Genomic DNA, 72,089 nt, shown 5'->3' with positions numbered 1-72,089 from the left:
ACAGAGTTACAGGTTTCAGGTGTTTTTGGTGAGTGTAAGCGGTGAAAACTTAAATGTGACCGTCGAGTAACGTTAGCTACTCAAACGAAGACAAATTGTGTAAGTGTTCATTAAGATGCCGAAATGAAAATAAGCGTACAAATATCCATAATGACAATAAGTACAATATACCCTAAAAACACAATAGCCCCTGCTAAGTACACCTAAAATTTGCTAGAGTGGTGAGATATTTACGTTTACCTTTATTCATTTAGCAGACGCTTTTATCCAAAGCGACTTACAGATGAGGACGGTGGAAGCAATCAAAACAACAAAAAGAGCAATGATATATAAGTGTTATAACAAGTCTCAGTTAGGTTAACACAGTACACGAAGCATGGGCTTTTAAATAATATAATAAATAAAAAGAAAACAGATTGAATAAAAAAGAATAGAGCAAGTTAGAGAACTTTACACACACACACACACATATAAATAGATATAAACCGCAATGTTTTTCATAGCGTTACACTTTGAAACCAGAACGATATGTTTCCATGATTTTGTTAGCTCTTTCTGTTTGAATCTGTTTACCGTAGTTTTCACCATCCTAATTGCAATGGTTCGGTCTTGCGCTTAGGGCCTTATACGACTCGTTTTCCCAGTTTTTGGTCTCGTGTAAGTGGGTCTCTTTGTTCATACCAAGCAATATTTCTGTGAATTTGGGTATTAAAATATTGCTTTAAACATCGTCTTCATTCGAGACGTTTACTTAACATCATTATATTATCCTAGTTTATATCAGATATAAGATATGTTGCTTATTATTATTGAATTGTTAACAAACAAACAAAAAAGTTTCTGAACTCAGAGAACAGAATAGCGAGTGAAGTGGATCAATCTTTTATTTCAACACTATATTGTTGAATATACATCGATGTAGTGAAGAAAATGATCAAATTGTCATTAAAAACAAATATGACATTACAGGCAATCTAACCAGAATAGAAAATCTCTGCAGATTAACATGTTTTGCTCCAATATAAAATCAACCAACGATGCAACAATTTCACAGGTCATAGAATCATAATTTTTGGAAGCCAACAGCACACATTGATCTGTTACAGATGTACACAGATAGAGAACGTCATTAATGTCCATCTCATCTTCACATTCAGACATCACTTCCAGAATTTTACGTGCAGAAACATACACCGGGTCCATCCCAGTTAAAAATATGCTCGTCAAATCAGGCCATGTATATTTACAACTTTCATTTGGCTACTGAGATTTTTTTCCCGCTTGCTATCGCCCGTACAATCGTGATTTGGGTCGCATTCCGCCGTGATGATCTTTTGCATCAGACCGATCATCTGTCCTCTGTAGTGTAGTTTAAAAACAGGGTCGATAATGTCTTTTACAGAACAAGTGTTTCCCGCGGCGCACTCCAGTTTTTCGACCTCAACAGCGCCGCTCCATTTACCCTCCATGGGTCTTTGTGCAGCGTCAGATGACTTTTTCAGAATTCGATTCTTTCCAAGGCATAAACTTTGCCCCTAATCGATATAGAACTTTGTCGCGAATGCGGATGTACTGTTTTAATTCAACATGAATTTCCGGTTTTATAGATATATTGTATAGTTTATTGTTCACAGCAGGCAACTGTAGCGTAGTATTCTTTGTTGGTTTTAGTGATCGGACCCAACCCCTTGTATGATGTACACGATGTGGGGGATTGTCATCAGGAAGTCATAAACATTGGTCACGCCCAAGATGGCTCCCCCCAAGATGATCAAGATGATCGCCCAAGATGATCACTCGAGTCGGCCGTGATATTTTGTTTGTTTGTTAACAATTCAATAATAATAAGCAACATATCTTATATCTGATATAAACTAGGATAATATAATGATGTTAAGTAAACGTCTCGAATGAAGACGATGTTTAAAGCAATATTTTAATACCCAAATTCACAGAAATATTGCTTTATATGAACAAAGAGACCCACTTACACGAGACCAAAAACTGGGAAAACGAGTCTTATAAGGCCCTAAGCGCAAGACCGAACCATTGCAATTAGGATGGTGAAAACTACGGTAAACAGATTCAAACAGAAAGAGCTAACAAAATCATGGAAACATATCGTTCTGGTTTCAAAGTGTAACGCTATGAAAAACATTGTGGTTTATATCTATTTATATGTGTGTGTGTAAAGTTCTCTAACTTGCTCTATTCTTTTTTATTCAATCTGTTTTCTTTTTATTTATTATATTATTTAAAAGCCCATGCTTCGTGTAACCTAACTGAGACTTGTTATAACACTTATATATCATTGCTCGTTTTGTTGTTTTGATTGCTTCCACCGTCCTCATCTGTAAGTCGCTTTGGATAAAAGCGTCTGCTAAATGAATAAAGGTAAACGTAAATATCTCACCACTCTAGACAAATTTTAGGTGTACTTAGCAGGGGCTATTGTGTTTTTAGGGTATATTGTACTTATTGTCATTATGGATATTTGTACGCTTATTTTCATTTCGGCATCTTAATGAACACTTACACAATTTGTCTTCGTTTGAGTAGCTAACGTTACTCGACGGTCACATTTAAGTTTTCACCGCTTACACTCACCAAAAACACCTGAAACCTGTAACTCTGTCATAATTAGGTTAGTTAAAATACAAAAATTTAATGCCTGACACCTTTGTAACTGACTAAAAACCGATGTTTAAGCTAAACAAATGACAGAGGCACGGTGCCTAAAACTGCTAACACAAACATCACTAACTTAAATGAACAAAATCCAATAACCACCAATATGTGTTCACACAGTTAACTTTATTTAGATGATTCAGCATTAACTTAAATGAACAGATGATAATGATCACCAATATGTGTTCACACAATATATTTATTTAGATGATTCACGGAAATAAAATGACTCTTGAGTTGTTAGAAGAAAGAAAAATGTGTACTGACATAACTGCGAAAATGACTTAAGGGCCCTATGAATCGGTTCATTGAACCAAACTGTCCAAATGAATCATTTTCAGAAGTGAATCGGACTTTGCATCAGTAAAACAGATCACAAAAAAGAGATTTGTAACATCACAACATGGAAGGAACATATACTTCACAAACAGTGTAGAAATCTTTGCAAAGGTGTATGATGGGTATTGTAGTTCCCTGACCTGAAGATCTACATAGCTTGAATGAGGTATTAGTTAAATGTATTAAATTGAACCCCTTTGTAAAACAAAAACATATAATACATATAATAACAATAAATAACTGTTAACACATATTTAGACTAAACGACTATATTCAAGAATAATACGATATACTGTACATGTGCTAAAACAGGCTAAAATAGGGTTGGCTATGCTGTAATGGAGCAACCGTTGTTATGTTATCTTGTGAACCATTAGGATTCGTGTGTCCTGAAACCAAATAATTGTCTTTATCTGTAGAAAAAGACAATCGTGTCCTGCTGCTGTGGTCTGAATATCCAGTCTGTCTTCATCAGGAAATGATGAACACCCATCATCAGACCCCGTTCTGGAGATTGTCTGTATGTTTGTCTATTTTACAGACATATTTCATCATAAAACTAGGTAAGCAGGGCCTTGTAATAATATGGTAAACATGTCATAAGTCGGTCAATTGTGCATCCAGAGTTTATCTTACTGCATCTCTATAATAAATTTCTGCAACCTTTTAGATTTTAAATAGGGTCATTTGTGATCTATAACCTATTGCAAAGTTCACAGTAACCTCCCCAAAACTGTGCGTAAAATAATTCCCCCCAAGGTCTCAGTTACAGCTAAACGTTAAAACAAAAACTTAAGGTCTTTGTTGGCAGTTTTGTGAGGAATGTGTGTGAAAACTGCGTGGTTTGAAAGAAAAATGTTTTAGCTTATATATGTGATTTTACTACAAACTATAAGCAATCTAACTAAGAAACCTAATATGTTTTTATTTTAAAAACCTTTTAAACCTTTGCGACCAACGTTATTAGGGTGGTTGGGGAAGTGTTAGTGTGTGTTTTTTATTTTTTATTCGATGCTTTAAACATTAAAAACATAAAGACGTACATTACTGGTAGATTTACAAATACGCTCTGAGATTACACTCAATTTTTGTTCACACTCTGTACATCATAAAACAAAATAAATGTAAAATAAATAAAACAACACTTAAGAAAAAATAAAAATATAATGATAAAGAAAATGTAGTGGGGAGTAACAGATTTTCACATTAAGAAACCAAAGTCCTCTAATGAAGAATACAAAAGTCTTGCTTTGGGACTTTTCATGCCTTTTAACGTCTCCAAATACATCACAAATTCATCTTTAAACGCCACTAAACGTGGGGGAATTTTGAAAAACATACATTTATGAATCTAGAATTTGTGCCAGAAGTTAATATTAACAAAATAAAAGACATATTCAATGATTAAGGCTACTAAAGTAAGTGTGAGTGGCTTATTAAAATAAAATAAAACATCAAGGTCTTTTGTTTAGATTAAAAATAAAGAGCATATATATAGAATACCAGAAAGAACATCTAATCATCCGTCTGTTTATACTACAGAAATGATTGTCATATTTTTGGCTCTTCAGTGGGGTTGAGCACATTAATATACCTAAAGTAGTCATATGCTCAGACTCATTTTCAGTACTATCAAGTTTAAAGAGTGGTGAAGCTTCTACTAGACAAGTCATCTTATCAGGCATTTTACAGAGTTTGTTCAGAATACAAGCAAAAACAAAGATTTATTTTGTATGGATACCCACACATATAGGTGATGAAAGTAGTGGACCAGATAAAAGCCAGACATCGTATTTAATACTCCAATGAGTAAATTAGAAATAAAAGGTCTAGTTAAAAAATAAGTAAAAATAAAAAGATATGTGTCAAATTAAATGGGTTGGTTAGAATAAAGGCCAGCATTTATATAATATTCAAAGACCAGTTGGAAATGAAAGGAGAATTTTTGGGAATAGAAGAGAAGATCTCGCCATAGAATTGGACACATTGCACTTAATCAGTCATTATTTATAAGATGAAATACATGTGCCTGGACTTTGTGTTAAATGTGATATTGTGAAACAGTTGAATCTATTTTAATAAAATGTAAAAGATATGACAACGAAAGATTACAACCTACAGAAACATTTAATATAACAATAAATCAGATCTCATTTTAGATTTTGTTAAATAAAGGTGTGGCTATAGAAATGTTTCACAGAATAAGCATGGGAGAAGGAAAGTGTGTGTGTGTGTGGGTGTGTGTGTGTGTGTGTATTGAGGCTTGAAAAAAAAAACGAGGTAGACTACGCTTGTTTGTATGACCTGTGTGCATTAATGTTTGCATCGGTGTTTAAAAAATCACCTTGTGAATAAAAATAATAAATGTAATTAAAATAAAAATCCTATATATATATATATATATATATATATATATATAACACCCTTTGAAATTAGTTAGTTTCACAAGCCAGTTACAAGCATTTCAAAACCTGTTAGATGTTTTTACAACCGCTTGATGTCTAACTGATATGTAGACGCCTGTAATTTTTTTTTCTTTTGTTTTAACTTTTCACCCGACGTGACAAACGCCTACTTTCTTGGCTTCTTTTTTTTTTTTTAGTTTGAGTCGAGCTAACGTTACCGGAGACATCGTAACACTTTGCTGTGAGATCTTTTTTTTTCTTTTGTTTAACTCTCGTCAGTAAAATTTTAGTTAGTGGTAAAGTACAACATAGTTTTGACAAGTATCAAAACTCCGTTGTATTTTCTTTGAGATCAGCGTAAATGCCTACCTCTTTTTTCTTTTGCTTTAACTTTTCTCTAACCTCGTGACAAAATTCCTACTTTTCTGGTTTGTATCGCTGCTTTACATTCGTTTCTTTTTTTCAGTTTGAGGTAAGGTACAAATGCTAAAACTCTATTACCTAGTTTTCTTTCTTTATTTTCTAACTGGTAATTGTAAATTGTACACTAATTGTAATGCTACAAGCTCTCACATCTTTTTCACGTATTGCTTAACGAAAACATATCTGATAGTTTTGACTCGTTTGGTTGGTTGTTTCAGATAAATAACCAGTAACCTAGTTTTATTTCATTTGTAAAAACTTTAACAACGTTTTTACACTTTTCCAACTACGAAAACGATCATTACATTGTTTCCATTGCTGCTATGTGTTTATAACCTTTTTCTTGAAATGCATTGTGTACTTAAAACCTTAATAAAATCTTCCCTTACACCATTTTCATGATTTCGCCCTTTTCAGAGTTTAAAAAAAGCACATAGCTCCCCAACACCTCTCCCTCCCTCCGAAATTCCTCCTTGGGTTCATAAGTTCATATTAAGGTCACTGGCTGTACAGGGAGGGGAGGGGGGTGTACAAACAGGTGTCCAGAACAGATGGCTTTTATGACCCTCATCAATCAAATTTTTTGAGACAAGCCATACTTTACCCTCTCTCGTGCAGGTCTAGTCTGGAGGTAGAGAATGAAGATGGAGCCTCTGTGAAGTTCTGCTTTGGACAGTAAAGACCATTAAAAGTGGAAAAGAATTGTAAAGTGCACAAATACAAAAGAAATGGTTGTTTAGGTGATACCCCCCCCCCCCCCCCCAAATTAAGTGTCTTTTTTTTCCTTTAATGACTTTAAAAAAAGACTTGAGATTGTCATTATGTTGTGATTTCATATGCCTCCTCTTAATTTGTTGTTGATAAATGATAAAACAGTTTGTCACCTACAGTGGTTGTTAATAAAACTTAAATTCTCAGTATCTCTCATCTCTCAGATCTCAATCTATTATGAAGCTCTATTATGTTGCTTTGTTTAATTTAAGGCTTTTTAACCAAAACAATTTACTACAATAAAAAAATTATGTTTGAGCAGAAATAAAGTCATTAAGAATTTTATTATAGTGAAAACAGATTTATTTCTGTTCCAGTAAGTATTCAACAATGAGACACTCTCTACTGCTGTAACATGAGCACAATACACTTATCAGCTCGTTTCTGGAATAAGTGTTTGCTTCCATCTATTGGAAGACTAACACATTGCAGGATGAAATGCAGCTTGCAGCCTGTCATTGGAATAAATAGTTTTTTGCTGATATCTTGTGGTTGAGTAACACATAACTACATTCAACGCACAAGCCCATGTAGTTTAATACTTTATTTAACATTTTCTAACAATAAATATTAAATATATGTTGTATATTTGTATTTATGTTTGTTTCTTGTAGTGGGGATTTTCACTATGGGGAGTAAAGGTGTAAATTACCTAGATAACTCAGTTTGTTGGGTAGGTTAAAGAAAAACGTACTCGGTTACTAATGTAACCTCGGTTCTCTCTAGAAGAGGGAACGAGTACTGTGTCTTAGCTAAGACGCTACAGGAAAAGTCTCTTTTCACGATACACTGAAGCAAAAAATTATCCTTAATTTTGAATTATTGTAAAGCGCATTTGCAGCAGCACACAGCCTTAGGCGAGACGGCTCGCTCGCTCATTGGCTGCTCTGTGGCAACTGCATAAGCCTATCGAGCGCAGGCTGATGCAACATCAGACCAATGAGGGCGCTCGCGCCCTCCATGCCACTTCCCGCCAAAACGGGTGTGGCCTAGCCCTATAAAGGGAGCTCGAAAAGGCTGACTCACCTGATTTATTTCATTGCCGAAGCGAACCAGAGTGAATCGTACGCACGGCAGAGAACGCAGTACTCGTTCCCTCTTCTAGAGAGAACCGAGGTTACATTAGTAACCGAGTACGTTCTCTTACGAGAGTTCTCTTGTACTGCGTCTTAGCTAAGACACTACGAGAACCCAATGTAAAACGCCGTGCGTGCAGAGATCACACACCAATAAACCTGGAAGCGACGCCCAGGATTTACAGTGCACAATCACCAGAGGGACTCACAGAGAGTCCTAGAACAGGAGGGGGAAACCCTCCGTCCCATATCTAGCAGCGTCCGTAGACGCAGCAATATGACATCACATATTCAAGGCAAGGCCTGACCAATGTGGGAATGTGGGTCTTACGCAATACTGCCCATATAACAGTCGGCAGCGCATCGCGGTTGCGATCTCAGAGTTCCAATCAGGACACTGATTCAACTATACCGACAACAGCTTTGCCTGCAGAGCAGGAACCTCTAGGTTATAGAACCTGATAAATGTAGACGGCGAGGCCCATCCTGCCGCCATACATATATCCTGTAAGGAAATCCCACTAGACCACGCCCACGATGAGGCGATGCCTCTTGTGGAGTGTGCTCTGACACCCAGTGGGCACTGAAGGCCCCTGGAAGTGTAAGCTAACGCTATAGCTTCAACTATCCATCTGGATAGGCTCTGTTTCGAAACAGCCATTCCCTTGGAACGTCCACTGAACGAGACAAACAGCTGCTCAGTCTGTCTGAAGACAGCAGAGCGAGACACATAAGTTCTTAAAACCCTAACGGGGCAAAGAAGACTTGAGTCTCCATCCTCTTCTGACACCGACAGGGCAGACAGGGAAATAACCTGAGCCCGAAACGGTGTGTTGAGGGATTTCGGCACATAACCGTGCCTAGGTTTGAGTATGACTCTTGAGTCATTAGGCCCGAACTCCAAGCACGTCGGGCTCACCGAGAGGGCGTGCAGGTCACCCACACGCTTCACTGAAGCGAGAGCCACCAAGAACACTGTCTTGAATGACAGATGTTTGAGGCTAATCGTTCGGATAGGCTCGAAAGGGGATCCTTTCATGGCCTCCAAAACCGTCGAGAGGTCCCATACAGGGACTGACGGAGGTCTGGGAGGATTCAGCCTCCTAGCTCCTCTAAGGAAGCGGATGACCAAATCGTTCCTTCCTATTGACTGACCGAGCGTTGTCTCAGAAAATGCTGCGATAGCCGCCACGCAAACTTTGAGCGTGGAGGGGGCTCTGCCCTTATCCAACAGCTCCTGTAGGAAGGAGAGAACCTCCGTCACCTCACAACTAAGGGGTGAACGTCCCCTAGCTGTGCACCAGCCGGAGAATACTGACCACTTCGAGGCATATAGCCGTCGAGTCGATGGAGCTCTAGCCTGAGTGATAGTATTTAGCACTCCCACTGAGAGATCAGCGGGTAACCATTGAGCGCCCACACATGGAGGGACCACAACTCCGGTTGAGGGTGCCAAATCGAGCCCCTGGCCTGAGAGAGGAGGTCCCTCCTCAACGGCACTGGCCACGGGGCAGTGTCTGCTAACTGCATCAAATCTGGAAACCATGGTTGGTTCTTCCAAAGTGGTGCTACAAGCAGTACTGAGCATCTTGTTTCCCTCACCCGTTTTATCACCTGCGGAAGGAGGGAGACGGGGGGAAAAGCATAGAGCGGCCAGCAAGGCCACCTTTGTGACAGCGCGCTTTCGTTCTTGGAAAAGAACGCGGGGCAGTGAGCGTTTTCGTGGGACTCGAAGAGGTCCACTTCCGCCCTGCCAAATCTCTCCCACAGCAGCTGGACTGTCTGTGGGTGTAGAGACCATTCGCCCGTGGGAATGTTGCTTCTGGACAGTCTGTCTGGACCCAGATTCTGTAGCCCGGGCACATGAACTGCTCTCAGCGAGCACAAGTTGCGCTGAGCCCAAACCAGGAGGCGTTCCGCCAACCTGTACAGGTTTCGGGACCTGAGACCGCCCTGGCGATTTATGTAGGACACCACAGACATGTTGTCCGAACGGACTAAGACGTGGTGGTCCTTGATTCGGGGACAAAAGCGCGTCAGCACGTTCTCCACTGCCAGCATTTCCAGACAGTTGATATGTTGGAGCTTTTCCCGTTCTGACCATAGGCCAAAGAACGGTCTGCCCCATCCCGAAGTGGAGGCGTCCGTCGACACCACTTTCACTTTCGAGGAAGTCCCCAGGCTTACACCTGATTGGTACCAGTCGTTCGCTGTCCAGGGTTTCAAGGCTGTGACACAGCTCTGATTGACCTTGAGACGCAACTGACCGGATATCCACGCTCTGCGCAGTACTCGCGCTTTCAGCCAGAACTGCAAGGGGCGCATGCGGAGCAGGCCCAACCGAAGAACTGCTGATGCTGAGGCCATGAGACCTAGCATCTTCTGAAATTCTCTGAGCGAGAAGGGCGCGCCGCAGCGGAGAGAGCTCGCTGCGCGCTGAATGCCCAACGCGAGCTGTGGCGACAGCCGCGCTGTCATGGAGCGTGAGTCCAGAGCTATACCCAAAAACAGTATCGTCTGACTGGAGTTCAGCGAACTCTTCATCCAGTTGACACTGAGACCGAGTTTCTCGAGGTGATCGAGTATAATGGCCCTGTGTTCCACGAGCTCTGATCGTGATTGAGCCAGAATCAGCCAATCATCCAAATAGTTCAGCACTCGCATGCCTCTGAGTCTGAGAGGAGCAAGCGCTGCGTCCATGCACCTCGTAAACGTACGAGGAGCCATGGACAAGCCGAACGGCAGGACTGTATACTGGTATGTCTGGCCCTCGAAGGCAAATCTCAAGTATCGCCTGTGACGTGACGCTATCTGTATTTGAAAATACGCATCCTTCAGATCTATCGACGCGAATATGCGCGAGGAGTTTCCTGGTTGTAAGCATTTTGAAACTGCGTTTCACTGATGCCTTGTTCAGCTGTCTTAGATCCAGTATGGGTCTGAAACCCCCGTCTTTCTTGGGCACTAGAAAGTATCTGCTGTACAGCCCCCTTTGCTTTGAGCTTGAGATACAGGCTCCACAGCCCCTTTGCTCAACAGTTTTGATATTTCGGCTCGAAGTAGGTGTGCTACTTCTGTTTTGACCGTAGTTTCGACATGCGCTAAAAAGCGCGGAGGGCGTCGAAAAAACTGTAGCGAGTAGACTCTCTTTATAATGTCTAGCACCCAATCCGAAACCCCTGGAAGCGCTGACCATGCGTCTGCATGAATGGCTAAGGGTTGGATGCGAAGCGCGCTCTGTTGGTTGGGCAACGGCAGCGCTTCGATGTGCTGTAACATGGGCGTTATGCCTGTGACATTTGAGGTGGGGAGCGCGCTGATCACAGCAGGGAGATCGCTCGTCCTCGACCCCGCCACGCTGCTTAACCGAGTGAGGGAGGGCTGAGCGGGTCCCGTGGGACTCGTGCTGTCTGTGAGTAATTGTGGGCTGTAAGCGTGCACATTTACTGCTTTTGACTCGCTGTCTGCCTGGGCAGAACGAACGTGCACGGGTTTCGTTTTTACAGAAACCACATGCCGTATGTGACATAATGTTTGTGGGCACTGAGGAGTGGGCACGTTTACTATGTAGTGTGCGCGATCGACCTGAGTCGCTTTTATGGGCGCGAGCCCTGTGTGAAGGGCTGTGCTTATATGTGGAGATGGGCACTGAGCAGTGGGCATCGTCACTCCATTTATAGCACCATCGGCCGTGGCCGGGACACGGGAAATTTCTGGGTAGCCGTGATAACGGCTTTTGTGTGCAGGCAAGCGGGCAACTGTACAGGCTTGCGCGTTGCAGAAGACAGTCACAATTCCTGGAACTGAAACAGCGGCGCGCGGGGTGAAAGTTCGGCCGCAGCGGGACTCGTACACCGGCGCTTTCCTAGGAGTGCTAGGATGACTTCGGGGCTTCCGGCCTTACCGTAGTCCTCTGCCGTGGTCCCCGCGGCGCGGGGCGACGGCCGCTAGAGCGAGAGCGGGGTCTCGAGCTGAGTTGCTGACGCTGTTGCGATGAAGCAGCAGGAGGCGGGGGGTGTGGCTGAGAGCTTTGCGGGGCCGGTCTAGCACGACTCGCTGCAGAACCGGAGCGCTTCGGGAGGAAGTGCTTGAACGCTTGTGACGCTTTCTGGTCCTCGACGAATCTCTCAACGAACTCGTTGACAGAAGATCCGAAGAGGCCAGCGGGAGTCAGCGGGGCGTCGAGGAATGCAGTGCGTTCAGACTCTGCCATGTCTGATAGCGTCAGCCATAGATGCCTCTCAGCCACAGTAGCCGAAGCCATAACTCGTCCCATGGCCTGTGCAGCGGACTTAGTAGCGCGAAGAGAGAGATCCGAAGCACTCCTAAAATCCGCGAGACAGATAGCCTCAGGTCCCATCTCGTCCAGCTTACGGAGGAGATCACCCTGGAATATCTGCAGCGTGGCCATGGTGTGTAGTGCAGACGCAGCCTGCCCAGCAGCAGAAAAGATCCGCGCGAGCAGAGATGACGTCATGCGGCAGCCTTTAGATGGCAACACCACTTTCGTCCGCCGTCCAGCAGAGGGCGGGCAAAGGTGCATCGCTATCGCCTGTTCCACCGGCGGAAGTGACTGGTAGCCTCTGTTTTTAGCATCATCCAGTGTGGAGAATGCTGGTGAAACAGACGAACGAACTCGCGCTGAGTATGGAGCATTCCAAGCCTTTGCCACCTCTTCGTGAAGCTCAGGAAGAAATGGGGCGGGCTTTGAGTTCGGGGACGCACGCTCATCCGGTAGAAAGCTACCATCCAGCCGGGAACAAGAGGGGGGCGTGGTGCAGACCACTCGAGGCCAAGACTCGTCGCGGCCAGCGTGAGCACTCGCATCAGCTCGTCTGCTGGGCTTCTGAGCAGAAAGCGCAAGATCCCCGGAGCTCGCCCAGCCTTCACTGCCCGAAGCTAGCAGAGAGCACGTGTCCTCTTCCCCCGACGTGGCCCTGAGATCTACTTCCTCGGAAGACGCGGCGGCAGACAGCGGGCACTGACCATCGGGAAGCGATGCAGGGGAAGGCCGGTGAAGCAGGGCGAACCTGCGAGCTCGGTTGAGCTGGAGACGGTTCCGGAATCCCCTGGGAGCGGCGCTTTTTACGTCGCTGCAGCGCAGCGGGGAATGCTGGCTCGGAGAAAAATGCCAAGCGAGTCCTCAGAGTCACCATTGGCAACAGCTCGCAGTGAGGGCAGCCGCCGTCAGCGAGCGCGAGCGCTGCATGATCCTCACCCATGCAGGAGACACAGATGACGTGACGGTCTCCCTCGCTGAGCGGGGCTCTGCACGAGCCGCAAGATGGCATCTTTAAAAAGACGCAGCTCTTTTACGAGTGTGTGACGCAGGGCGAACACACACACGAGGATGCAAAAAAGGATATAGGCGCCGGAACGTGCAGCAGGAACGGCAGTGGAAGGCGGCGTTGGCCAGCGGCTTCAGGAATGGCTCGTCTCGCTGAGATGCTATCTGACGGCGCTTGCTTCCTTTCGTGATCCAACGATGCGTGAGCTTCGCTGAAGAGATGAAAAATCAGGTGAGTCAGCCTTTTCGAGCTCCCTTTATAGGGCTAGGCCACACCCGTTTCGGCGGGAAGTGGCATGGAGGGCGCGGGCGCCCTCATTGGTCTGATGTTGCATCAGCCTGCGCTCGATAGGCTTATGCAGTTGCCGCAGAGCAGCCAATGAGCGAGCGAGCTGTCTCGCCTATGGCTGTGTGCTAATGCAAATGCGCTTTACAATAATTCAAAATTAAGGATAATTTTTTGCTTCAGTGTATCATGAAAAGAGACTTTTCCCGTAGCATCTTAGCTAAGACGCAGTACGAGAGAACTCTCATAAGAGAACTACAACTCCCACCATTGGACGACAACTCTCCTACCTGGCTTGTGTGGTAATCACTGTTGATTGCCCTGATGCGTTTGAACACAGTTAAGTTGATTGCTACATTTATTGTCTGTATGCCCTGAGGATGGTCGTTTGACCGAAACCTTGGTGATTAAATTTGCTTTAAGGATTCAAGTGTGCAGACAGTTTATTTTTTTTGATTTTCAGTCTTGTTTGTCTGACACCTTGGTGATCATGAGTGCGTTGTAACTTCTTCTAAGCATTTTCTCCTTCATCAGCACCCGAGTCCTTGCAGCATCTTTAAATATGTCCTCATTCCAAGAGATTAATGCACTGACCACAACAGGAGCTGAGACCTTCGCCTACTCCACGTCAGATGCAGAGAGAATCCTGTTTCCTACCATTAGTCTTACAGGTACTCATTCTCTCTCAGAAGAAGATATGAAAATGAAATTAACACAGAAGAAAGAAATCCATATGAATCTTCATGGAAGTACATTGAGTGAATACTGGAGAAGCAAACGCATTCCACAAGGTCTACGTATCCAAAAAGCACCTACAATCGGCAAAGAAAATGAAGATTTCAATACGAAATGGTGTGAGATACTTAATAAGTGCTCCATGGATTTAATGCTTTTAATAATTGGATGAGGTCACAAAAGAAGAGGACATTGAAAAAGTCATTGTAAAACAAGAAACATTCATGAAAGAAAAGTTGGGTGTTGATTTTACCCATGTCTGTGACTCAATCAAACAGACACTGAAAGAATTTGAAGACAACATGTTGACCATTAAACTGAGGAAATACAGTAGAGATGCCAATGATTATCAGTCTGGAAAGGTGTACAAATGGTTGTTTGGAGAGGAGACCCAACGAGACCTATTAAGAGGACACTGTACACAACAGTTTGGCTTTATATCTGATAGTGACTTCCTTAGCGACTCCGACTCCTCCCGCGGTGCCCATCGCTTTCAAACACGCCAGTTTCCAAAAAATGACCAATGGAACAAGGCAAGGAAGTAAAAAAAAAAACAAGACCGGCTACCAGGGAAGACGAGGAGAGGACAAAAGAAACAGACTGGAGATGGGGCCAGTGAGACGCCAACAAGCGAGGGTCGTGAACCTGTCTGATAAGGTACTTACTCCTCAACATCTCTCGGCCCTGAGTAAGGGTTTGAGCTTTGTTCCCAGTGACGCTGTCTTTGACCAGCAGGATGCAGAGGTTGTGTGTAGAGAGCTGGACTGTGGAGCTCCTGTACAGGTGCTGGGAGCAGCTGCTTTTGACAAAGGAGACACTCCGATGTGGACACACATTCGACACTGCCCATCATCAACTTCAAATAATATAAATTGCACCCATGCCAATCACGTGGCACTAATGTGTTCTGGTATAATTTTTAAACAAATCTAATTGTTAAATAAACTAAAACTGTACAGGGCTTGACTTTATCAATTACCCAATGTGGGTGGATATCAGTAGTCATGTGTAACACGGTCATTAGCCACTTTGGTTGGTTTCTGTGGGTCCTTAAGAATTGTATCACATTGAAAATTTCTATGCTACTTGAAAAGCCTGTTAGAATTTCAAGTTGTCTTAAATTTGGGGACGGAAAGACAAGAATCTTGATTTATGTGATAATTAAACTTCAAAAGGCTATGATTGTACTGAATAACGAGAGCTGTACGATTCAAAGTCAAAATGCAACACAAGTGTTTTTTTCATATGTATCCAGGCCTTAGCAAGCACATTCACTTCGCAACCTTTGAGGTTAAAAAAAACGCTGAATTACACAGGGCTTTACAGTAAGGACTGCCCAATGCCCAATTTTTTAATCTGAATTGTAAATCATGACATTTTATGGTTTAATGTGTTACTATAGACATTGCCCTACCCCACTCATAGGGTAGTAATTTTATTTGTTCAGCTCTTAAAGAAAAAAAAAACTCTTAAAAAGCCTTAATTTTGATTTGAAAAATCCTGCAGATACCCTGTAAATATATGGAAAAAAAAAGAAAAGAAAAGACAGTTCAACAAAAAAGTGAAAATCAGGTTGAGAATTGCTGGTATGTGATCCAGCACAGAATCATGTAACTAAATCATGACATTTGCATTTAAAGAAGTCTTAAATCTAGCTACGGTGTTTTAGCATACCATAGTCAACTTTAATCACATAAAATGTGGAGTGGCCCTCAGTAACCAGCAGGTACCAGCCTGGTTTGGTCCTGGTTCTGGACCCATATGGCTGGATGAGGTGGAGTGTGAGGGGAATGAGACGTCCTTGTGGAGCTGCTCTTCTCTAGGCCGGGGAAAACATGACTGTCAACACAAGGAGAATGTAGGAGTCATGTGCTCAGGTAACCAGTACAGTAGTAGAAATTCTTTCCATAGATGTATTAATTGTTTTTTTTTTTCAGAAAATATCCTACATTTTAATGATATATTATTAGGCTGACATAATATTTTTGATGGGGGGGGGGGGGTTGTATAATCTAAACAACCATTTCATTTGTGTTTGTACACTTTTCAATTCTTTTTCACTTTTAATGGTCTTTACTGTCCAAAGCAGAGTCTGATCTGTCAAGAGCTGAACTGTGGAAGATCTGGCAGTGAACCCAGTAATTCAGAGGGACTGAGATCTACTCCTAATTGATTAGATCATCTTATATGTCGAAAAGATGACAAAACTTTGTGGCAGTGTCCATCTTTACCCTGGGGCCATAATGACTGTTATCATAATGAGGTGGCCAATATCATTTGCTTTGGTAAGAATTAATTTAATTATTAAAAATTGATTTCTTTCTTTCTTTCCTTCCTTTTTTTTTAACAGTAAATCAAAATCATTAATACTTTAGTGCAGGGATAGGCAACTCCGGTCCTGGAGGGCCACTATCCTGCAGAGTTTAGCTTCAGCCCTCATAAAAACTCACCTGCTTGTATCTATCTAGTTATCCTGAAAACACTGATTGCCTTGTTCAGGTGTGTTTAATTAGGGTTGGAGCTAAACTCTGCAGGACAGTGGCCCTCCAGGACCAAAGTTGCCTATCCCTGCTTTAGTGTTTATGTTGTTTTCATAAAATTTTAGTTTCCATCTTAATCAGAGGTTTGTTGAGTCTTGCATGTTCACAGAGAAAGAGAGTCCTGAGTCTCCTCAGAGTCATCTAACATGTTCATCATCTCCTCACCAGAGACAATGTTCAAGTTAGTAGGTTTTGTTTTAGTAATGAGATCTATAATAAATTAATGCCTAATAGCTTTTTCTTCACTATATAGTTGTGAATTGTCTAGCTGGTAAACTATAACTGATGAGTCTCCTCATGTATGATATGTATGTTTTAGACCATCTTCCTCTCAGACTGAGTGAAGGGGACGGCCGGTGCTCTGGGAGGCTGGAGGTGTATCATAACGCTGTGTGGGGCTCAGTCTGTGATGATCACTGGGACATCAGCGACACTCAGGTGGTCTGGTAATTTTATGTATTCATAATATGTAATATGTTTGTTTCTGTTTTGACAGATTTATCAGATGTGTCAGTGTCCACTACTCCTGACACAACATCGTCAGCTTCTCCTCCAGTTTCTCCTCCGGTGCGCTCAATATCAGTTGCTCCTCCACCAACTCCTCGACCAGTGTCTCTCTCAGTGCTTGTGATTGTTCTGGGAGTTGTGCTCTTACTGCTCTTGGTGCCACTTCTTATACTGATTCAGCAGAACAGAGTGATGAGGAGAGGTAGGAGAGATCCAGAGACTGTCATATTGTGTCTTATTCAGTGTGTGATCAGTCATGTGTTGTGAACTGACAGCAGGTTTGTCTGTCTACACTCAAAGTGGAAAAACTGTTTGTTAAAAACAAATACATCATGGTGTTTTAACTTTAAACTGTTGCTTCCAACTGAAATACAAGTTAATACTACATAACATTTACTCCAGTGAAACGTCCATCCCCTGCACATCAAAATTCAACACTATATTTGTTTAGAGCTGTTTTGATGGGCGTTTCTTAGTGTATGATTTATTGGTTTTCCTTTATACAGACAAAATGGACCAAGAGGCTCCAGAAGAATATGTCAACACTGATAGACTGAATTTTGAGTTTTCCATGCTAAAATGATAATTCTGAAAATATGTAGTAAGGAGCAAATATAGCTTACTTCTAGTTTAGAGAGAGTGATATTGTCTCTGTATTTTTTTCACAGATGGCACAGCTGAGGTCTATGATGATGCAACAACCATGAGAGAAGGTGATTTTTTTACGGTCTAGTTTTTTAGTTCTTATAATCTTCTTATAATTGTTGTTGTCATTTGCTACCTGGTGCATTTTAATATCAGTTAATCAACAAAATCGGTATGTTTGATATTAATCTGCTTAAAAATTACATATATAATTTTTATTTTTTTTTATTTTTTTTTTTACCCATTTTCATACAACCGTCAGCAGAGGGCAAGCAGACATGTAGAGCTGTCTCACAATAGTCTTATTTTCATTTCTTCATATTGCTTGTTCTGATTTAATTTCTAATTACTTTAATATGTAAAGTTGATCACATATTACTTTAGTAACTGTGTCATATTTTGAGTAATTTCCATTTGTGTCGGAGGGTTCGAATCAATCCTCCCAGAAGCCAACATTACACTGGTGCTGAACTATAGCGGTCGCTGTCCATGGTGCTGGTTGTGTCCACACTGTAGTTCAGGTCATTTCTGTTGCCGTGTCATGAAAATAATTGACCACCAAAAACAAGAAAGCCAGAAAATATGTTTAGCTTTATGTAATGGTATAAATATCTACGTCACATAAAATACATTCGAGCTGCCATCATTAACATGGTTAATTCAATCCAATATTTGGTTGAGCATAGTCCCACGAATGAAACAATTTATATCAATAAATCAAAATTACTGCCTCTCTTTGCTCGTGTTCTGTTATTTGTACAGTACAGTAGGCTAGAGTTAAAACACAACCACACCCCTTGCTTAGGTGGTCTAATATTACTTGTCGTCTTTTATTTACTGCCATCTTCTGGATTAAAGACGACATTACAGTTATTGTCAAACATTCCTGCAGTTTTATTTTTAAATGATAATTGATTAAAACATGTCTTTATCTCTCTCTCTCTCTCTCTCTCTCTCTCTCTCGGGTGTCCATGTGCGGAGTGACTGGGGAAGTGTGTGTGAGTGAGTGACGGCGTTTCTGAGTGAGTTTTTTTTTATTCTTTTACTGTTTTCTTTCTTTCTTATCTTTTTCTTGTATTTTTGTTTATTAGTAGTTTGTAGTAGTAGACATGTCCGAACTGTGGTGGTTATGGGTCCAAATCAGATGGGTTTTCAATATTGACTGCCGACATGCTTAAGTGCATATCAGATGATTCGGTGTCAGTGGAAGATTGCTTGATGGCAATCGGCAATGAGATTGGTGCACGAAACATTTTGTCTGCATCAAGGATGAATAAGGCTTTTGTTGTCTTTCTGAAAGAGTTAAATATGGTAGATCATTTAGTTGAGCACGGTATATCTGTGAGAAATATTTTCATTCCGGTATTGCCGCTGTCTAATCTTTCAAAAAAGGTTATCCTTTCAAATGTCCGGCCGTTTATATCGAATGATATGCTTGAGCGCATTCTTCTGCGTTACGGCAAAAATGTTGGTTGAATGAAGATGATTCCACTGGGTTTAAAAAAAATCCAGATTTGAAACACATTGTCTTTTAGAAGACAAATTTTCATGATTTTGAGTGCTGATTACCAGGATCTGAATGTTACTGCGAAATTGACGGTGTTGGATAAGGATTTCACCATCTTCATAACCACTGATTCAATGAGGTGTTTCGTGTGCGGGAGGCATGGTCACACCAAACAAACGTGTCCTATGAATAAGGATGCTGAAAAAGTGGATAGTGTGAATGAGTCAGTCACTGTTAATGAGCGTGAGAAGCACACTGTTGATGAAAACAATGAAACTGGAATTGATCAGCATTCTGGAAAAGCTCCTGATGGCCTTATTGTACCCAGTTCATCTGGTTTTGTCAATAACTCTGATGTGGCCCCGATTGTTACAGATGTACTGAGTGAAAATGTTGCTCGTGCTAATGTAGAGATACAGGATTGTGCAGAAGCTGTTGTTGTTGATGATGCTAGGGTATCTGAGCACTTTGGAGAACAAGTGGAGATTGAAGGAGTGATAATTTTGAATTCACCTGATAGCTTGTGATGCTAGAGAGGGCTTAGAAAATAATGGACAGTCTCTTTATGATTCTGATGGTGAAGATTCAGATAGTTGTGGAGATAATATTGAGATGGCATCTCAGGGAAGCTCTAATTCTAAACCAAATTTATCTTACTACGCAGTTGAACAGCTGAATCATTTTCTTGATTCTACAAAAAATCAATGGAGACCAAAACTTGAAACGTATTTTCCGAATTTAAGCCTTTTCAATGATTCATGTGCATTTGCCATGAGGAAGGCTACTTTAGAGGAACTTGATCAGCCAAAACTTTACCGACTTAAGAAATGTATGGGTAATGTAAGAAAAAGAATGAAGACCCGATCTGTGAAACACTACTAAGATGAGTTTTGTTGTGTTATTTTTTTTTAGTGTTATTCATTTTTGATTTTCTCTTTTTAATCCCTATGAGCTCATTTAATATTGGCTCCTTTTAATATTAATGGTTGTTGGGGCACTGAAAAGAGAGCTACTTTATTTGATTATTTACAGTTAAAAAAGGCAGATATAATATTGTTACAGGAGACGCATACAGATGTTCAAAATCAAATGCAATGGATGACCGAATGGAAGGGTTGTGTACTTCTTAGTCATGGATCAAATATAAGTGCAGGTGTTGCAATACTGTTTTCTTCAAGGGTAAATGGATGTTACATTTAGGAGATTCAAATTTTCCATTTTTTAGTGTCTATGCACCAAATATAGGAAATTAACATATACCTTTTTTTTTAAACTGTCTGAAGCTATATCAGAATGTTCCCAAGATAAGATTATTGTGTTAGGGGGTGATTTTAACTGTACTTTAAATCAAGCTATTGATAGAAATCATGCTGAACCTCATCCTTGTTCAGCTGAGGAACATAGATCTTTAATTATCATAGCTTTATTGATTTATGGAGAAATACTTTTCCAGGGGTGAGGCAGTATACCTGGCTTAAACAAAATTCTAATGAAATGTCAGGGGCAAGGATTGATGGGTTTTATATGAAAACCAATAATAGAGGTAGATTTTTTGTAAATACATTTCTCCAAATTTCTTGTCTGATCACCACTATATTTCTATGATTGTTTCTGTATCTTTTATTAAATCTTATTCAACATATTGGCATTTTAATAATAGACTGCTCCTAGATAAATATTTTATTCATGCTTTTCACTGTTTTTGGGAAGCTTGAAGAGAGGAAAGAGAGAGTTTTTTTTTCATTAAGTCAATGGTGGGATATAGGCAAAGTCAGGGTAAAAACATCTTAATAAAACATTCTTAATAAAAACATTTTGATTGCCCCATGATGGCTGACTGCAGTATTTCCAAACCCTCACATCCTCACACTTCAAATATTTTATTTTCCCCAGAGATGGTTTCTGTCATTTTACATAGTTTTATTTTTATTTGTATCTTTATCAAACTGATGTATAATTAGTTTGGTTTTAATTAGTTATTGATGCTTTAAAAACAGGGTGTGTCATGATGATTATGTGCTTGTGGTTGAGTCTTTGGGAGTTTGGGTGGGACCTTGACACTGCGACTCCACCTTATATTCACTACTACATGTTTCTGGCTTCATATACCGATGTCATACGACATTTTGGCTTAATTTCTCTACAGCTGTAGAAAATAGATGTCTTGTCTTTCTTCTTCTTCTTTTTATAAATTTTTTAGTGTATGGTCTAAAAACAGAAAAATGCTTTATGTAAACAAAACCCATTCAATGATTGTGTACACATCTGGTCCTACTGAGATATTTTCATCTGATCGATTTTTGGAGGCAGCATAGACCCTAGTTAGGGTTGCATCATATTAAAAAAATTAAATTAAATGAAGGATAGAAGTACAGAAGTGTGCTCAAAAGATTGTACTGTTGTTTATCAACACACCGGTTCTTTGTCTGATGAAGGTGCTTATATTTTACATTATTTTGCATTATTTTGAAAAAGAACTAAACAATTTGTAAGTGTTTAATATCGAGAGGCTATTTCCTGTCCTAACATGAGCACAAGACACTTATCAGTTCGTTTCTAGAATGTGTTTGCTTCCATTGGAAGACTAACGCATTGCAGGATGAAATGCACATTGCAGCCTGTTATTAGAATACATAATGTTTTTGCTGCCATCTTGTGGTTGAGTAACACATTGCTACATTCAATGCAAAAGCCCATGTACTTTAAAGCAAAGGTTCGTATGCAACTTGATTAGAGCAAGTCTAAAGTAACGGAAGTTTTTTAAATTCGCCCAACCTGTAGGCAGAGGTTACCCAACTTGTAGCTGCTGAAACCACCTTATTTCAATCCCTTTTTTCAATAATTTGATAACTGAAGACATTCTCTTTGTGCTAATCTAGAAATAACATGGTGAAAGAGAGCACACCAGATAATGATGTCATTACTGCTTTTCTGTAGATGGCATCAGCACAGAATATAGCTCTACAGAGTGGAGTTCAGACATTGCTTATGAATATCACTGAAAGGAGAAAATATATGTACTGTATGTAGTTATTTATTTACCAGAGAAGGCCAGTTCCCTGAGAGTTCTCCACTGTCTGTCAAATAGGAGGGGCATTTTCATTTTCACTTATTTAAGTATGGCAAGCATTGTATTTGCACTTTCTTCTAAGTAGCCAGTAGCTTCTAAGTAGCTACACAACTTTGACTTGATGGCCAAATCTCTGGTCCACATTGTAGAATACTCCAAATGTGTTGTACAGATTGCCTTGGCAGAAATGGAGCACACAGACTCTCTCTACTGGTCACAAAAGGAACAACATGCTTGTCTTTACAGAATAACATCCTGTTTTTTGTGTGGAATTAGGTAAATTTCATATTAGTTGGAGAAATTATGTTTAGATGGAAGGTTTCACAAAATGTTATGCTCTTTTCTTAACTTTCATAATGCCATTTTACAATTTTATTAATTTTAGAGAGCTGAGTTTAATGTCATGCTAACACATGATTGTTTTTAGGACAGTTAGTTATCAGTGCTTTTATCTCGTCTCTGCAGGTGCTAGGCTGTGATGCTGTAAATAAACTGGAGAGTTTCCTGTCTCCTGTAAGTCTCTCTCTCTATATATGTATACACTGTGTGTGTGTGTGTCTGTTTGTCTGTGTGTGTGTGTGTGTGCACGCATGCACTTCCCCTCGGTGGGTGTCTTGATGTGTCGAGAGGAGGAGTTCATCAGCACTGATGTACAGTGTATATATACAGTATATGGAAAAAATCTGAAAAGCCTCCTCTGATTTGTCACTGAAGTTGTTTGATGATTTCCTCTGTAGTGTCTAATAAGGTAATAGCGAGTGTGATTGGAGGGTGTTGGACCCTTTTCTATCTCATTAAGGAGACTGAGAGGTTGTCTGTACTTCTGAATCATCAGTGTGGAGAAGCTTGCACTGTTGAGTTAATCATGCTGAAGATGATGAGGAGATGCCAGACACTCATTTTACTGTCTTCAGTTGTAATACTCATCACAGCTGGTAAGTACATAAGGATTATGATAATTTCAGAAAATTTCTCAAATGATCAGAGTATTGTGTTCTTTTTATTTCTTAAAAGTGGTGAAAGTTGTTTACAAACCCGATTCCAAAAAAGTTGGGACACTGTACAAATTGTGAGTAAAAAAGGAATGGAATAATTTACAAATCTCATAAACTTATATTTTATTCACAATAGAATAAACATAACATATCAAATGTTGAAAGTGAGACATTTTGAAATGTCATGCCAAATATTGGCTCATTTTGGATTTAATGAGAGCTACACATTCCAAAAAAGTTGGGACAGGTAGCAATAAGAGGCTGGAAAAGTTAAATGTACATATAAGGAACAGCTGGAGGACCAATTTGCAACTTATTAGGTCAATTGGCAAAATGATTGGGTTTAAAAAGAGCCTCTCAGAGTGGCGGTGTATCTCAGAAGTCAAGATGGGCAGAGGATCTCCAATTCCCCCAATGCTGTGGTGAAAAATAGTGTAGCAATATCAGAAAGGAGTTTCTCATAGAAAAATTGCAAAGAGTGTGAAGTTATCATCATCTACAGTGCATGATATCCTCCAAAGATTCAGAGAATCTGGAACAATCTCTGTGTGTAAGGGTCAAGGCCGGAAAACCATACTTGATGCCCGTAATCTTCGGGCCCTTAGATGGCACTGCATCACATACAGGAATGCTACTGTAATGGAAATCACAACATGGGCTCAGGAATAGTTCCAGAAAACATTGTTGGTGAACACAATCCACATTGCCATTCGCTGTTGCCGGCTAAAACTCTATAGGTCAAAAAAGAAGCCATATCTAAACATGATCCAGAAGCGCAGGTGTTTTCTCTGGGCCAAGGCTCATTTAAAATGGACTGTGGCAAAGTGGAAAACTGTTCTGTGGTCAGGCGAATCAAAATTTGAAGTTCTTTTTGGAGAACTCTGACGCCATGTCATCCGGACTAAAGAGGACAAGGACAACTCAAGTTGTTATCAGCGCTCAGTTCAGAAGCCTGCATCTCTGATGGTATGGGGTTGCATGAGTGCGTGTGGCATGGGCAGCTTACACATCTGGAAAGGCACCATCAATGCTGAAAGGTATATCCAAGTTCTAGAACAACATATGCTTCCATCCAGACGTTGTCTCTTTCAGGGAAGACCTTGCATTTTCCAGCATGACATTGCAAGACCACATACTCCATCAATTACAACATCATGGGTGCATAGAAGAAGGATCCAGGTACTGAAATGGCCAGCCTGCAGTCCAAATCTTTCACCCATAGAAAACATTTGGTGCATCATAAAGAGGATGATGCGACAAAGAAGACCTAAGACAGTTGAGCAGCTAGAAGCCTGTATTAGACAAGAATGGGACAATATTCCTATTCCTAAACTTGAGCAACTTGTCTCCTCAGTCCCCAGACATTTGCAGAATGTTATAAAAAGAAGAGGGGATGCCACACAGTGGTAAACATGGCCTTGTCCCAACTTTTTTGAAAAGTGTTGATGCCATGAAATTTAATATCAACTTATTTTTCCCTTAAAATGATAAATTTTCTCAGTTTAAACATTTGATATGTCATCTATGTTGTATTCTGAATAAAATATTGAAATTTGAAACTTCCACATCATTGCATTCTGTTTTTATTCACATTTTGTACAGTGTCCAAACTTTTTTGGAATCGGGTTTGTAGTTTGAATGAGTCCTATGAACATTTACCAAAGTAAAACTGTATTGCTTACTCATGATGCAGCAGCATAAATAATACATTATTGCATGTCGATATCACAAGAAAATTTACGACAATACAAGATAAGATATTTTAACCTCTTACACAATACCAGGTTTAATAATCAACATTATTGTATGTCGTTATCACAAGAAAATTTACGACAAAACAAGACAAGATATTTTAACCTCTTACACAATACCAGGTTTAATAGCTAGAGATATACAAGATTAAAATATATTAATTATTTTAATAATTTATTATTATTATTATTATTATTATTTAAAGAAAGGTATAGAGTAGATTATTTTGACACTTGAGTTTAAACCTACAGTAAATGTTCCCTTAAATAGAAAAACTGTAGTTGATCTTTAAACTCACTCACTCTCTCGTCCCTTCATCTTTTTCTCATTTGTTACTGCTCAATATTTAGTTAATGTGAATGTGAGGTTGGCTGGTGGTCACAGTCGCTGTGCTGGTAGAGTGGAGGTTCTTCATAGAGGTCAGTGGGGAACAGTGTGTGATGATTTCTGGGATATGGCTGATGCTGCAGTGGTGTGTAGAGAGCTGGACTGTGGAGAACCTGTAGATGCTCTGGGTGATGCTCATTTTGGACCAGGATCAGGACCAATCTGGATGAGTTATGTCATGTGTACTGGATCAGAATCTACACTGAAGAACTGTGGGTCATTAGGATGGGGTAAAAGTAGATGTGATCATTCTAAAGATAACGGAGTCATCTGCTCAGGTAATATATTTTCCATATTATAATTCATATCTATTTAAGATTTTTGTGCTTCTAAACTACAGTGACCTTTAAAGAATTAGATTTTAATTTAAAAATTCCATGTATTTTTTTCAAAGGCTATAATGAAATTTTTTTATAAGCCATGATTTATGTTGATTTTGGTTGTCTTAGAAGTCAGGTTGGTTGGAGGTTCTCGCTGCTCTGGGAGGTTAGAGATCCTTCATAATCAGACGTGGATGTCAGTGTGTGACGCTGTCTTTGACCAGCAGGATGCAGAGGTTGTGTGTAGAGAGCTGGACTGTGGGGCTCTTGTACAGGTGCTGGAAGCAGCTGTTTTTGACAAAGGAGATGCTCAGATGTGGACACAAGAGATTCAGTGCAGAGGAAATGAGTCTCAGATTCACCTCTGTCCAACATCACCATCAGTCAAAAGCAGGTTATTTTATGAGCACACTATTGACTTAACCTGTTCAGGTAGGAATTCAAAATGCAACAGCAGTTTTATTTCATTGTAAGATATTTAAAATTTCCACTCAATTTTTCTATCCCTCACACTTTTTCTCTCTCTTTCACATACATAGACAGTGTGAATGTGAGGTTGGTTGGTGGTCACAGTCGCTGTGCTGGCACGGTGGAGGTTCTTCATAGAGGTCAGTGGGGAACAGTGTGTGGTGCTGGTTGGGATATGGCTGATGCTGCAGTGGTGTGTAGAGAGCTGGACTGTGGAGAACCTGTAGATGCTCTATTCGTTACTCGTTTGGAACCTGGATCAGGACCTTTCTCAATGAAAAATGTTATGTGCACTGGATCTGAGTCCACACTGAAGAAATGTGGATTGATCCAATCAAGTTATCCTGGTGTGTGTCTAAATAAGAATGATCATGTCATTTGTTCAGGTTAGCTAAAAACCCTGTCTTTATTATACAGAACAATTTCACAAGAAGAAGAATTTATGTTTATATGTTTTCATATTAAATTTATTTTATTTTATTTCATTAGATCAAAGAAAATATTATTTATGATATATGATGCAGAATTTAAATTCCCTATTTTAAATGTTGTTTTTTTAGAAGTCAGGCTGGTTGGAGGTTCTCGCTCATCTGGGATTATGCTTCATAATCAGACCTGGGATTTACAAAAGATTCAGTGCAGAGGAAATGAATCTCAGATTCACCTCTGTCCAATATCACCATCACATGAAAACAACTGTTCTCATGTTGGACTAGTGTGTGCAGGTTTGAACCTTTTTTAAATGAACTAAAATCCTAAATTAAGTCCCCAAACTATGAACTAAATATTGAATTGTCGCATTAGTTTTTTTCCCCTTTGTGTGGTGCTTTTTTATTCATCATTTTTATTCTTTGTCTATTTTTTTCCTCATATGTCCCTACTTATTACATAGATATTATGAGAGTGAAGTTGGTTGGTGGTAACAGTCGCTGTGCTGGTCGAGTGGAGGTTCTTCACAGAGGTCAGTGGGGAACAGTGTGTGATATTGGTTGGGATATGGCTGATGCTGCAGTGGTGTGTAGAGAGCTGGACTGTGGAGAACCTGTAGATGCTCTGGGTGATGCTCATTTTGGACAAGGATCAGGACCAATCTGGATAAATCGCTCAACATGTATTGGATCAGAGTCTACACTGAAGAACTGTGGGTCAGTAGAATGGGGTATTTATGATTGCGATCATACTTAAGATGCGGGAGTTATCTGCTCAGGTAAGCTGTACCAAACCCTGCCCTGTTTTTACATCACTAATAATCCTCCTGTTTTAAAGCCAGTTTACCCCAAAATTTTGTTTTTCTAAATCTATAAAACTTAACATTGAACATTTTCTGTATATTACTACTTCAGGCCTCAAGCTTACTAAAAACTCCAGTTGCTCTGGAAGGTTAGAGATCCTTCATAATCAGACGTGGATATCAGTGTGTGATGCTGTCTTTGACCAGCAGGATGCAGAGGTTGTGTGTAGAGAGCTGGACTGTGGGGCACCTGTACAGGTGCTGGGAGCAGCTGCTTTTGACAAAGGAGATGCTCAGATGTGGACACAAAAGATTCAGTGCAGAGGAAATGAATCTCAGATTTACCTCTGTCCAACATCACCATCACATGAAAACAACTGTTCACATGACAACTACCAGGGGATGCTATGTGCTGGTAAGAGTTAAAATACTATAATAATAATATCTATTAAAGGCACAAAATGTAAGTTTTCGTCGCTAGAGGGCGCATATTCAAAACAAACAAGAAACAAGGCGTAGTTTGATGATGATGCGATTGAGTGTGGAATCATGTGATTTGTCGTCTTCATTCCCACAGCTGATGCAATCCGACGGCACTCTGGCAGAAATCATGTTCATCGATGAACTAATGTATTAAACACTTATTAAAGTCACAGTAGTATGAAGCCGGTGGGGCTAAAAGTTGTGGAAGCGAAACGAGGCCGCTGGAATGATTGCTAATGAAGGACGAGCGCGATACACGGCTCAGCAGAATAACTTTTATTATGCCACAGTCGACCGCTTTGGCTTCTTCCAGTCAAGCATAGGCTATGTAAAACAGTGATGTTTTATACTAGATTAGGGTGACCAGACATCACCGTTTTGCAGGGACAGTCCTAGTTTTTGGTGTCCTGTCCCTGTTGGGGTATTTACTTTATTCATATAAAATGTAAACTTATCTGATTACTTGTACTTTTACTTGATTACATTTCTGAAGAAAAAAATGTCTCAGGTTACGCATGTACTATGGCTCCCTGAGAATGGGGAACGAGACGCTGCATCCTCTAGAGGGTGCTATGGGAACGCTGTCAGTATGGCCGGTGTCTGAAGCATGAATGAACGATATAAAAGGGCACCTGTAGAACACATCATCCTCTTTTTTGTCTGAAGAGACACAGGCATGATGCCGAAGCACGGCACAAAGATGCAGTGTTTTGTTCCCTATTCCCAGGGAACCAAGGTTACATGTGTAACCTGAGACATTCCCTTTCGAAAGGGAACTCCACGCTGCATCCTCTAGAGGGCGCTATGGGAACAGTATACTAACGCTGCCAAGCTGAGGGATAAGTGCAGAGGTAATTTTTTCCCCAAGTCAGGACTTGAGGAATAGCATCCCTGCTAGTGAAACCGCTAGGCTTTAAGGCAGGCTCAAGCTCTAATCATCATAGACTAACTCACCCGCCAGAGTCTGGAGCTCTAAGAGTTGAGGTCTCATTATAACAACTTTTTAAACCAGGAGGAGAGGCTTCAGCCCTATCATTCAGGCAAGATGTTTATTTTAGTGGCCTGGATGGCATGGCAATAGCCTTCAATGTAGATGTTACCCCATTTGAGAGATAGCTCGCAAGCATATCTTCGATAGGGGGCATCGACACATATCCATGCTCTCACGTCCCCTCGATGTTAGCATGACTGACATTGATGGATACGGACTGAATATGGTTTATCCCAAGCCTTCTTGATCTCATTATGAAGATCAGAAAAGAATGGGAGGCTCATGGTGGCTGGAGGATTATGTCCAGTAAGAAACCGCTCATCAAGCTTGCTGTGAGTGGCTTCCTCTGTGTCGTGCTTCCACTGCAGATCTAACCTAGCAGTACCACGCTCCATAACTTCCAGCATTTCCACAAACACGGGGCAGGCTGGCTGAGAAAGCTCGGAAAAATCCTTTTCACCTTCTTCAGCCAAATCCTGCTCACATTGGCTAGAAGTCAACAGAGCCCTTCCTGCTGGATCAGAAGATGTGAAAGACAGCACATCTTCTTCCAGCAGTTCACCATCGTCAGCTTGCGGCGAATGTGGGAGATTAACTCCGCCCTCAAACTCGTCAACGATCCCCATCTGCTATACCCACGATCTCAGTCACCTCACTGCCTCGGCAGTGACAGGACCTGAGCCATGGGGGGCAAATGTTTGTCCCAATTGCCTCAAAAAAAGGGACAAATGAGACAAGAGCTTCCTCAATGAGAACTGCTCGCAACAAACGCACTCTGTTCCCCCGAGTGCAGAGCGCATGAGCTCCTCACCCAAACACATAACACAAAGGTCGTGTTCATCCTCTGGTGTCAAATATTGCTGACACGGACCTGCACAGGCTTCCTCATGCCAATGTCAAGTTCATTGTTGTTATTGCATTCAGGCTTTAGACACTGGCCACACTGACAACGTTCCCATGGCACACTCTAGAGCAGTGGTTCCCAAACTTTTCCATTCCACGACCCACCTAGACAAGTGTAATATATTTCACGACCCACCAAAATATTAAAAAAAAAAAAAAAACAACGAGTGAAATTACTTTAAACCTAATCTTACTTAAAATTTTTATGACAGAAATTAAGTATTTAAGAAAAATAACCATTTTATTTTAGAGTACAACTGAAAATTTCACTACAAATTTACAAGTTTTAATTTTTGTTTACTGGCGTTAAAATATGTAGTGTCCATAAAAACGTGAAGCAGGCTCACTCCAGTGAAGTGTGATCTGCGCTGCTGTGTTTTGTTGCATTCATGATCCTTCCGTGTGTGTCGGCGAGAACGGAGCACAATCCAACACTTTTTTAGAAAAGCATAAGAAGCAAAGCAGAACTATCTAAAACAGTTTGGAGATTAAAATAATTGTGAAATAGGTAAAAAAAGACCGATTGAACCTTTTAATGACATTGCTCTGAGACCTTCAAAACACGCAACGCACACGGACTTAATTGCAATTTGAAAATCACACTAAGGATATTGCAGTTCATTATTAATGTTGGTGGGCTATATCGTTGTGATGAGTGGGTTCCCAGTTCCCGCCTCCTTCTTCCTGTGATTGTGAAGATTTTAATGTTTTACACTGGTGCCGAAGCCAGGGAGGAAGGAGGGGCGCGCTGCCGAAGATCCTTCGCCGCTGGGGTGAATCCGCAGTGCCATCGAGCAGGGCGAAGGAGTCTGCCGCCGAGGGTGCTCGATGTGGTGGGCTGGAGTGAGTTGCCGGGGGGGGGGGGGGGGGGGGCGAACTCACTCCAGCCCACCGCCTCGATGACTCCTTCGTGGAAAGAGGTGGGAACCGGCGGACAATCAAACAAAGTTTTAATAACCAAATAAACACAAAACAGCGCGACAGCCCCTCTCGGATGACTGCCGTGCACAAATAAAAAACAAACACAAAATAAAACCCAGGCCTGGTCCTCTCTCGTCCTTCACTGTCATCGCTCCTCTTTTGTATCTTTCCGATCTCCTCCGTGGTTCTTGAGACCGGTGAGTGTTGCTCATTTCCCAATCACTCCACCGGCCTAGCTCTGTTCCCATGGCACTAGGCCCCGCCCCACTCGTCACATTCGTGCAGCCCTAGACTGAACTGTGTTAGTGTCTGTGTGTCATTGAAACGCAAAATTAGCTGCAGCCAAGTGACTTTGTGCGACCCACCTTGTTCCATTCCGTGACCCACGAGTGGGTCGCGACCCACAGTTTGAAAACCCCTGCTCTAGAGGACACAGCGTGGAGTTCCCTTTCGAAAGTGAACTGTATTTTTTACACCATACTCAAGAAGAACTCATTTATTTATTTATTTATTTATTTATTTATTTATTTATTTTAAATTTTTACTTTAGCACATCTATAGACTATAGACGATAGACTATCTGTCTATCTGTCTATCTGTCTATCTATCAGTATATAAATGTTGTTCATTTTGATATATTTGTAAGCTGTAATTATAAATCATGTTTAGTGATGTTTTTACCAAGTAGTTGACTTTTTACACCCCATGCTTTTTCCGATAGTTACTATTTTTCAGTGTGATTTTTGGTGAATAGAATTAAAAAAAACTAGGGTACGTTTGATCCTCAAACACAATTATGATATTAATGTTTGGAACCCACAACAATAAAATTAAACATAAATACATAAAAAACATAAAAACATATTGACCCCGTTTTTAAATTTGTAGATAATGACAAGTGAGATTTCAGTGATATTTTGACCACTGAAATAGGAAATGTCCCCTGTTATTTTTTTGAAACCTTGGTCACCTTATACTTGATACATTTGAATTATGCATGATTTATTGTAGGTGTTACATGTATTATAATTGTAAGTACATTTAGCATGTGTAACAAGGACACCTTGAAATAAAGTTTTACTTACACAACTATAAATTTATGTTATAATGTCACTTATAAAATGCATAACATATTAAAGTGTCTTTGGGGTTTCATGTTTTCAACAAAATAAAACCAGAAAAATAGACAATTATGGCATCATTGACAGGCGACGCAATGACATTATGGATACTGTCCGTTACACTAGTTAAAATTGCTTATATCTCTGGATTTAAAAATCCTTCAAAATATTTGAGAGAATGTAAGTAAGTTAACAAAATACATAACACTGTTTTAAGTATCTTACTTTTTACTCGTAGTCTCTTTTTTCTCATTAAGATAAAAAAAAAGTGAGGTTGGTTGGTGGTCACAGTCGCTGTGCTGGTCGAGTGGAGGTTCTTCATAGAGGTCAGTGGGGAACAGTGTGTGATCTTGGCTGGGATTTGGCTGATGCTGCAGTGGTGTGTAGAGAGCTGGACTGTGGAGAACCTGTTGATGCTCTGGGTGCTGCTCATTTTGGATCAGGATCAGGACCAATCTGGATGAGTCTTGTGTTATGTACTGGATTAGAGTCAACACTGAAGAACTGTGGATTTTCAGGATGGAGCAAACACGACTGTACTCACTATTCTGATTCTGGAGTCATCTGTTCAGGTAAATAATTTAACTTGTTGTCCATGGACATAGTGACACAAATAATTATTGTGTTTTTTTCTGGAATTCTGTAATACATTTTTCCATTGCTATGGTATGGTAGTTATCTTTTTTTTTTTTTTTTTTTTCATGTGCGTAAAACAAACAGGTGATAAACCTTCCAGACTTGTTAATGGATCTCATCTGTGCACTGGGAGATTAAAGATAATGGATGATGATCAGACATGGATGTCAGTGTGTGATGCCGCCTTTGACCAGCAGGATGCAGAGGTTGTGTGTAGAGAGCTGGACTGTGGGGCTCCTGTACAGGTGCTGGGAGCAGCTGCTTTTGACAAAGGAGACGCTCAGATGTGGACACAAGAGATTCAGTGCAGAGGAAATGAATCTCAGATTTCATTTTGTTCATTATCGTCATCACACAAACAGAACTGCAGCATTGACAACATTGTGGGACTGGTCTGCTCTAGTTCAGTATCAATATTCAGGGTCTTTTTTTTTTATTAAGCATAATTTTTTTTGTCAACTGGATTATAATTTATTCATATTCTCTCTCTTCTTTATTCAGGTTACACTGATCTCCGACTAGAAAATGGTTCAGACTCTTGTTCTGGTCGAGTTGAACGTCAGTACTTCAGTAAATGGGGCACAGTGTGTGATGCATGCTGGGATATGAGAGCTGCCAGTGTCCTCTGTAGACAGCTGAATTGTGGGATTGCTGTGTCTGTTGTGGGATCAGACTGGTTTGGAGAGGGAAGTGGTGAAATCTGGGCTGATGTGTTTGATTGTGACGGGAATGAAACAAAACTCTCAGAATGTTCCATCTCTTCATGGAGTCGAGCTGAATATTCTCATAGTCGAGATGTTGGAGTCATCTGCTCTAGTGAGAGGATTTTAATGAAAAATATATCATAAATTACCATGCAACATCTTAATAAATTGCCACACCTTCTTCTTAGATTCCTCTCTGGCTCTTCATGATGGTCTGGTGCGGTTGTCTGGAGAGAGACAGTGTGAGGGGGAGGTGGAAGTTTTCATCCATCAGGTCTGGAGGAGAGTTCTGCTGGACTCCTGGAGTCTCTCTGAATCCTCTGTGGTCTGCGGACAGCTGGGCTGTGGCTCTGTGCTGAACTTCTACAGCTCCTCTTCATCCAGTCCTGAACACAGTTATGAGTGTGTGACGGGCTTCCAGTGCTCTGGGAGTGAAGCTCATCTGGGGAACTGCAGCTCTCCACAAACTGTCAACTGCAGCTCCACACAACAGCTGTCAATCACCTGCCTTGGTGAGAACAACATCTGGACAGATTCTTCAGTTGTTTGTGATCAATAAAGTGTTTTTCTGTCTCTGAATATCAGGCCGGGGGTCCATCAGGCTGGTGGGTTCTGGGGGAGACTGTGCAGGGAGGCTGGAGGTTTTTCACAGCGGCTCATGGGGGACAGTGTGTGATGATTCCTGGGATATTAAAGATGCTCATGTGGTGTGCAGACAGCTGCAGTGTGGAGTGGCCCTCAGTAACCAGCAGGTACCAGCCTGGTTTGGTCCTGGTTCTGGACACATATGGCTGGATGAGGTGGAGTGTGAGGGGAATGAGACGTCCCTGTGGAGCTGCTCTTCTCCAGGCTGGGGAAAACATGACTGTCAACACAAGGAGGATGTAGGAGTCGTGTGCTCAGGTAAACAGTAAACGATAATTTAATAGTATTTCAATAACACATATACAGTATGGCACTGATGGTTAGCATTATCCATTGAATTGGCATTGTAAGTTAAGAACACTATTAATCAACTGAGAAGTTATTCTTATTCAGATGCTGTTTCATCATCCATCAAAAATAAAATTAAAAAAACGAACTGATTCTGCACAACAAATTTCATGATGCAGATGGAATGCTGTACTGCTTCCATATTGGTGCTGCAGCACAACACTGCTGAACACAGCATGACCAATAGTCTAATTCCCAGATGACTCAAATTACTTGGTTATTTTAGTGATAGATCCAGTGTCTGATTCCATAATGAATAAAAACTTGAAGTTTACAACTGATTAATTATATCATTATTTGGTAATGGAACTGGAACTTTTGTTTTTCCAAAATAAACTCTCTCTCTCTCTCTCTCACACACACACACACACACACACAAATAGTAATGGTGGAATTGTTAAATTACTTTTTATTCAGATTCCTATTTAACACACTGGAGGTTGATTTTCATGCTTTTCCATCTAGAGTTTAAAGAGATCAGGTTAACTGATGGCTGTGAAGGGAATCTGGAGGTTTTCTACAATGGATCCTGGGGTAATGTGTGCTGGAACCAGATGGAGAGAGACACAGCGAGTCTGATCTGTCAAGAGCTGAACTGTGGAAGATCTGGCATTGAACCCAGTTATTCAGAGAGACTTAAGTCTCGTAACTGGCTTGATAAACTTAAATGTCGACGACATGATTCCACTTTATGGCAGTGTCCATCATCACCCTGGGGTCAAAACTATTGTAATAACGATGAAGTGGCCAAGATCACCTGCTCAGGTAAGATGATATTTAACTTATTTATGATGGTTTGAAATTATCATGTTTTGTTTGTTTAAATATGATTATTTTATGTATTATATATAAAGTAAAATATCCTTGTTTTGTGATGTTTGCAAATATAATTTTTTTGTAATGTCAGAGGAGGAGAGTGATGAGTCCCCGCGGAGTCATCTGACATGTGCTATCTCATCATCTCCTTACCAGAGACAGTGTACAAGTAAGGTTATTATATGTTTGTATTTTATAAATTATTTACATATGCACAGATTTAAACTGTTAGAAAACAGGTTGTATCCTTATTGTTGTTAATGTTGTGCTGAAGTTGGTCAGTGCTGTGTGTGTTTTAGGTCATGTTCCTCTCAGACTGCGTGGAGGGGACGGCCGGTGCTCTGGGAGGCTGGAGGTGTATCATAACGCTGTGTGGGGCTCAGTCTGTGATGATCACTGGGACATCAGCGATGCTCAGGTGGTCTGCAGGCAGCTGGGTTGTGGAGCAGCACTGAGGGCTGATGGGAATTCAGTCTTTGGTGCTGGTGAAGGTGTTGTGTGGATGAACAAAGTCGAGTGCAGAGGGAATGAGATTCACCTGTGGGACTGTCCTCTCTCCCTTAATAACCACACTTACTGCTCACACAAAAAGCATGCTGGACTCACCTGTGCAGGTCACAACAAACACTGAGGAATAATATTACTTTTTAGATTATTTTATGTATTTGTGATTTTGAATGTGTTTGTGTCTGTTTTGTCAGATGTGTCAGTATCCACTACTCCTGCCACAACATCAACAGTTTCTCCTCCAGTGCACTCAACATCAGTCTCTCCTCCACAAACTCCTCCACCAGAGTCTCCCCCAGTGCTTGTGATTGTTCTGGGAGTTGTGCTCTTACTGCTCTTAGTGCCACTGCTTATACTGATTCAGCAGAACAGAGTGATGAGGAGAGGTAGGAGAGATCCAGAGTCTGTCATATTGTGACTTATTCAGTGTGTGATCAGTCATGTGTTGTGTACTGACAGCAGGTTTGTCTGTCTTCACAGCTCCCTCTAAGAGGAGACACAGGATGGCGACTGAGGCCGTTTATGAGGAGATTCAGCACAGACCCACAAATAGACTCAATCTCTTCACTCAGAGGGGTGAGTAAGTGTCATCATGTCAGAATTGTGGATATCCATATGGTAATCTTTTTATTCAGAGGGTGAGTGGAGTAAATCACAATAATTTATTTGTGGGCCCTTGTTTGTGTCACCCGTAATGAAATCATATGGTTAGTGTTAAGTGAGCTAAAGGATATGGGGGTGGGGAGGGGGTGTTTAATGGGCTGAGGGCTGATTGTGATTGCAAACTTGTTTCTGATTGTCCTATTACTTAATAACAGGAAGTGTTGTTACTACTGAACATCAATCTAGATATGAAGATGCTGATGAGCTTCTTTCAGGTTAGAGGACTGAAATATAATAATGTTATCCTTTACATACAGAAAAGTATGTGTATGTGTATTAAATTAATTCAAAACATCCATCTTAGCAAAGTTTAAATTCTATAAATTATTCAGTACATAAATTAGATAAGGTATTATTATTATTATAATTATCAATAATAATAATATCAATAATAATAATAATAATAATAATAATAATAATAATAATAATAATAATAATAATAATAATAATAATAATAATATATGTATATATTTTCTTTTTCAAAGCAGAATCTGTCGTAGAAGTTAAAACTGACTACTATAATGACACCACCTTTAAAAGTCCAACAGGTCAGTGACTTTAACTGATCGCAGGGTTTCACTTAATTTATTTTCCAATTTGTCCTATAAATGAGTTTGTTTATATTCCTGTTAAATAATTTAGTTAGTAGATCAACAAATCACACCAGAGAATTATGATGAAGATGATGATATCAATGCTGAACAGATACATTTATATTTAGTCATTTAGCAGATGCTTTTATCCAAATTGACTTTCAAATGAGGACAACAGAAGCAATCAAAACTAACAAAAGAGCAACAATATAGAAGTGCAAATGAAAAGTCTTGGTTAGCCTATAGGTTTAGCCTATACACACACACACACAAACACAGAGATATATATACAGTATACAGTACAGACCAAAAGTTTGGACACACCTTTTCATTCAAAGAGTTTTCTTTATTTTCATGACTATGAAAATTGTATTCACACTGAAGGCATCAAAACTATGAATTAACACATGTGGAATTATATATGTAATTATATACATAACAAAAAAAGTGTGAAACAACTGAAAATATGACATATTCTAGGTTCTTCAGAGTAGCCACCTTTTGCTTTTATTACTGCTTTGCACACTCTTGGCATTCTCTTGATGAGCTTCAAGAGGTAGTCACCTGAAATGGTCTTCCAACAGTCTTGAAGGAGTTCCCGGAGAGATGCTTAGCACTTGTTGGCCCTTTTGCCTTCTGTCTGCGGTCCAGCTCACCCCTAAACCATCTCGATTGGGTTCAGGTCCGGTGACTGTGGAGGCCAGGTCATCTGGCGCAGCACCCCATCACTCTCCTTCCTGGTCAAATAGCCCTTGATGCCTTCAGTGTGACTCTACAATTTTCATAGTCATGAAAATAAAGAAAACTCTTTGAATGAGTAATTTTTTTTAATTAAAATTACATTTATGCATTTAGCAGACGCTTATATATATGTGTGTGTGTGTGTGTATATATATATATATATATATATATATATATTATACTTATTTTGTATGTTAATGGATGCATTTATTTTTTCTTTATTTTGATTTAGATGACATACCAGAAGACTATGATGATGTCATCATTGTACCACAGTTCTGCAATGATAAAGCAGGTCTATGTTTTGAATTATACACTTCTACATGAGAACATGTTTGTTATTGTTTTTTGTTTATGTTTTATGTTGTTAATAGTAGCCACATTTATTTCAGAAGGTGTTCAGGAGGAGTATGATGATGTTAAGAATGTCAGGGAATATTTGAGTGACATGTTTGGTATGTTATTAACACTTTTTGTTACTGAATAATTTTGGTTTGGTTTTTATATAAGCTTTATCAGTTTCTCTTATTCTAACAATTACTGATGTCACAATAGCTAATTTAAATGGACTGCAAACATTGTGTTCATTATACTTCTTAAAGCATGCATTGCTGATACATGAATTTGCCCTTGTTTTCTAATAACAGACTATGATGATGTGGAGGACGATCCAGTAAAACAGGGATGGACTGGATAATTTAAACCACACCCACTGCATCAAAGCAGCGTTTTAAGTGACCTGCAGAGTTTACGAGTTTAAGTTCTATATACTGTATTTTAGCTGCAATCCACCAATATTCTGTCACATTGTGTATCAAAATCTTTCTAAATCAGTTTTAATTTCTGGAAAAAATAGTGTGCTTTATGGCTTTTTCAAAATATATTGCTGCATTTTACATTGAAACATTGCTGCCTTTGTGAGAAAAAAAAAAAAAACTATTCAATCATTTTCTATATAATTCTAATGAGTTCAGAAGTTCCGCCTTTAAGCTGCTACCACCTCAATCTGTAACAGTTCACAGAATCTTCAACTCATGAAATTGTTACTTTTAAATGTAGACCCACTTGTGTAGACTTTTATACTTTGCTAAAAATCACTGGAATCTATTTAGGGTAAAGTCTACTTTTACAAACATCAGCTCTGAGCAATTATCCAAAAAAGCATGTTGTTCACTTTATGTCCTGCAGAGGGGGTTTCTGACAGTCAAAAATACTTAAAAAAAAAAAAAAACATAGACCTTGTTTGCTTCATATATTTGTTTTAGGTTTGCTTACTATGCGATTGTTTTGAATAGATGTCCATGTTTTCTAATAAAGAGTTAAAATCAGACTATGTGCATGGGCTTTTTTTTCTTTTCTTATTTTAACGTGTACACAAAAAGCAAACATTCAGTATAATTCTGTGGAATCATGTTTCTTGTTATTCACATTGTCCTTTACTATGTCTCTCTTTCTTAGCATGTGATAAACACCCAGCGCTTCTCAAACCAGGGCTGTTGTCAGTGTTTGTCATCAGCAGTTAGTTATCAGTGCTTGTATCTCTTCTCTGCAGGTGTCAGACTTTGATGCTGAATGTACACTTAAGTGTTTCCCACAATCAGTCTCATGACAGCTGGGGGACTTTGTCAGCACTTTAACTTTTGCAGCTTTTCTGTCTCTCTGTGAGGTGGAGGAGGAGTCCTGTTCATCAGTATTGAGGTTATCTTCATGTATAAAAAGAAAGCTGAAAATTCCTATGAAGAGAAGTTTATCACTAAAACTGTTAGGTGATTGTGTATGTTAACTCCTGAAAGTTCACCCTGAGTGAGACAAGAAGTTTATTTTTCTTCATAATCACTGAGAGCTGATGAGAAGTTGTAGAGCAGAGGAAGATGAAGAGCTGTCTGGAGGTCCTCTTAATGTACACAGTCATCACACTCACCACTGCAGGTCGGTGAATCTTCAGCTAAGGGCCAAAGAGTTTCTGGGAAAATATTTGTAGGGTTCAGTGTTTAACTTACAGATTTCTAACTGGTGTTAAATATTTACTTAGTTACTTACGTACTTAAGCTCTGCTTTATTAGGTTTAGTTTGATTAACTTCACTGTAGCCTATCACGGGGCAGGGGTTTTTGGGTTGTAGTTTCTGCTCTGTACTTCCACTCCTTGTATTGGGTAGATTACTCAGTAAGAAAAAAGAAAGAAATAAGTAATATTTTAGGTGCTGCCTTTACTGTTTTTATTACAGCAGAAAAAACTTTTTCAAAGATTTGTTTTTCTTTTTTACAATTCGTCCCACTTTATGTATCAGGTAATTTGAGAACATGAATTACCTGTGAATGTTTATGCAAAAGGCGCTTGTGTCTGTTGTGTACAGGCAATGTGAGGTTGGTTGGTGGTATCAGTCCCTGTGCTGGTAGAGTGGAGGTTCTTCATGATGGTCAGTGGGGAACAGTGTGTGATGACGGCTGGGATATGACTGCTGCTGCAGTGGTATGTAGAGAGGTGGACTGTGAAAAACCTTTACGTGCAGTTGGTGATGCTCACTTTGGACAAGGATCAGGACCAGTCTGGATGGATGAAGTAACGTGTACTGGATTAGAGTCAACACTGAAGGAATGTAAATCAAAAGCATGGGATGACAATAACTGTAATCACAGTGAAGATGCTGGAGTCATCTGCAAAGGTCAAACTGCTTTGACAGAGCGAAAAACCTGAACAATAGTTTAATGATTTAATAAAATAGTTATGTTGATATTTATTTCTGTCATGTAAACACACAGGTCGCCGCCCCAGACTCGTTAATGGATCTCATCTTTGTGCTGGGAGGTTAGAGATACTTCAGATAAAGACATGGATTTCAGTATGTGACCGTGCCTTTGACCAGCAGGATGCAGAGGTTGTGTGTAGAGAGCTGGACTGTGGGGCTCCTGTACAGGTGCTGGGAGCAGCTGCTTTTGGCAAAGGAGATACTAAGATTTGGAAACAAGAGATTCGGTGCAGAGGAAATGAATCACACATTGAATTATGTTCTACATCCAGCTCTTCACATAAACACTGTTCCCATGAAAATGCTGTAGGATTAATATGCACTGGTTGAGTAATATTTGACATTTCTTTACATGTAATATACAGTATACAGAAAAAAATATCTATTCTCTTTTCCAAAGAAGAGTAAGTCTTAAACTTTTATATTTTGTTTTTGTTTCACTAACTTTTGTCCAGGTTACACTGATCTCAGTCTGGTAAACGGTTCAGACTCTTGTTCTGGTCGAGTCGAACGTCAGTACTTCAGTAAATGGGGCACAGTGTGTGATGCATGCTGGGATATGAGAGCCACCAGTGTCCTCTGTAGACAGCTGAATTGTGGGATTGCTGTATCTGTTGTTGGATCAGACTGGTTTGGAGAGGGAAGTGGTGAAATCTGGGCTGATGTGTTTGATTGTGACGGGAATGAAACAAAACTCTCAGAATGTTCCATCTCTTCATGGAGTCGAGCTGAATATTCTCATAGTCGAGATGTTGGAGTTATCTGCTCTAGTGAGAGGATTTTAATGAAAAATATATTATAGATGACCATGTAACATCTTAATAAAATGCCACATCTTCTCCTCAGATTCCTCTCTGGCTCTTCATGACGGTCTGGTGCGGTTGTCTGGAGAGAGACAGTGTGAGGGGGAGGTGGAAGTTTTCATCCATCAGGTCTGGAGGAGAGTTCTGCTGGACTCCTGGAGTCTCACTGAATCCTCTGTGGTCTGCAGACAGCTGGGCTGTGGCTCTGTGCTGAACTTCCACAGCTCCTCTTCATCCAGTCCTGAACACAGTTATGAGTGTGTGACAGGCTTCCAGTGCTCTGGGAGTGAAGCTCATCTGGGGAACTGCAGCTCTCCACAAACTCTCAACTGCAGCTCCACACAACAGCTGTCAATCACCTGCCTTGGTGAGAAGAACAACATCTGGACAGATTCTTCAGTTGTTCGTGATCAATAATGTGTTTTTCTGTCTCTGAAATCAGGCCGGGGGTCCATCAGGCTGGTGGGTTCTGGGGGAGACTGTGCAGGGAGGCTGGAGGTTTTTCACAGCGGCTCATGGGGGACAGTGTGTGATGACTCCTGGGATATTAAAGATGCTCATGTGGTGTGCAGACAGCTGCAGTGTGGAGTGGCCCTCAGTAACCAGCAGGTACCAGCCTGGTTTGGTCCTGGTTCTGGACACATATGGCTGGATGAGGTGGAGTGTGAGGGGGATGAGACGTCTCTGTGGAACTGCTCTTCTCCAGGCTGGGGAAAACATGACTGCATACACAAGGAGGATGTAGGGGTCGTGTGCTCAGGTAAAGTCTCACACATTTTAGCAACAACAATTGCCAGCAGCTGTACTTTCATTATCTGAAAAAAAAAAATAATAATAATACGTATATATATATATATATATATATATATACCCGCGGCGCCAGGGGGGGTCTTGGGGGGTTAAAAAATATATATATCCGGGATAAAGATTAAAAAAATGTTTTAATCATTAATGTAATTATCATTATAAAAATAAAAATAATTCTGAAATGAATTGAAATATAATTGTATTTTAAATGTGACGCAAATATTTTTTTTTCTACAATAGCAACAGTGTTTGCAACAGCAAGACCATTTTAGCCTGTAAACTCAATAATATCTCTCTGGAAATAAATGTAAAAATACCGATGTCAATAAAAAATGCATAATATACCTGACATCAAAGTGCAGTGTGAAGGATATGAATAACAAATGTATAACAAATGTAGCCTGTCATTTGTTTACATTGCAAATATGTTCAATTTTAGACAACTACAACAGTAATAATAATATTAATCCCTATATTCCAGTGTATCAGTTTTTTTTATGTTTTGTATCAATATTTAAGGTGGACTTATTGATTAGGTGTAAGAGTACAACTAGTAGTGATGGTTAAAGTAATAGATTAATGCTGAAATAGTAAATTGAGCCTTGTTCCTAGATGGACAGAGAGTGGAAAGTAATAGATAAGATGAGGAGATTGAGATAGAGGAAGAAAAAGAGAGAAATGTAGAGGCACAAGTGACAGAAAGAGCAGGTAACAGCAAGCCAGGAGACAGAGGCTGGTGTTTTCTATAGTTTTTACTATAACCGCTGTGCTTAATTATTCTGTAGAACACAGAAGAAAAATCCGTCAGGTTGGGACAATTTAAGACATTTCAGTTTCTAATCCCAGAGCTATTATTATTTTAAACTTAAAATTGTCTTTTCTATTGTTTATTTTTCAAAACTGCATCAAAGCATTTGCTGCTGTATCAATACATAATCATCTATTTCCATATTTCCATACGCGAATCAGCATGGAATGCATCACAATATATTTCTGTATTGATATTTTAAACAGCACCATTTAAAGCCTTGTTCCATGTGCCCCTTTTATACTTTGAGCACCATTGAAAGGTCTCTGCACGGCCCTGCTCAGAGGGAGTGTCAGCCAATTTTAAAAAGTTAACCGCTTAAGTAATTTGTGGATTAATGCTTATCGGAGACGCGAACCGTTTAAAACGATTCAGTTCGATTTGGTGAACTGGTTTAAGAAGATCCGGTTACATCGAGTGATTAGTTTGCGAACCGGATATCATTGAACTGTTGTGTTTTGAACTCACTCACAATTTTGTTTTTAATAAAATCAATACTTTTATTCAGCAAGGATGTGTTAAATTGATAAAAAGTGATAGTAAAGCAAATATATTATTAGAATATATATTATTAGAATTTTTTTTTTTAATAAATGCAGTTCTTTTTAACCTTTTATTCATCAAATATATTAGACAGCAGAACTGTTTCCAACACTCATAATAAATCAGAATATTAGAATGATTTCTAAATGATCATGTGATAGACTGGATGTTACATGTGACACTGAAGGCTGGAGTAATGATGCTGAAAATTCAGCTTGCATCACAGGAATAAATTATTATTTTTAAGTATATTCAAATAGAAAACTATTATTTTAAGTTGTAATAATATTTCACAATATTACAGTTTTTCTGTATTTTTGATCAAATAAATACAGGCTTGATGAGCAGAAGAAACTTCTTTCAAAAACATTAAAAATAGTAATGTTTCCAAACTTTTGGTCTGTATATATATATATACAGTACAGACCAAAAGTTTGGACACAACTTCTCATTCAAAGAGTTTTCTTTATTTTCATGACTATGAAAATTGTAGATTCACACTGAAGGCATCAAAACTATGAATTAACACATGTGGAATTAAATATGGAATTATATACATAACAAAAAGTGTGAAACAACTGAAAATATGTCATATTCTAGGTTCTTCAAAGTAGCCACTTTTTGCTTTTATTACTGCTTTGCACACTCTTGGCATTCTCTTGATGAGCTTCAAGAGGTAGTCACCTGAAATGGTCTTCCAACAGTCTTGAAGGAGTTCCCCGAGAGATGCTTAGCACTTTTTGGCCCTTTTGCCTTCTGTCTGCGGTCCAGCTCACCCCTAAACCATCTCGATTGGGTTCAGGTCCGGTGACTGTGGAGGCCAGGTCATCTGGCGCAGCACCCCATCACTCTCCTTCCTGGTCAAATAGCCCTTGATGCCTTCAGTGTGACTCTACAATTTCCATAGTCATGAAAATAAAGAAAACTCTTTGAATGAGAAGGTGTGTCCAAATTTTGGTCTGTACTGTATAAAGTCACATTTAGAATCAAATCATTTCAGTGTACAAGTATTTACAAAATTAAAAATTACTGAATTAAATGCAATTACTGAATTAAATCTTTTATCTAGAGTTTAAAGAGATCAGGTTAACCGAGGGATGTGAAGGGAATCTGGAGGTTTTCTACAATGGATCCTGGGGTAATGTGTGCTGGAACCAGATGGACAGAGAGACAGCAAGTCTGATCTGTCAAGAGCTGAACTGTGGAAGATCTGGCAGTGAACCCAGTAATTCAAAGGGGCTTAGATCTACTCCTAATTGGTTAGATCATCTTATATGTCGAAAAGATGTCAAAACTTTGTGGCAGTGTCCATCTTTACCCTGGGGCCAGAACAACTGTTATGAAAATGAGGTGGCCAATATCATTTGCTCTGGTAAGAATTAATTTAATGATTAAAAATGCATTTCTTTCTTTTCCTTCCTTTTTTTTAACAGTAAATCAAAATCATGAATACGTTAGTGTTTATGTAGTTTTCATAAAAGTCTAGTTTCCATCTTAATCAGAGGTTTGTTGAGTCTTGCATGTTACAATCACAGAGAAAGAGAGTCCTGAGTTTCCTCAGAGTCATCCGACATGTTCAGCATCTCCTCACCAGAGACAGTGTTCAAGTGAGTAGGTTTTATTTTAGTAATGAAAGCAATAATAAATCAATGCCTAATAGCTTTTTTTCTTCACTATATAGTTGTGAATTGTCTAGCTGGTAAGTGATAACTGATGAGTCTCTACGTTTATTTCAGACCATCTTCCTCTAAGACTTAGTGGAGGGGACGGCCGGTGCTCTGGGAGGCTGGAGGTGTATCATAACGCTGTGTGGGGCTCAGTCTGTGATGATCAGTGGGACATCAGTGATGCGCAGGTGGTCTGCAGGCAGCTGGGTTGTGGAGCAGCACTGAGGGCTGATAGGAATTCAGTCTTTGGTGCTGGTGAAGGTGTTGTGTGGATGAACAAAGTTGAGTGCAGAGGGAATGAGATTCACCTGTGGGACTGTCCTCTCTCCCTGAATAACAACACTGACTGTTCCCACAAAGAGCACGCTGGACTCACCTGTGCAGGTCAATACAAAACACTGAAGAATAATATTAATTTTATATCATTTTATGTATTCATAATATGTAATATGTTTGTTTCTGTTTTGACAGATTTATCAGATGTGTCAGTGTCCACTACTCGTGCCACAACATCATCAGCTTCTCCTTCAGTGCGCTCAACATCAATCGCTCCTTCACAAACTCCTCCACCAGAGTCTCCCCCAGTGCTTGTGATTGTTTTGGGAGTTGTGCTCTTATTGCTCTTAGTGCCACTGCTTATACTGATTCAGCAGAACAGAGTGATGAGGAGAGGTAGGAGAGATCCAGAGACTGTCATATTGTGTCTTATTCAGTGTGTGATCAGTCATGTGTTGTGAACTGACAGCAGGTTTGTCTGTCTACACTCACAGCTCTCTCTAAGAGGAGACACAGGACGAAGACCGAGGCCCTTTATGAGGAAATTTATCACAGACACAATCACTTCACTCAGAGGGGTGAGGCTCCTGAAATGTTCAAGATTTTTTATATTGTAGTTGTGAATTTATAATTGAAAGGTTTCTTTTTTGTTTTTTGTTTTTTTGCTATACTGATATGTCTAATGATTCTACATGTCTTTTTTGACAGTTAAAGTTAAAGATATGTTAATCCTGATAGGCTTCTTGCTTTTAACCACAGAATCCAGCAGTGGAAACCACATTGATGTGTTTGTGTAAAAAAAAAGTTTGCGCAAGCTGCAGTCAGTGTGAGAGCACACAGGTGTAAGTCTGAGGGTGAGGTCTAAACAAGTGTAGATATCCAAATCAGTGTTTCTGAACTCTAACTTCACTAAAAACTTCACCTAAAAATTACAATACTCACCCTCAGGCCATCCAAAATGTAGATGACATTGTTTCTTCATTGGAAAAGATTTGGAGAAATTTAGCATTAGGTCATTTGTTCACCAACTGTGTTCTCTGCAGTGTCTGGGTGCCATCAGAATAAGAGTCCAACCAGCTGATAAACATATCACAATAAACCACAAGCAATCCACACTACTCCAATCCAGTTAATACCTTGTAAAGTGGAAAAACTGTGTTTGTTATAAACAAATCCACCATGGTGTTTTAACTTTAAACTGTTGCTTCTGGCTGAAATACAAGTTAATAATACATAACATTTACTCCAGTGAAAAGTCCATCACCTGCACATCAAAATTCAACACTATATTTGTTTAGAACTGTTTTAATGGACTTTTCTTAGTGTATGATTTATTGGTTTTCATTTATACAGCCAAAATGGACCAAGAGGCTCCAGAAGAATATGTCAACACTGATAGACTGAATTGTGAGTTGGAGTTTTCCATGCTAAAATGATCATTCTGAAAATAAATATGTAGTAAGGAGCAAATACAGCTTAATTCTAGTTTAGAGAGAGTGCAATTGTATCTGTGTTTTTTTCACAGATGGCACAACTGAGGTCTATGATGATGCAACAACCATGAGAGAAGGTGATTTTTTTACGGTCTAGTTTTTTAGTGTGTTCAATGTATCAAGTGTGTATCAATTTGTTCTAAATTTTTAGAAGAAAAACTCAAGAGTTATGATGATGTTATCTCAATATTTACTGATTAATCTTCTCTCCTTTTTTTGTAACAGAACATGGAGAAGAGGAGCCAATTGAAGATGAAAAGAGTCTGTGATCAACTACTGCTTCTGCTGTTTCTTCTTATAATTGTTGTTGTTATTTGCTACCTGGTGCATTTTAATATCAGGTAATCAACTAAATCAGCATGTTTGGTATTAATCTGCTTAAGAATTATATATATATATATATATATATATATATATATATATATATATATATATATATATATATATATATATATATATATATATATATATATATATATATATATATTTTTTTTTTTTTTTTTTTTTTTTTTTTTTTCCCCATTTTCATACAACCATCAGCAGAAGGCAGGCAGACATGTAATGCTGTCTCACAATTGTCTTATTTTCATTTCTTCATATTGCTTGTTCTGATTTAATTTCTAATTACTTTAATATGTAAAGTTGATCACACATTACTTTAGTAACTGCGTCATATTGAGTAATTTCCATTTGTGTCGGAGGGTTCGACTCATTCCTCCCAGAAGCCCACACAGCCAGAAAATATGTTTAGCTTTATGTAATGGTATAAATATCTACGTCACATAAAATACATTCGAGCTGCCATCATTAACATGGTTAATTTAATCCAATATTTGGTTGTGCATAGTCCCACGAAAAATTACTGCCTCTCTTTGCTCGTGTTCTGTTATTTGTACAGTACAGTAGGCTAGGGTTAAAACAACCACACCCCTTGCTTAGGTGGTCTAACATTACTTTTCGTCTTTTATTTAGTGCCATCTTCTGGATTTAAGACGACAATACAGTTGTTATCAAACATTCCTGCAGTTTTATTTTAAAATGATAATTGATTAAAACATTTCTCTCTCTCTCTCTCTGAACAACTTTTCACAAAAACAAACGTGTGTGTGTGTGTGTGTGTGTGTGTGTGTGTGTGTGTGTCAATGATTGAGCTTCCATTATCCTTTTTCCCCAAATATCCCTTTTTTCCTATCCATTTTCCCATATAGCTAATGATAACATATTTACCCATACATTGAATAGATTTTGTGCTTTTCTGTGATGTCAGTTTCAAGCTGTTCAAACAGCCTAATCATTCAGTTGTCTTTCTAAAATGTCATTATCACATAATGAATGATGTAGTATGTTTTTGTGTTGTTTTTATAATGTTGTTGTAATTGTTACATTTAAACCCCCAAAACAAATTTTTTTAACTTATTTTTCTTAAGGAATATGGAATTTATCAGTATGTCATATTTGAAAGTGACAGGGACAAATGAGGTTAGATGAGGTTACATCATGCACATTTTCAACTGCAGTTCACATTTTGATCACAAGATGGAAACGTGACTGACTGAGCATATTTAAACTACTGAAATATGTGTGATGTCTCTCTCTGTCTGTCTGTCTCTCTATCCATCCTTTATCCTAAAATAAGTTAAAAACAACAACAACAAAATTAACATCAAATTCTTAATTTAGATTTTGGCATTCTTTGGTATGTATTCATTCAATTGTTATCCTTTAAACAGCCAAAGATTGTCAAACTAGAGCCATTTTAGGTCATACTGCACTACTGTAGCCAATAAACAAGAGATTGGTAAAATTCACAGGTTTGCTACACAATACAGATATTGTGCTCATATTAATCACTGGTCTATTTACTGCAGTTCAGCTGGATGATGCTGTAATGCGAAGTGTTACAGTACTCACAAGCAATTAAATCACAAGTGCGCTCCAGCAATAAAAGAATCATTCTCAAAGAACAGCTGTGACTGATGCCAGCTTTATCTGCCGTCTGGTCACAGTGGGAACGTAGGTATACCTGTTAAATTCTTATAGAGACTGCAGAAGCAGACAGGGGTTTCCATAGAGACTGCAGGAGGCCAAGTCCACAATAAGCATTCCCCAAACTATCTTTACACCCTGCGGCTTCCCAGCCATTAATGAAGTGACCGACAGACAGACAAACAGATACAGTAGATAGATAGATAGATAGATAGATAGATAGATAGATAGATAGATAGATAGATAGATAGATAGATAGATAGATAGATAGATAGATAGATAGATAGATAGATAGATAGATAGATAGATAGATGAGTGAATGGGTGCCATCAGATTGAGAGTCCAAGAAAAAAGTAAATTCCCAGTTATCCACTAACATCAAAATCCATCAGCATATTTGTTTAAAAAGGTTTTGGACTGTTTTACCCTGTAAACTGATTGATCTGTGCATATTTCTCTCCTGATTCAGACAAGATGACCTTTTTACTGGCGAAAGCAATATTATGGATAGTATTATGAATATGTATTTTTTCTGGATGGTTTTTTTTTTCTTACAAACACATAGTTTTTTGTTCCACAAGATTTTAATTAATGGACTGGAGTGATGTTGTGGATTATCATGATGTTTTTATCAGCTATTTGGACTCTCCTTCTGACGGCACCCATTCACTGCAGATGATCCATTGGTGAGCAAGTGATGTAATGCTAGATTTCTCCAAATCTGTTCCAATGCAGAAACTCATCTACATCTTAGATGGCTGAGGGTGAATACATTTTCAGCAAATTTTCATTTTTGGGTGAACTATTCCTTTAATTGTGTTGTTGTGTGCATTTGTATGTGGTGCAAAAGGAGGCAGATGAACTTGAGTCATCTTATATTGGAGGTTTTTTGCACATCGCTACCATAATATAATTTACTATGTAGGTTAGATATGTCTGTAACCCTCCATCTCACACTCTCGCGCTGGGCTTCTTATCGTTGTATTGGCACCAGGATGGATGGATCCGTTTTGCACAAAGCACTGGCAGGTTTATCTCCACTGCTCACCAAATTAAGATGGGACCTGTGTCTAGCCGACAGTTTCAAACAGGTTTAGCTCGACCATGAGGGCATCAATCTACCTTCCCCTTTATGATCCTTATTCTCAAATTTCAAGCCTGTCATCGCTCAAGCCAACAGCAGAGCTTTGCCTTCTCATAATGGACATCAGACTCTGATCACAGATGTTTTGCCTGCTGTTAAAAGCCCAATGATTATGTGCCAGATGGTGAGCAGTCTCACTTTAGGGCATATTGCAGATATTTACTAATGCTCTTTCAAGGCATTGAATGACCTGTTTTTTTGTTTTGTTTTTATTTTTCTCAGGTGAGATTAAAAACACATTTGAGAATTTGGAATTTGGTCTTATTTTCTGCTTATATTATAGGAGGATTAAACTGCAACGTTCTAAGATTAATTATAATAATAAATACTAGTTTATTTGGCCTCTGCAACTGCAGCACTGATATAAGCTTGTTAGAATTCCAGCAAGGCTATGAAGTTGTGTTTTGGTTTGCATGTCTCACAGTGCAGTGATCTAACAGTGCACAGTTGGCGGCACTCACTGACTCTGAGAAACCAAGTCTCAGTCAATGACTCACGATTGTGTGGTGTGGGCGTCTGGACTCTCATTCATAGAAATACCATTTCCAAAGAACAGAACTTATTTGTTGAGTGTCACTGGGTAATTTTCTATCTTTTGTTCTTTTTGTCCATCTGTCATTCATTTTGTCATTTGTTTATCTGTCTAATCATTTTTCTACACATCTGTCTATCTGTCTGTCTTTGCATTTTTGTCTATCATTCTATCTATCAATTTCCATCCATTTGTCCATCCGTCCGTCTGTCTGTCTGTCATTTATCTTCTTGCCCACCATTAATAGGTTCCTTTAAAACTGTATGAGTTAAAAGGAAACATGGCCATTTAGTATTTTATGTGTATAACAAATAGGCCATTTATGTGCTTATGAGAGCAGGACAGTGTGTGCAAAGAGCAGGAGAAAGACATGAGGCTGTATTTACCATGATGGCTTACTCTTTATTGATCATTGTAATGAATATCATCATTAAAATTCACCATCACGTTTCTCTGTTCTCGCTAGCGATTTACGATATAGCATTCTCAGATTAGACAGGAACGGGAATAGGCTACCATGCTTAAATCCAAGACCACGCTGAATGACCGAATGTGACATGCAGTACTTGGATTAAAAAAAATGTTTAGTGTCACCAATGCAAAGTGATTGTGAGTCAAAGTCAAATGCATAATTCAGGGAATTAGAGCTGGAGCTCTGTAAGTGATAGGAATGCTGTCATAACATGAAGTGGATGCAGTCACTAATCCTTGAGAGTTTCAAAGCATCAAGAAGACTGGATAGGACACAAGCTAAATTAATAGGATGTGTGTCTTGAAAAATGTACCTGTTTTACTAGAACATCAAATAAAACTGAAGTGTGTAATTTCCACCCCACCTGAGTCACCAAACACAATTGTGAATAACAAAGACTTTTAGGCTCATTGTGATATTTAGATGATGTTTGCACTTTTTTCCAGCGAAATCAGCATACAAATTTAATCTTTTCAGTAAATCATTCCTCCATTCTACACAAACTGAACAAGTTGTTGTTTCAAAACGTGCCTGAGTTCAGACAGATTATTCCAGTGTTGCATGAATACGGATTTAAAAAAGCATGTGTCAGACAATTTCAGAAAGCTAGATGATGATCTGTTATATATTTGATCATGCCCTTAGTTTGCACTGCATCCCAATGTGAACTGTTTTCCCTCTCCTTTCACACACACATATACACCAGTTTTGTTTATTCACGAGTTTGTATGTGTGGGTGTGTGTGTCAGAGTATATCAGGCAAGAGAGCTCTAATGAAAGATGATTTCTGTGCTCTGATCCAAGGGGCAAAATGTCTATTTCTGGTTCCTCATATCAATACACATCCACTGCCGGCATCTCTGTCAGTAGCTTGGAAAGTCGGCGCTGCGCTTTATAGGTGAGAGCACTCTTGCCAGCATTTCAGGAAATAAAGACAGTAATTGATTAAATTGTTTAAAAACTGCATAATGCTCAATGAGAACCATGATAGAGATTCTCTAAACAGTCATTAGTGGTAAAATGTATATTGAAAAATTATACTAAGCTAGTAGCTTTATTAATTGGCAAAAATGTGCTTTAACTTTAAAATTGCCTTAGAAAAATATGAAAATGTATGTAGAAAACACATTTAAACACATATTTCTCTAGATTTTTAACATTTTTATAAAAAAATATTTAATTTGTATTTTCTCTAGTTTTTTTTTTTTTTTTTAACATGCATTTTTATGCTTGCTTTTGTCACGATGCATTTTTTGTGCATGCTTTTTAGCCATCTCATGCTTACATGACAATATTTTTACACATAGATTAAAGATGACTGAAGTTTATACTTAAAAATTCAATGCATTTTTTTTCACATAATATCAGTGGAAGCAGTCAGATTGAGCACATTGTTGACTGTGACTGCTCAACCAGAATTACCTCTAATAATTAAACCGTCAAATGACATAACAGTTCTTTGCTGAACAGAAAAAGACATATGGCATTTATGAGTCAGATGCATATGGAAACATTGTGTTCAGATGTTCTCTGGGGCTATTATGAGTACAGCATTGGTACCTGTCCTCCCGCTTATTATTCAATCCACAACTTTTTGTTGGTTTTCGGCATTAAAATCATCTGGGCTTGGAAGGGTGACTGTGACAAACCTCATAATGGAGAGATGAGCTCCCTGTCCCATACATCCTCTCAACATGAAAACACTCATATAACCTCTGTCTCACAGGGATAAGGTTAGCACTAATTCAAAATCAAAGATGAGGTAGAGTGACAGAAGACAGGATAGGTTTTCAGCAGAGCTAAAACTCTGTCTGCTAAAATTTTGTGTGAGGATAACTTCACTCAAAAATGAGATGTAAATGTTTATAGAAAGATGTTTAAATCAATGGAAGTTTAAATCAATTAGAAGCCCAAACCGTTTGAGATTGATTAATTTTTGTTCAACTTATTTGCAAATTGCTCAACTAATCATAACAATTAGGATTGAAGTTGTTATTTCTTGCTCTGGAAATGTACAGTCTGACAAGCAAATTGTTCAGTCATGCATATTAGAGAGTTTTCTTCATTTTGACCTCAGTTTTGAGGACATTGGAGAGAAGTCCTCATTATAACTAAACCAAACAAGTGCAGTGGACTACAACCACCTGATGTGCGATTAGATGCCATTGAAGCCTTATTACAGGCCTGATATTTTAATTTGGTTCACCTAATCAATTATTCTAACAGAAAAAAAAGCTGTTATAAAGCTTTTCCAATCATTTCCAAACATCACTCTGTATAAAACTGGACCAATTAAACCTTTCAGATTGATGATAAAACAGTTCTTTCAGCAAAGAATAATTAATATAAGAATAAATGTAGATGTTTTGGATTAATGATGACAATTCCCATTAACATGTTCAGTCTAAACCAGTTTCTCAGATACCAGGAAAGCACAAGTTGTTCACAATCATCGTCTCGCGTTGGTCTCCAGAAATGGCTAGAATGGAGAACATGTCAGACATCAGCTCGAGGGGATATAAATGGACCCTGTTGCCTTGTTGTGAGTGACAGTTCAACAATTAAACTGACAAGGTGAGCACATTCACACTTGCTGGCCCTAAAGCCTCTATCTAAGGAGACTAAATGCACGGTAGATTTTGTAAGATGTAAACAGCATGCAGGCTTTGGCCACTCAGATGTCCAATCATTCCTGTATAATAGAACTCAAGAGGGCATTAAGATGACAGTAGCCTGAAACTCTTTCTCTCATACTTTATTCTTGGTTGCTGTTGGAATAATTGATGGAGACTTGTTTTTCGTTTATTATTGGTTTTATTGAGCAGACTGGTGATGTGCTATTTTCACTCTGGAGTGGTCTAGCAGACATATCTATTGACTACCATTTCAAACCAATATTGTATTATAGAAGAATAATTAAAACCGTTATTTGAGTTTTTTTTTGTTTACTTGTTTGTTTGTGTGTTTGTTGTGTGTGTTTTTCTTTTCTTTTCTTTTTCTTGAAAATAGTTATTAGTCGTTTTACACTTTTCTTAATGTTCTCTTGGATACTTGACTCTGGTCAATCATGGCAGTCTGTATTTATGTAAATAAATCTAAATTAAATATTTGACAGTAAATATCATTCATTTTTATTTCTTGTATAATAAACTAATACTAAAAAAATGTAAATTAAAAAAAGTGTATATGTTCACGTAACAAACCAATTTGGGACTATGCAACCCTTTCTTGCTCAATATATCAGGGTTTGTTTTGCAATGACTGTCTGACTCAATCCAGTTCCTCTTATCGGGCCTAAATGTGTTAAACAAACTTGCCTCTGTACTGTAGGCCCTTCGCAGCTCATAGCTCATAATAACAAGATGTAAGCTCAACATTAGGTCCAATTGGTTTTCTGCCATCTCTTTCCCCAGCAAACCAAGTGGATTGCAAACCATTGAGGCAGACAACTCTTTGATATCTGCAGAGATGAAAGAAATGGCAGTTGCCTGTTAGCCTGATCAAGCTTTTCTTAGGTGCGCCAGTCTTTTGATGAGGCACCTTTTAGCAGTCCAAGGCTCAGAGGTAAGATAGAAAGCAACACCTCATTCACCAGCATCTCCTTTTTTGTGTTAAGCATGCTTTTTATTCTTCAATACATGCATCATCTGACTGGTGCTTCTATTTTCATTTTTAGCAATTTGGCTCTGGTTTCTTGCTTAATGTATCCTTGATGTGGGTCAAACTCATGTATCCGAACATGAATTGTTCACAACTGCTTCTTCACAGCCATTACATTTTGAGATTTTTTTTGTAATGTCTGTCATTTTATAGTGATTCCAAACAAAATACGAGACAGAATAGGGGCTTTTCTGCATATTGTAAAGGTATTTTTCACTTAAAGATGATCAAATATGAGTTAGTTTGACAAAACGCTGAAATTTCTTGCCTTTCATCTCTTAATAGGCTTGAGGTCTTTCTTTCTCGTGCTCTCGCTCTCTTTCCCACTCTGGCTGTGTCATTAATTATTAAACATGAGGGAAAGCCTAATTACCTCTGAACAGTGTGACACCATTAAGTAAATTGTCTGAAAAATTGGTAGAGCGCAGGGCACAGAGCTTTCTCTCTCAGTTGCTGCTATCTGGTAGAAATGCTTCATCTCTCAGAAGATACGTTGTCATAATCAATGGACCATTTATTACTTCATCCATACTTAGTCGCCATTTCTGAAATTGGCAAATGTGAAATGCTTCAAATGTGGAATATATCTGTGTACATTTTGAGTTTAAAAATGTATATTCTATAATAAGTGATATAATAGAATATTCTCATAATATTTCATATGCATGGAATTGAAGTCTAAAATTGATAATTGCAAGCAGGGCTTTTATGGTAAAATTAAACCCAAGAACATTTACATTAACAAGTTACATTAACTGATATTGAATAAATAACTAAAATGTACATTAATAAAAATGTGAAATATTAATAAAATCTATATAGACTAAAAAATAATAAAAATGACAAAAACTACAAAATTGCTAATACTACTAAAATGAAAATGAAAAATAAAAATAAAAACGGATTCAAAATATTTATACAAAATTTAACACAAAATTTATTTAAAATAACACTGGTTGCAGATGCTCTGTGTAAAAAATTATAATTTTAAATGTGAAACCTGTGCAGCATTTTTTTTAAGTTGACACTCTAAGCAACAAACAACAATATATACAACGATTGTAAAATGCACTTTGACAATTAAGAATTTATTTAGTTAAAATACATTTGAAACATCCAGTAAAATTATATTTCAAATATTTACTGCATTTGTTTTTGTTTTTGTTTTCATTACAAAAGTTATCACAAACTGTACACATCATAACAACATACACAGCGATCCTTTTAGTTGTCTGTTGCAAGTATGACAAAGAATGACTGAGAAGCAGTTCATTAATATCAAGAACAAGAAGTCACCTCAAATAGTTGAGTGCTAATCAAAACCTTTGTACAATTTTTAGAAGCCATTACACAATATATGCAAATGGTGTATAAAGTTATTCAAGATCACGAGCCCATAGTACAAACCAATCACCAAACGATCCATAGAAATGCACTTTAACAACATAATAAATCAAAGAAATCCTCAATTATATACACACACTTTAAAGGAAATAAAAAATTATACCTCTCAGTAATAATAGGAGTCTACATTTCTAAACTATATTTAATGTACTGGTATCAGCATGCTACAAGAATACATCATCTTTGTTCTATCACATCGACCGAGCTCTGGGGCAGAAGCACTGTCTTGTGCAAATTAATGTTAACAGTACACAGCCATTTGTGTAATTGCCATGATTGTATTATTACTTAATGGACACACCAGAATACACTCAGAAAACCCAATCATAAGGGTCCAACTTTAAAACATTAGGTGTGCAATATTATAGGTGTACCATATTATTTGCATACCGACTTGATAGATGCTGGATGTGTTCACACAAAGAATACTAAACTTGACCACATGGCTACTAATCATCAAGCAAATTTCACTCAAATGAAATGTAAATTAAGTTTCTCTATTGTCCATCCATTTTTAAATTACCAGAGAGCAAATGCTTCATGAATTGTACTTAATGTTTGTGCGGTTGGCAGTGTTTCACCTCAAATGAAAAATAAAAATCTATCACGTTAATTGCTTTTGATGTTATTAATTCTTTGAAAATTACGACAATTCATTCTTGACCCCCCCTAAAGGAAGCTCATCATCTTCATTTCATTTTTATTGTTAATGATACATCAACACTTATTTCCTTTTGAATGTCATCTGAAGTCTTGGGAGTAATTGATCTGCAATATTGCTAATATTCGCCTGATGGAATTATTTATAGAATCTTAACAGAAATACATGCAACTTTCCAACAGCGGGATCTCTCTGCATGTGCCAGACACCATTAAAATTTAATTTACTTGTCTAGTTTTACAGACACAATCAGAATGCTTTTCAAGTTTAAGAGTTTTAGAAATGGTAAAGGAACTATTTTTTGGTTGCAAGCAGTGAAATTTAATAATACATTTATAACTCTAGGAAATGAGAACAGGAGTGGGATGATGGTTTTTAGATTTGAGAATTTTATGTTCGGCAAGTGTTTCATATACTTAAAGATAATATCAATTTATATGAACATTATTCTGCGTGTTGATGATATTGGGAGTTATCAACAATTTTATTCAGTTTGTTTTTCTTCTCAAAAACGACTACAATAAAACATGCTGCATTGGCTACTGTTGATTTTGACCATAATTTTCAGTATATGCTAGCTAAGAATTTTTTTTAAATGCCTTATTATTTGGAATATCATGACAGCTCTTAAGTTAACTTTCAGTGACCTACTGTTTGCTAAATTTGATAAATACATCAATACCTTCATGAAGCTTCTTATCCTCTTATCCTATATACATATATTATTTTTAAAGCTGAATTATTTTGATTTATTTTCCATTTATTTACCAACTTTGAGACGCTCAAGTATAATGAGCGCATCATTAAATTATAATATGTGATTAAATTAAATGTTTATACCCTAAAATCAGTGTTACAACAGTTTTATTAACATTAAGTTTTTAAAAGCATCAATTAAGGAGCAAATGATGTCAGTTAGTAGATTCGTTATTTATGTATTGTAAAGTGAAAGTGAAGTGACATTCAGCCAAGTATGGTGACCCATACTCAGAATTTGTGCTCTGCATTTAACCCATCCGAAGTGCACACACACAGAGCAGTGAACACACACACACACACTGTGAGCACACACCCGGAGCAGTGGGCAGCCATTTATGCTGCGGCGCCCGGGGAGCAGTTGGGGGTTCGATGCCTTGCTCAAGGGCACCTCAGTCGTGGTATTGAAGGTGGAGAGAGAACTGTACATGCACTCCCCCCACCCACAATTCCTGCCAGCCCAGGACTCGAACTCACAACCTTTCAATTGGGAGTCCGACTCTCTAACCATTAGACCAAGACTTCCCACAAACATGCTTTGACAATGCTTTCTCCTTCATAATGCCTCTCAGAGTCATGATGACAGACTCTAGAAGGAAGATCTTTCTTTTCTCGAACAGTTGTAGACTTTTGACATCTCAGCATATTAGCTGATATAAAGAAATCTTAAGCAACTGTAAAGTATTCTTTAAATAAATATAGACACATTACAGGCTTGATAAATAATTGTAACAATGTTGACAACTTCATTGTTCTCCATTTGGTCACATGATTGTATGAATGTACTGCATACCAAACAGGTCTTGATTTCATATTCAAACCCCTCTTTATTTTCACTCCCCTAACCCTGCATTAAATTTGTCAAATATTTTCACCAGACAGGGGAATATGTATCTGAAATGTTTAAGAATATGAAATTATAAGCACTCTCTTTTCATGTGTCTGTAAAATTTCAAGGAATCATTATACTGTCAAACAGCAGGAGGCGTAACATTTTTTTTTTTTTTTTACTCTCAGCTTCAAGTGACCTGAAAACTATTGTTTTAGGAGCCCATAAACTCAGCACCATTAAAACAAAATGTCAAAGAATCAAATACTTGATTGGGTCTGTAGCAGGGATACCAGTATTGATTAGTCATTTTCTACATAAAAATGCAACGTTACAAGCTACAACTGGAGAAAAATATACCCTATTAATTATACAAACCAAATGTATTTAGCAGTTACATTTGTGTGGTCTCCAGGATGTTAAGGGGTCTGTGAAGGTTTTGGGGATGGACATGATCCTTGACTCTCAAAACTGGATGCTCTTCCTGGCCACTGCAAGGACAGATAATACCAAAATATCAAGTAGTTTAGGACATATTATACTTAAATGCACTTGGCAATTGGATCAGAATAAGCCCAAAGTACTACATCAAGGCTCAGTCTCAATATACATATACATACATATATACATAAAAGCCATAAAAAATCACATAATGCAACACTTTTCCTATAGGGCAAATGACAATTGGGTCCTGCATTCTGTTCTTATTCCTAGTTTCTCACCTCACAAAGTGCATGCCAGTGGGTGATGGGCTTGCGTGGGTAAGCTAGCATCTCGTTCCAGTGGTCCCTCCCAAGCCCCTCCACATCTGGCCCTGCCCTACACACCCCTATCACCTCATTGTGTCCAACTCTGAAAGAGAAACTCAACATAAGACTTGTTTTAGAAACCATTTGCAGTGACGTAAGCTAGCTATCTCAGGATAGAAAGTATGTGCATCCAGATAAAAACACTAAGGAAATCAGTGGAAATATTATACTTGATCAACAGGACCTTTGTGGTCCCACATATATATTTACTCCTTAATGGTTGAGCAATGTTTTGATGCCATAATCTGCCCTTAATTACAGTGTAGCTGTCTGATTTAATACATTTACACAGCAGTGTTTACAAGACCAGACTGAAAGATCTCCATTAAGATGTTTGCTGCCAATATTTGAATAACAACTGCCAAGCATGAGTGGTTTCCTAACATAGTATCTGACTTAATATTATAATCATCATCATTATCATCTCTCATGCCGGAATAATTTGTCTTCAGCATGCTATGAATTTGTATGGTCACAGTTTTGATATCATCCAAAGGAGCAAGGACTGACCTGTCGTAATCCATCACCGTGATTGACAGGCTGACCTGCTCCACATTCTCAGGTGGGATGTCGAAAATGATGGCCTCATTATAGACAGGGTTCAGTGTGTTCTTTTTGGTGGTCGTCTTCCGCTTCTTCAGTCTCCGACCATCACATATGAGGGAGACTTTAACATATGGATCTACGGAAAGCAGCAAAGTGAATGTGTCTGAAGCTTTTCAGATCCGAAACACAAAGAGTAAAGCTTTTTTCCACAACCAAACATTTTTTAGACCTAAACAATAGTTTATGCATGGAAGAACAGTTTTATTTGCATTTATACAACAGTTCTTTCTGGTTATGGAATCTAATTGGCTGAGAGCCATTTCCAACAGTGCGATATTCAGAATCCAACTATTTCAATGTTTGTACCACTCCGCTTGCAGTATTTCTCACCGTGGTTCATTTGTGCCGTTGTAACACAATATCACACCCAGAGCAATGCAATATGAATGTATATTGGCACGGCTGTAAAGTAATCACAGCATGCTGATATACAGTCATACTTCATTGCTATGAGTGTGATATTGCTCACTTTAATTTTTTTTTCTTTTTAGCTGTCTTAACCTATGTTCTGCTTGCGATTTGACAGACCCCATGGACATTTTAATATCTCACCAAATGTACTTAACATTGATGAGTCTAGCTGATGGTTTATGAGAACTCATACATAAACAAAATGTTAACCTAATAACATGCATCAAGTGTCCTCTATAAAAAACTGTATATCTTTTTGTGGGGTTGCAGAGACCTAAGGCATAAACAAATGCAATTCATTTTCACATTTCTTCTGATTGACTGAAGAAAGAAACTTCTGCCTGAAGTTTAATTGGATTTATTTTTCTACAATACATTTTTGCAGGGGCGTAGAATTGGAGGACTTGTCCCTAGCAATATCCAGTGAGTGCCAAACTGTCCCTAGCAATAATTTTTTTCAAACAATTAAATATATGTAAGTTTTTTTATAATTTCAGACACATTTCAATTCAAGACAGCAGTTCAAAACAGTTCATTTAAAAGTTCACTTCAGGAATTTACAAAGTTGCATCGGTGAGTTTGAAGTTTTGAAGGTGTTTGACAAAACAGAGCAAATGAAAAGAGAAAGCGCAATCTACAGTATGGCTATTATTAACTCCCTATATAAAAGCATATGGACAGAAAAAGGTTGTGCGGTAAGACACACAATCATCCAGTCTAGGATAAAGTCATTATTAATGGATGAGGGATACCCCCTGACAATGTTAAGCACTTTCAGTGCTTAGAAAATGTGCTATATAAATGTAAATGCAGTTTAATCAGATGCGCATGAAATTTTTTTTTTCTTTTTTCTTTTTTTACAGCAGAGTATTCTTTCAGAATTATACTGGGACCAATTTGATTAATGTTTAAATAAAGTGATGCGTGATAAAGACAACCAGCACTCTGATGCTGATGTTGTTGGTTCACAAAATAACAGCTGTGTAATTATTGTCTGTTAAACATACTTAAAAAAAAGTGTTTAGGAGTTATGAATATGTTGGCAAACATAAGCTATAGTTCAAGACTTTAGATGACATGAAACTGTGATCAAAGGTCTATCAAAACAGCAAAAATGAATGGGTGGTTTTTTTTGGGGGGGGGGGGGGTCTTGGGGGTACTTGTATTGTATGTCCCCACCAATTTCAAAAGCAAACCTACGCTCTTGCATTTTTGTATTTAAAACCTTCATATATTGATACTAGTGACATTTTTTTAAAGTGCATGTCTAAATTGTGATTTAATTGATGATTTATGTTTCAACAGTTTCTGTAAATAAGGAGAGAACTGATTCAAGAATTCCAATTATTATTTTCACTGTCATTGGAGTTTCTAAATCAGGGGTGTCTAATCCTGCTCCTGGAGGGGCACTAGTATGCAGAATTAAACTCAAATCCTAATTAAACAAAGCTAATCAAAGTCTTTAGGATATTAGCAAATATTTTGGGGTAGGCAGGAGCTAAACTTTGCAAGGAGCAAGTTTGGAACCCCTAAGCATAAAGACAGTACAATTGTGAAGGACAGAAAATGAGGGTTAACACTGACCAGAGTAGCCGGTTATGTCCATGGCTTTCAGATTGCGACATTTGATGACGGTGAGGGTCATGCGTCCAGCCGTGGGAAGATAGCAAAGAGAATACATAATTTCACCCAGATCAACACTCTCCTGAAAGAAAGAAAGAAAGAAAGAAAGAAAGAAAGAAAGAAAGAAAGAAAGAAAATTTAACATTGAAAAGAAAACTTATGCAGCTAATTTAACAAGTTGATTTCACTGTTGAATGCCAAGATATAGCTGAAGTAATGTTTGGACATCAGTGTCCTAAAATAGCATTACAAATGATTGATTAAATGATCTGCAGGATCTTCAGCATATTGTAAGAATATTTTTATTGTAATATATTGTAAGATGAGTCTTTCTCGAGAGAGCACTTCATGCGACTGCAAACAAAATCCTTATCGACTGACTCTCCAAATAGACTTTTATTTGCCTCATCAACAACAACATAGCTTGGGAGATATTGGACTAATGTTTGCTCATCAGGTTTAAACAAACCCATATTCTATATTAAATCTGTAAAAACTTCAGGGAGAAAACAACTACACAGTTGTGGAAAGAAATATTTCTTTTACTTTTCTAATAAAGCAAGCATTTTCCAGGAAGACATTAAGACTTTCATAACAGCTGTGTTTGTGTGCGGAAGCGTTTCTGTGGGATGTATAGTTTGGGTGGCTGGTTCTTGTGCGATTAAATAACTCAATTTTGAAAGAGACAAATCTAGCTTTTCTGACCTTTACTAGCTTTCCAGAGGTGGTAAAGATTATTCTACATGGCCCGTGTGTATTATGGTATTTACAGCCCTTCAGTCCTGGAATAAGACAGCAATAATTGTTTCAAAGACAGCTACAAATAATTATTAATCTGTCAAGTAACAATATAAATGTCTTTACTGTCACTCATTATTTCTGACAAAGCCATTTGTTAACAAATGCAGTTGCCCATAATTGACAAGATTATATCTCAACACTGATTATATATCAAACAGATGTGGTACCTCCTCTGTTGTATTATGACGTCAGATCCCTTTCTGTCCCATCCTATCCCCTCCTCTGACTGCTCTTGTTATCCACACCACAACTGTTGAATACAGAGAGCCGATGGCTAGTTCTAGAGTCACATCTCCTATCAGCATCTATGTCCAAAACAATTCACAAATCTTTTTGGGGCAATAATACCCTTCCTGTTTTGACTGGCCAACTTCCTCTCCTCCAGATCTGAATGGCCTTGTGCCACAGTAGCAATGTGCTCCAAAAACAGAGAACAAAATTAGACCTTCAAACGTCAGCTAAAGATAAAATAGAGGGTTTCAATGTGCAGGCGGAAGTGTATAGGAGCAGGGCTGCAATCTATGGCTCCGACTATTTTAGGAATTTAGAGTTACTAGCTTCTTTCCGCAGTTGGGGGCCTAAGAGCAGCTGGTCTGGTTCTGAGAGTCAGTTTTTGTCCCTAAAGGGCAGTTGTAATACTCTTATAATGGAGCACAACAGGTCGAAATCTCTCCACTGCCTTTCCAACACTAAACATCAATACTTCTGTATTGTAGCTATGAGGCAAAGCAATAGTTGTTGAAGAGATGAGAAGGAAATAGCATGAGAATGATCCAAATGTTAGCAAAATACAACATAAGTGCTTTGACAGACACCGAAATGCGCATCCCTATCAAGCAGACAACAGAGAAATGAATAAATATGCTGAAAACAACACAATGAGGAAATTAATGAGCCTGAAAGAGAATGATGCATCAAATAAGAAGGAAGACAATTGCGTTTCCCAAACAGGAATGACTCATCACAGATTCTCTCTGTGGTGAACAAAATGGAACGCTGTCCCCACTTACTTTGTCTTTGAAGCAGGAAGGCAGAGGGAAGTCATTGTTAAATGCATCTGAATCACTGTAAGTGAGGTTAGTGTGACAAACTATGCCTTTCACCTCTACACATCATCTAGCAATTTAACAAGTCAGTAATGTAATAATATATAATATAACGTCAAACCTGTGTGCATATTACCACTTAAAAAGGGTTTAATGTTTCAGGTGCTGTGAGATATCATAGATTCTGAACTAAGTGCCCAAACCTTTTTCTTTACCTAACCTTTACAACCTTTTGTTTGTTTCTTCAGATATCTAGTAGTATATACTCATGACTATGCTCATGCTGAAGTCATAGTTAATCCAGTAAAATATATGTATATATATATATATATATATATATATATATAATATAATATAATTTACTCACCCTCATGTTGCTTCAAACCTGTATTACTCTATATGTGTACAAAAGAGGATATTTTGAAAAATGTATTCTGTTGCAGTCCATACAATGAAGGTCAATTGGATCCACTGGGTTGTTTTGGATCCCATTGCCTAGTATAATGATAACAATTATATGAACAAAAACAGTTATAACATTCTTTCAAATATATTCTATTTACTGAAGAAGAATGAAAGTCACAATGATTTTGAATGGCACGAGGGTAAGTAAATTATGACTGAATTTTCATTTTGGGGTGAACTGGTCCTTTAATAAGAACTGTCCTTAAAAATCACTCATAAATAACATGACTGGTGCGGTTACATAAGCTTTTATATATTAACTGAGGCGTAGTGAGTGGGCTTGATTATCATTAAGGCCAATCTGACTAAGCAACCTTAAAAAAATACTATGGAGGAAACTGTTTATGTTCCTTTGACCTAAAAATGAACTGCCAATAACATTTCTTATTGTAATCTGCAGTCAGTGGGATGGTAGAACAAACTCAATTCCACACCTGTTGGATTAGTCATGGCTGTCGTTTGAAGGCTCTGGCTTGATACTCATGCTTCCTGTGGCTCTGGAAACTGGGAAGTGTATTTATATTTGTAAAGGGTATGTGGGTGCCCTGAAAGGATGACTCAGTTTGGCGATGAGTCTCCCCTACACCTAGCTTTACATAACAGATCAATCTATTCGTTAATGAGACCTTCACATGTGTGCTGTCAGTTCCCCTTGAGCTCTGTTTGACTGAAGAAGAAGTATGTGACCAGTTAGTACATATGTGAATACAGCTGTCCTTGTACTTCTGTTTATCCATTTGTTTGTTTATTTTTCAAAGAAATCTTTGTCAAGCCAACATTCAGTTTGTCTTGACAATCTTTGGTTACAGATGAATTTCTTTGAGTTTCTATTCATTTAAATTCTACATCCTGTTTGCCACCTTTAATTCAAATTCAATACAAATTTAATTAGAAAGACATTCCCAATTGAACTCTGAATGGCGGACAACGATTCCAAAAATATTGTTTAATTAAGGTATCTGAGGAAAGTACTGGTTATGACCTTTGATTTTCTATACGCTCAAGGACTGTACTTACTGTAGTTGCAACAAGGATGTCCTTCCAAACCACAGCTTCGCGTGATAGGTCAGAGAGCTCAAACAGGTTATCAACCACCACCTCACCGATCATGTCATGACTCGTAAAGCGGTCAAAATCGAACACGCTGAAGTGCAACTTGCGATTGCACAGCTCACTGTACTCCACAGGGAAGAAGAATGTCTCGTCGAACGTGGGGTTAAGCGTCTTGCGGTGGACCCTCGTCTGAAACTTCTTTTTGCGCTCTGGAAGCAGGTAGATCTTCACGTAGGGGTCAGAGGTGCCTGTGAAGTCTTTGGCGGGCAGGTCCAGGGCCTTTAGAATTCGAACCACAAGAGCTTGTTCCTCATAGTCGTAGCTAAGGGCAAAGCTCAGCTTGCCGCATGTCTCTACCGGCTCCTTGGCGCCCTCTTCAGAGTCCACAGACTTCTGCTTGTACAGCTCAGGTTTGATACGACCGATACTGACTGTAGACGACTGGCGCACAGGTAGAGTGTCCATGGTGAAGTCCACACTGGTCACATTCATCTGCCGCGGAAGGTGTCGGCGGAAAGAATTGTGCCTATTAAAAAAAGAGAAGAACTTTATTGCTACTTATGAAAAAATGTATTAAAATATTTTGTAGTTACTAATGGATCTTCTGCAGTAAAAGGGTGCAATCAGGATGAAAGTTCTAACATCTGATTAAAACAACACCAGTTAACCAGTTGTTGTTGTTTTTTGTTGTTGTTGTTTTTTACAAACGTGCAGATTTTTACTTCACAAGATGTTAACTGATGGACTGGAGTCATGAGGATTACTTGTGGATTATTGTGATAGCACCCATTCACTGCAGAGGATCCATTTGAGGAAATGAGCAAGTGCTAAATTTGACCAAATCTGTTCTGATGGGGAAAACCTCGTCTACATCCTATGGTCTGAGTGTGAGTTAGTTTTCAGCAAAATGTAATTTTTAGGGGAACTATCCCATAGTAGCAAGGTTCTTTTTAGATAGTTACACCCTAGCACTTAAGTATGGCATGTTCTTCTTTGATTTCATTTTTAGCAAACTTTATATTGTAGGCTTGACAATATTTCAATATCACAATAGTTAGACCTGAATCTTTTTTACTAGAAAACCTATTTTCAACACTCATCATGACTCATGAGGAAATCATAGTTCTCTACTTATCCTTGGTGTTTCCTAGCAACTAGCACCTTTAGGACGATGACAACAAACATATGACAATGACAGCATGATATGAAAAAGTGATGTATTATATAATTTAACATAATTAACTTGTGATATATTAATCATAATATTTACCAAATGTTTACTTTTCCCCCCCCTTATAAGTCTGGAAAAAATAAGCTCTCTCTCTTTAGTTTGTCCAACTCTTGTCTGTCACCTGCACGTTTACTGTACCATATACCATAATTAACTGCTGTCTTTGGATGTTTTGAAGATCACTTCTTTTTTATTAGCACATATACCTGTCAGTCACCTGTTGCAAAATAAACTAAAACCTTTTCACTACATGAAATAAAACCTCTCTACTCATTTGATTTTGGTTCATGCGAGCTATCTAACAATAGTGTTTTATCTTATTATAGCAAAAGTAAATTTTTGCAGGAATGGGCATCATGCTCATCCATGGTTAAATTAATTGTACATACTTCAATAAAACATTGTAACTATAGCACTATAGAAACAGACCTGAATTCCAGCTTAGATAATAAATGCATTTAATGGATATTTTTTGCTTTATATGTGGAAAAAAATAATGTAATTTCTTACTGCACTTAATGGGTTGTGACTGTGAGTCAAATCTTCGAAATCATCACTTGAGGCATTGCAAAAACAATAAGGAGTTACATAATAATAACAATTCACATATCTTCAGTTTCCTCTACAGAAAACTAAATGATTTAAAACCTACAATAGTGCATTAACTCATTAGATATAGTTTAACTTGATCTTCTTCACAACATAGTTCTGCTCACTTTAATGATCAACCGACCACGAAATGACCATTTCAAAGAAACTAGCTTCACATTTAGCATATTTAGCAAGTCCTTTGAAGAAGGTTTGCCATTATTTCAAGGCATACAGTATCTGCCTCTTTATTTATTTTATTGTTTCTTTAATATTGGAAGTGAAACGTGATGTCCACGTGATGTACTTCCAGAGTTAATATTTAAGAAACGACAGAAGAATGGGAAAATAAAATAAAATGTGGCGACCCATGTACAGCCAAACAGTCTTTCAGAATGACCTTTAAGTAGCTTCACCTAACCTTTTTATGCACCCCATCAATATGCACCCCATCAAGGACACCTTATTTGTTACAGCACGTTGAAGTTTTTGATGACAGTTCTGTGGCTTATCAATAATGGATTCCATGAGGATCTGAGCACAGCTGTTCCTCACCTCTCCAATCGGGCAAACAGTCACAGCATGTCAGGGCTATTGCGTGGCAACACTAATTACATCCCTGCTTTCTTTAAACACAGTTCCACGTGAAACAAAGTGAAGAAAAACTGATTGTTTAATTGCTGGGGTCATATAATTCTGTTGCCATGGCAATGTGACTCTAGGGCTCTGATTGGTGAACTATAGTGATGCAGCAACCAGGAGATGTGCCATCACACTATCAACAGGGTGAATATGTAAAAATAGAGTTTTGATAATAATAACAAAGAATAAAAAACGATTTTATTCCTTAATTCCTTTTATTTGGATGAATATATATATATATATATATATATATATATTTAATTAACATTTAATAAATAGAGAACTGTAGATACTGTACACATACACAGTACTACACACACACACACACACACACATATACATATATAGATGGGTATATATCTATCCATATATTAGTATATATAGAAGCAACATTTTTCAATTATTTATTTATTCAATTATTATTTTACTTATATTGTTTATTTAACTAATATTTAAACTTAAGTAATTATTTTGTAAAAATATAAATATTTTAAAATTATACTGTATAGATTTTTTTGTAGTATAGATAGATGTTCAGTAACAGAAAATGATTTTCAAAATGATTTTTATTATAAATGCTGGTGCAGCTTAGTTTGTTTTATTTCTAGCTGGAAGGCAGCCATGAAAAACATAAATGTGGATATCTCATAAATGAAAAAACAGCTGCTCTGTCATTTATTGCATTCAAAGGCACACAGTGATCAAAAACCATTCAGTATGTGTTTATCATTCAGTAAAGGCATCCCTTTATAAGCATATCCTCTCAATTATACCAAGCATTTTATTATTTACTCAAGTAGCAATAATGAAATGATCAACTCCCTTCTGCACTGTCATACAATGTGCAATCCAGCATCAAAAGTAGATCTCTATGTACTGTAATTCATCATGCAATTGGCATTCAGATGTGTGCATCACCTGGAGGATGATGTAGGTTCAGTGGTCTGCCTCTGGATTTTGGCCTGCTTGCTCAGATGGTTATGCAGGGCCTGCTGCACCTCAGCAGGTATGTCTGGTGATGTCTGGCTGATCTTCATGGCTGCCTCCAGAATCTTAACCGAGCTGCGGCCATTGACCTTCACTTCTGGTACCTTCCTCTTCTTATCATTCTCATCCTCATGCTGGATTTGCGATGGCTGCCTTCCCACAGTTCCAATTGCCTTGGCCTCAGGATGAGGAGAAACGGAACGAGTCACCGGAGGTCGGGCTGGGGACAGGGGAGCCTCGGGCAGCACCTCCAGCCGGCAGCTGTCAGCGTTGGATGAGAGCGCCTTGCTTCTCCAAATGGGCCAGCACAGCTTCCAAAAGACAAAGAGAGAGACTACCAAAAGGGCGAGCCCACAGAAACCTACGACCACAGCTAGGAGACTTACAGAGATGTCTACAAGCAACAAGAGGAAGAGAGAGAGAGAGAGAGAGAGAGAGAGAGAGAGAGAGAGAGAGAGAGAGAGAGAGAGAGAGAAAGAGGCAAGATTGGAAGGAGAGTGTGTTGAGGAGATTGTGAAGAACATAGGGTGAGGGGAAAAGAGACGAGGATAGGAGAAAGAGATAAATGATCACCAGACAAGCAGACAGAGAGCACCAGCAGCAATAAATGATGCATGACAGACAAACAGGAGAAAGAGGGAGAGAGAAAAAGAAAAGAAAGAGAGGGCAAGGTATAAGAAAAAGAAGACTGAAATGTGCTTGTTCAATAAAGCAGAAATTTGAGTCATTTTACTCCCCATTTTGGTGGTCCATGCAACCAAAGAATAAAAAAGTTGTTTCACAGGCACTCATAAAACTTGATTTAAAAATGTTAATTATCTCAGTCACAATTTTGATGCTAAAAGGTCTCTGAATGAGTGGCACTGTTGAACCTACATATGTGTCCAACAGGTGCAAGAGGTTCAGCTACTTAATGCACTGCACAGTGCAACACATAATTATAGTTGATTGCTGTATCATGAAGTGAATTTTAGCACCATACTGCTAATGGTGCTACTAACCAATTAGAAATGAGCTACAGAGATGGACTTATTCTCATACATAACCACTACCCTGAAAATGTAAGAATATGATTCTAAAAATATATTGATATCATTTGCATCAGCATGCTGTCATGTGATTTTATTTCTGGCTTCTGATGCACATGTGGCCATACTTCATTGTGAATATATCATGCACCTTAGTCCCCACTGTTTGCAGTATAGAACATCTTGTGCTGTCTGATGTTTCAAGAGACTTTTAAGCCTATGTCACTTGTAGCTCTGTATTTATTTTCGGTTTGCTCTGGACTTCAGGGTTAAAACAAACATATTCACCAAGATTTCCACAATAAATTAATGCACAAAACATTCATGGATTGTATTAGTGTGTAGTGTGTGCTGTAGGTTGCACACTTAACTGAATAGGGATACGTTTTTGGCAAACAAATTAAATTACACATATTGAAACTTGCAGGTTTTGTAGATCCAATATATGCGTTATTCACGTGTAGTACTTAAATTTATTTACTACGTTTTATCGGGGAAAACTAGCGAGATTTTCATGCAGTATTTTTTACGAAACGTCTGACGCAAGAAATGTTACACCTTCAGAAAAAAAGGTTAAAAAAAGAAAAGTACTTCAGGCACTAATATTTACTTTGAAAGTTCTAATATGTACCATTTAGAGGTAAATGGTGTATCTACACATATGTGTACTATATTGCAGCTTTTGTACCTTAGTAAACCGGCCCAGTGAAATAAAACTGAAAACAAATAGTGTTGCTAATTTCAAACTTTTTGCTCACTGAAAATCAACAAGTGGAACCGTCTGCCAGTGTAATGGATGATTTCAGGTAATGTTAAGAATGTTTCTATAACCGTGAACAAACTTTTCGAACTTTCAGCGATCTAACTTGGCGCGCTCGTGTGAGCTTACCTCATTAACTAAAGTTCCTGGGGAAACATTTTTGTGAGAGGATAATAAAACGTTGTTTAGATTACATTTACCTGAACTTCCTTTACCTGGTATGTTGCTCTCCAGTGGAAATATATCCGTGCATTTCTCCCGGTCGACGTGCCCGGCGAGGCACAGCTCCGTCACTATTTGGATAGCCCTTTGGCACAGGCTGATGCCGTCCTCTGTGCGGACATTCATGTCTTTCCTATTAATCCATTGTATGTTGGACGATGCGTGAGGGCGAGGGTTCATTGGGCCACCATGTGAGCTGCTAAGCGCAGTTGATGATAAGGGAATGGAGAGAGAGTGATGCATCTAAGTCCATGTCCTCCGCGCAAAGGCGCACCAGATTCTTTGGCGCGGTGAAACATTGTTAGGGGCATTTCTACACTGCCCAATCGGAGACACGCGTTGTCTAGAGAGGGAGGAACATAAATAGAACGCAAAATATACATTATGTTCTCATTATTTGAGGGAAAACAAGTTCTTCCAATTGAACATGCTTTTTCTTTGAGAATGAGCTGTAAGCAAACTGCACTGTATGCAATATGATGTCTATATCCTATACATGACCGCTCATTGTTTCATAAAAATTTTGTTTATTGTACTTGTATTTGCTTTACCTGTTCTACTTTAAAGCTCTTTGATAAAGTTCTGTGTAATAGTTCATTGAAAGTATTTTCACTTTATTATCAATTATTTATACAAAAAGAGTTTACAAATGAAATGTAAACATTAATTTTCAGAGGTAGAAACAAGTCAGATATGAATAGACCTTGTATTTAATAGAACACAGGAGGTTTAATGAATGAGAGAACACTATGTGCTTGGCTCAGTGCTGCTCATACAGTCTGACAATCTCCTTGACAACCAAACACAAACTGGGGAGCAGTAGAGGCATCATCCTCATGCAGACCCATGTGTATGTGGCTTTGCCCTGTAAGACCATCGACTTCAGAGAATGCCTTGTCTCATACTAAACACATGCACATAGTTTTGCCTGGTTGATTTATACAGGTAGACTGGATATAGAACAAAAGTTTCTGTTTCAGTTTAATCAAAACCCTGACTGACCCAGTATGTAGCAGATCTTTTCTGAATAAGTGACCGCAATTGAAAATCTCCACATAGTTGTCTCTGCAGTTTATTATTATTATTAATGTTTCTAACATATTTAATTTAATCACAAATTTAATTTCAGTGTGGATTCCATTTCATTGTTCCTGTCCCACTGAAATGCCAATAAATAAATGAAAGTAATCAAACTGTTTTCCAATTAGTTTAATGTAATCAACATTTTCTTTGCAGTTTATGCATCCTTGAGTCTCGCTTCTGTTCTATTTGGATGTGACCATTTTCTTTCCTAATGCATTTGTTGAACACAATAACAGTGTAATGCTATAGGAAAAACGTGACCTGGTTTCTTAGAGGTGTGTGAGTGTGTGTGCACGTGCCCTGTGCTGGGAATATCTCTTTCCAGGAATGACAACCATGAAAATGATTGCCATCAAACAGTACTTACTCTCAGGCTTAAGTGGCATGTTATTCTCTCATGAAGTCTACTCAGTCTGCTAGCAATGGGGGCTGTCCGTGGTGCTGAAATGTAATTATAATAGGCTGTACTTACAGCTAAGAGCCACTACTGTGCTGGATAAAGTTCAGATGAATGTTAATGTGCAAGAGCTAATGTAATAAATGCAGCACTTACAAATATTATGCTCATATCAGCATAGATAAATTCAGGTCTCTTACCAAATTTAGGAATAAATGCAGAAATTTTACGTTAAGTCACTTGC

General features: G+C 38.5%; 2 protein-coding genes, 1 long non-coding RNA gene and 2 pseudogenes across 4 annotated transcripts; 4 read left to right on the top strand and 1 right to left on the bottom strand.

Annotated features, from left to right (window-relative positions):
• Positions 1–34,633: 34,633 nt before the first annotated feature.
• LOC132098552 (scavenger receptor cysteine-rich type 1 protein M130-like) lies at positions 34,634–35,631 on the top strand. Its single transcript, XM_059504627.1, has 3 exons — positions 34,634–34,949; positions 35,092–35,169; positions 35,300–35,631. Exons 1-3 carry the CDS (start codon positions 34,634–34,636, stop codon positions 35,629–35,631), a joined length of 726 nt encoding a protein of 241 aa, XP_059360610.1.
• Positions 35,632–39,375: 3,744 nt separating this feature from the next.
• LOC132098551 (scavenger receptor cysteine-rich domain-containing group B protein-like) lies at positions 39,376–40,582 on the top strand (annotated as a pseudogene).
• Positions 40,583–40,811: 229 nt separating this feature from the next.
• Positions 40,812–45,556, top strand: LOC132098550 (scavenger receptor cysteine-rich type 1 protein M130-like). Its single transcript, XM_059504626.1, has 7 exons — positions 40,812–41,022; positions 41,099–41,422; positions 41,498–41,815; positions 44,283–44,585; positions 44,749–44,820; positions 44,950–45,190; positions 45,352–45,556. Exons 1-7 carry the CDS (start codon positions 40,812–40,814, stop codon positions 45,554–45,556), a joined length of 1,674 nt encoding a protein of 557 aa, XP_059360609.1.
• A 92-nt stretch (positions 45,557–45,648) lies between these two features.
• Positions 45,649–47,022, top strand: LOC132098351 (uncharacterized). Of its 2 annotated transcripts, XR_009422883.1 has the most exons (4): positions 45,649–45,734; positions 46,510–46,563; positions 46,682–46,726; positions 46,875–47,022. It is a non-coding gene; the product is annotated as an uncharacterized LOC132098351 (long non-coding RNA). The 2 variants fall into 2 exon arrangements; XR_009422882.1 differs by lacking the exon at positions 45,649–45,734 and having other exon boundaries at positions 46,497–46,563.
• A 10,777-nt stretch (positions 47,023–57,799) lies between these two features.
• Positions 57,800–70,664, bottom strand: LOC132098350 (synaptotagmin-10-like; annotated as a pseudogene).
• Between the last annotated feature and the right edge of the window lie 1,425 nt (positions 70,665–72,089).

Source organism: Carassius carassius, chromosome 22 (assembly GCF_963082965.1).
Source record: "Carassius carassius chromosome 22, fCarCar2.1, whole genome shotgun sequence".
Classification (NCBI taxonomy): domain Eukaryota; kingdom Metazoa; phylum Chordata; class Actinopteri; order Cypriniformes; family Cyprinidae; genus Carassius; species Carassius carassius.
Note: the sequence above shows the minus strand (reverse complement) of the source record. Positions and strands in the feature narration are given on the sequence as shown.

What these genes read in the sequence shown, in the direction of transcription:
- LOC132098552 (XM_059504627.1), top strand. Translation starts at nt 34,634, where the DNA reads ATGCTTTTCCATCTAGAGTTTAAAGAGATCAGGTTAACTGATGGCTGT. An exon ending in GGCCAAGATCACCTGCTCAG is followed by an intron (nt 34,950 to 35,091) that starts GTAAGATGATAT and finishes TTGTAATGTCAG; the next exon opens with AGGAGGAGAGTGATGAGTCC. An exon ending in TTACCAGAGACAGTGTACAA is followed by an intron (nt 35,170 to 35,299) that starts GTAAGGTTATTA and finishes TGTGTGTTTTAG; the next exon opens with GTCATGTTCCTCTCAGACTG.
- LOC132098550 (XM_059504626.1), top strand. Translation starts at nt 40,812, where the DNA reads ATGAGAGCCACCAGTGTCCTCTGTAGACAGCTGAATTGTGGGATTGCT. An exon ending in TGTTGGAGTTATCTGCTCTA is followed by an intron (nt 41,023 to 41,098) that starts GTGAGAGGATTT and finishes TCTTCTCCTCAG; the next exon opens with ATTCCTCTCTGGCTCTTCAT. An exon ending in GCTGTCAATCACCTGCCTTG is followed by an intron (nt 41,423 to 41,497) that starts GTGAGAAGAACA and finishes CTCTGAAATCAG; the next exon opens with GCCGGGGGTCCATCAGGCTG.